The 72,089-nt window shown below is 36.2% G+C and overlaps 1 protein-coding gene across 4 annotated transcripts; it reads right to left on the minus strand.

Moving 5' to 3' along the window:
- Nucleotides 1–16,383: 16,383 nt before the first annotated feature.
- Nucleotides 16,384–46,848, minus strand: ikzf2 (IKAROS family zinc finger 2). Of its 4 annotated transcripts, none has more exons than XM_048194322.1 (8): nucleotides 46,627–46,848; nucleotides 41,851–41,899; nucleotides 35,814–35,918; nucleotides 31,143–31,346; nucleotides 28,222–28,389; nucleotides 23,453–23,590; nucleotides 21,167–21,292; nucleotides 16,384–20,066 (listed from the first exon to the last, which is right to left on the minus strand). In XM_048194322.1, the coding sequence occupies exons 2-8, from the start codon at nucleotides 41,882–41,884 to the stop codon at nucleotides 19,339–19,341; spliced, it is 1,503 nt and encodes a 500-aa protein (XP_048050279.1). In that variant the 5' UTR covers nucleotides 41,885–41,899; nucleotides 46,627–46,848; the 3' UTR covers nucleotides 16,384–19,338. The 4 variants fall into 4 exon arrangements, with proteins under 4 accessions (XP_048050279.1, XP_048050280.1, XP_048050278.1 ...); XM_048194323.1 differs by lacking the exon at nucleotides 46,627–46,848 and adding an exon at nucleotides 46,090–46,232; XM_048194321.1 differs by lacking the exon at nucleotides 46,627–46,848 and adding an exon at nucleotides 45,058–45,699.
- Nucleotides 46,849–72,089: the final 25,241 nt, after the last annotated feature.

Consider the following 72,089-nt stretch of genomic DNA (forward strand, 5'->3'; position numbering starts at 1 on the left):
TGACAACCTGAGATTTGAATCCGTGGCGGAAGGAAGTAGTGCTGCACAAAAGAGGGTTTTAAAGACACTCCGTTGTTGTTCTTATTTATTTACACACTCGTGCCGTCGAACTGCTGTATAAACGCAATATCACACTCGTAGCCGTGCGATATGGCTGTATATCAGCACGCTGTGATTATATATATATATATATATATATATATATGTGTGTGTGTGTGTGTGTGTGTATATACACATAAAGGTACATATTAATACTTTAAAATCCCTCTCTAGTCAATAATTTTATCCCTTAAAACTCATCTTTGATCACCAAAATGACATGCGTTTTTCCTGTAAAAAAATAAATAAATAAATAAAAATCTTCATGCCTTAAAATAGTTTGAATGTAACTCCCTTGCCTCATTTAATATATATGGATCTATGAATATGCTAATTAGCCTAATCCCCACCTCCACTCACTCACACAAGCTCACTTGGTCAACTTGCTGAGGTAAACGCTTACAAACGCTTTGAACAACTCAGAACGTCAGTGGAGAAATGCATAGTTCATCATAATATACATCATACACCCGCCATATTGCTAAATCTACACGATTTTTCATATCAACAGAAAAATATACCAGGATAACCTGCTCGCTTTTAGTGATATGCTAAAGCCCACCGACACGTTGACGTGATTGGTTACAAGGTAGTTTGTGACGTCAGAAACACCAGCGATTTCAAACCGTGGTTTTGAGACTGTATTTTTATCACTGCAGATTTAAGGACAAAATACTCAGAAATGGCGTTGATTTATGACTTTGCACATGGTTTGTCTTAAATCATATTAAAAACGCCACATAGACATATAAACAACATTAAAAACTTGATTTTCACCACAGGGGGAACTTTAAAAGTGCATATTAGTTAGCATATTATGCATTATTGAGCTGTTTTAACTGAAAACGACTTAAACTGACATATCTTGAAATATGTCAGTGCCATTGTTTTGTCTCAAGATGCACACCAGTAATGTTCTCTCTCTCTCTCTCTCTCTCTCTCTCTAGGCATGTTTATAAAAGCTATAATGTCCTAATTGAACTAAGGCCTAATCTGTGAAACCAGGCTTAGATTTAACTGTTTCTGTTTCTCACACAAAACTATTGTATAACTTCAGAAGACATACACCATTATATGTTTGCAGATAAAAGTGCAATCATATGGAAGAGTGCTGAGATTAAAAAAATATCTAATTTTATCTTTCATACAAAAAAAAAAAAAAAAAAAGTGCATATGAGGGTGAGTAAATAATGACAGAACTCACTTTTGGATGAACTATTTCTTCAAAACACAACGCACTTCTACCTATATTGTTTGTGAAATGATGACATCTGCTGGACAGTTGGGAAAAACACTACTTTCCTAGTTAGAGTGGAAAAAAACAGACTAAAATTTAACAGAAGAACAAAACAAAAAAAGCCTCTGCCACTTGGAGGCAGCATCAGTCTTGGGTAAACTGGGTGTTTTGGATATGACTTCAGCTGGTATGAAAACTGCATTTGTAGTCATGCCGTTCACCATTGTATTTTTAAATCGGACATAAAAATGGTACAATGAAAGACACAGAGACAGGTAAACACTGAAAGTTCAGTTCCAGCTTGTTACATAATTACACCAGTTATCTTTGTCGTTAAGGTAAAGCGGGCCACTGAGAGGCCATGCACATATCTTTTTCTCATAGATAAAAGGGCTGAGAAACCCGCTCTGAGTCTCTATAAAAAGACAAGAGTGCAGTACTGCGGTCTCGAGTGGTTCAGGGTGTATGGACACGATGGTTCACATTAACAGCTATCACTATTTCTGTACAGATAGAGAGGGGGTTAGTGTTAACACCAGCTCATCATGTGTGAATGCTCATATGCGCCTGTATATACAAACTGAATCAGCCTGATATGTACTGGTATGCGTTTGCAATCGTGCAATGCACGTGCACTTTAACGTGTGTGCATGAGTGTTTTTGTCCATGCACAAGTGTCAGTTTGTTTCTGTACACTAAGACTTTCCACTATCGCACACTTAAGTCACTCCCACCACTTAACCTCCAGCAGCATCCAGACTCTACACAATTTCCTAATTATTCAACCTACTTCTGTTGATGTGATGAAAGGCCCATAGCCACAGAGAGAAACATACTCACAAAGAAGAAACGGTATGAGTTAGGAACTAAACAGCACATAAAAACCACAGCCATCATACTGTATGTTCACCACAAATCAACGGTTTTCTTTCTTTTTATTATTATTATTGTCATTATTTATGAACTCGGGGCTGTTTCTATGATAGGCTGTTGACACAGAGTAAGGTTTTGTTTTTATTAGTTGGAGTCATAGTGGGAGAGAGAGAGGGTCAACTAAGTCTCTATAGAATGTAAACCGGAAAATCAATTTACAACATGCCAGAAACAGCCCCGTGTGAACTCAATGACATATTCAACAGCAGATACAGGAAATGACAGCAGATACATGAATGGGACGCCATTAGGTTCAACCGCCTGTAACTCAAGTGAATTGACCGTTCGCAAAGACCCGCCCCCTTTAGTTACTGTTGCTATGTCCGACAAGTCATGGTGATCTCACTCTACACATCAGGTTCTCAGCAAAGAGCAAAGAGGACACTGACAACACGTCAACAGACAAGACAGAGCAGGTTACTTTTGATATGAAACAAAGTGTCAAATTTCAAGTATTGTAATTATTAAAGAATTTTAAACAATAATAAATACCATTTTGTGTCTCTTTAAAGTGTTGTGACAGATTGCTGTAGTGCCTCAGTTCAAGCGGCTCATGAACAGGTCATCTCTTTATTATAGTTCATTTATAGCATCAAATAAACATGAATGAACATCAGAAGGAATGTGGTTTCAACTGCGGAAAGACGTGAGTAGCCCCGGCTGCCCTGCCAACAACGCTGTACTGTACATTCAAACCGCCGCCGGCGGGAGGGTCAAAGTAAATGACAAGTTGTAGCAACCAATTGGAATCCTCTCAGGTGAGGACCTTTACATTCCGATTGGTTGCTGCTGAACCGCATCTTAGATAATTACCATAAAGCTGACCTTACTTCAACTCTCCTCGATGCTCTCACTGTCCAAGACACGTCGAGCCGCTCTAGCCAGAGCTTGCAGCTGGCTCACATTGAAAATGAATGACTTCCGGTAGGTGTCCACTGGCGTGGAGCGGGCAGAGCAGAGTGAGCGTTTTCAAATCATTCCTATGGAAGTCGAGCTTCACGCTCGCGAGATGCATTGTGGGATTGTGAAGCTCAACTTCCATAGGAATGGAATGAAATCGCTCGCTCTGCTCCGCCCACTCCACACCAGTGGACACCTACCGTTCCTGTCACTTTGACGTTCTCGCCGGCAGCGGTGTGAACGCACGGTAACACAAGACGCGTCAATCTGAATAAGAGCCAGTCGCTGATTGGTAAAGTTATCGCGTCACTGCAGTGGCCATTAGAAGCTCCGGTTCCTATAGAAACAGTCAGACATGCACCTCGAAATGAGACACAAGAGACACACATTTAGGACTGCGCACGCGCATTAGCTTGATCCAGCCTGAAAAATACCAGTTTTTGTCATGATTCAAACGTTTAGAAACAAAATTTATGAGACAGTTGTTGTCAGATTTCATTGGTGATTTCAAATATGAAATTTAATTGAAAGCTTGGCAAACAGCTCTGGAAAATTTGATGTTTCCCCATTCAAAAGATCGGAGCTGTACTTGGATGCCCGAGAGGCGTTTCAAAGATGGCCGCCGAGTGAAATGACTTGTCTTAAAGGGACTTTGTTCAAGTCCACCGACGTTAATCTACTAACTCCCCTGAATGCTTCGGTCATAACAGCGGATTCGGCATTATGATTGGTTAGATCGCCTGTCAATCAAACTCCCGGTGAAGGGACAATTCTATTCGGTTACTATCTGCAATATGTGCAATAAGTCAACAAAAGGAGTTAAACGTCTGAAATTAATTCACCCAAACTGTTTAATTTACTTTTTTAGAAACCTTCAGTAAGATGTGCTTTGTTACGTTTTGTAATCACCATACTTCCCCGAAAAAATGAAAGATTACCATTTAAAAACTTCCGTTAAATTACTCAGACACTCCAAACTTGCCGACGCAGAGGACGTCATGTCATTGGAATATTTCCAAACTGAAATGTGATTGGTCTTCTTTCTAACACTATTTACATCCTGGACTGTGATTCGCTTGTCTTCCTTATATGTACTACTACGTTATTGTTGAGCACTGGTTCGTTTGGACGGTTTCTTTCAATGAATCTGGTAAAAAAGATTCACAGAGTCATCACACAAAAGACCTTTTATATACCTTTTATATAGCACACTGCATGTCTAATATAAATAGAGACGTTGTCAGACGTTTTTAGTAACGTTAATTATTAGGCTAATATTGTTCCCTCCTGATGAGTTTGCAATGCAAGGCCCCTAGTAGGTGGTGGTGGTGCGTTTGTGTAGGCCTTATGTGTGAGGTTTGGTTGCTCATTCCGTCTGCCAGTAGGCTACCAAGTCAGATCAAGTATCATTAGCACCATCTTTATTATTATGTCTGCAGAATCATAGTAAGTAAATATGGGATCTCCTTTAAACATGCATCCATCTTTTGCCAGACATTTGGGAATGTCAGATTTTTGAACCCACAATGCGCTGCTGACAGTATAGCTCTGGATCTGAGATCTGGATCCTCCTGTCAGGGCAGAAACAATAGCTTTTAAATAATGCTCCACCCAATCTGTGTGTGCTTGAGTGAGAAGTGTCTCACATCTGACCTGCCTTAACCTCTCGCTGATCGCGCCATTCACAGACAACCAATACCAGCCCACACAAACTACTTTATCCACAGACAGTTACTACCATAAGTCTTCCTACTCATTACAGTACAGTGGAGAAACAGTGGTCTCTGTGACATTTTGGAGAAGAAGGCACAATGCCAAATGAAAGAGGTGAAATTTGTCATACCATACGTTTATGTGGGCTAGACAGTACAAGTGATGTAATCAAAGAACTGCAGAACCAAAAGGTTGGAATTTGACTAAATGTATGTTTCTCGTGATCTAAAAAACGTTTGGTCTGAAGGCTTTTAAAGCTGAATGCTTGAATATAAATATGAATAGCCTAAATGCTTGAAAATAAAAGAAATTGTGCCTATGGGTTTTTTTGTTTGTTTTTTAAATAAATACATTTTTAAAAATGATATTGATGAAGATGAAAGAAAAGCAGTCAATACATGCTCACCATACAAAAGAACTACTTCAGTGCAGTTGAAAAGACATAACCCAGGATGGACCCATGCAGGGTTATTATAACTAAAACTAAAGTTAATTTTTGTTCCTTGAAATAAAATAAAATAAATTATTTTAGCCAAAGAAACATTTCTCATTTATCCTGATGAGTAAAACTATGATAAAAGATACTATTTACAAAAAAATAAAATAAAATAAAATACAAAAACAAAATGCCAAATATAATAATTAAAAAACGAATTCAAAACATTAAAAACTATAATAGAAATAATACCTCAATAATACTAAAATAACACTATGATTGTTTTATCTAGGCAAAGGGTGGCTATAAAAGCTAAAATACATGATATATATTTTTTTTTTTCTGGAAATGCATCTACACTGTTATTTAATTTTAAATATTAAATAAAAATACTATGTTGAAAATAAAATATGAATCTAAATAAATTAAATGTAACTTCATTTATGTTGACATGCTTCTGGAAATGCTTTTACACTGTACACTTTCATAAGTAATTTTGTAAATTTAATTACATTTTTTATTGAACAAATTTTAAAACACAATATAAAATAAAATAAAATATAAAAAATCTCAATTGAATTAAATTAAACTTTTCTTTTTTGTTATGTTGTCAAGAAAATGCTTCCACAGTGTCAGGGACATCTTTGCGATAAGAGTTTGCTGAGTAAGTGACACCATACTCCATACATAGATGTGAGACCAGTGTTAGGCCCTTGGTTGTCACAACCGGCTCCTTCAGCTCCTCTGTGGTTACGTTCCACTGACCTTTTCAGTCCGCAACGCTCAAACGCCTGCTCAGGATGTGAGAGTGTGAACAGAGCGAGCAAGTTGCTAACACTCAGATTCTGAGGCCTAATGTGTGCCTCATACCCGCGAGGAGGGCATGCCGTGATATCGCGCGCCGGGGGTCTGTGTGATCGGACGGAGGTCAAAACTTATGCTTTACGGCGACCGGCCAAGAATTCTCTCCCCTTCTTGCATCCTAAAATACCTTCTGAATGTCATCATGGGGTTGTCAGATGTGTTGGGAGATGTCATCTTCATTTGTTTCCTGTTTTCACTTCAGCTATTGACAGCTGTGCACCCATTTTTATCAAACCACTGTTTCACAGTTTTCCTCCAGTTATCTGCCTCTCTCTCCCCACACATACTCCCTCCAGCCTTCTCTCACTTTCCTCCACCTCTCCACAGATGTCTCTTTCCACACATCTCCTTTCACCCTGGCTCCACACAGGTGCAAACACACAACACTCAGTTTTCTGCCCATGTCGTTAAAGTTTGTTCCCTCCTCGAGCGAGTGCAAAGTTCTTTGCGAGCTTAAGGGTTCGGTAATCATATATTTTTGTGTGTTTTCGGGCTGTTTTGCCCTAAATGGGTCCCGCTTTGGGAGTTTCCCCCTTGGCAGTGGCTGTATGAATTTGGTGAGCGGTAGGAAGGAAAGTGGAAGCCCCCCTCCCGCTCCTCCTTCCTCCTCTCGCTTCAAATTGAACGTAGCTCTCCGACTGCATAACCACAAACCAATACCCAGAGGCCTTTGCAGCAGTCTCTTTCTCTCTCCCTCTTTCTCTGTTCTTTTTTCTTCTTCTTTTTCTTTCTTTCACGCTCAGCACAGGAAATAGCACTCCTCAGCCCCTTCAGACAAACCAAGATGGAGGTGTAGCATCCCTGTAACTAGGCAAAATTGTGATATTATAAGGTAGAGAGGGTCAGGCAATGACTATTTCGGAAAATTGTGAGAATTCAGCCCCAGACTCTCTGAAGTGCCCATGTAGGATCAAGTAAACTTTTGGACTGAACAATGAAAAGCATTTACTTACCCTTAATATGCTGCATGCAACACTGATGTGGAAACACAAAAGGAGATCTTAGGCAGAAGGTCTAAGCTCCTGTTTTCCATACAAAGAAAGTGAATGGTAATTTAAACTGCCAAGTTTCAAAACAGACAAATATCACCATAAAATCTCATGATTGTGGTCCATACGGAGACCCTAAAGGGGCACGATGATTGGGAATGAAATAAGGCAAAATTGTATTTCAATGCTTTTGCATTTTCCTGCAAAAGTGTCACACTTTAGATTAGGGTCCTCTCAATATCGTAATAAACTATTAATTATGACATTTGCCATTGTGTTCCCCAGAGAAACGCTCTCAAATCATTTGCATTCACTCACAAAAATATTGTGATCCCCCAAGAAACTTTGCATTCGCTCTCAAAACATTCTCTTGCAAAAATATTGCATTCCCCCTAGAAAATTTGCATTTGCTCTCAAAACTTTATCGTTCTCTCAAAAAAATTGCGCTCTGTCAAGAAACTTTACATCCATTCTCCAGTTTTTTGCGTTCTCTCACAAAAATATTGCATTCTCCCAAGAAACTTTGCATTCACTCTCAAAACTTTATCATTCTCTCACAAAAAATAGTGTTCCACCAAGAAACTTTGTATTCGCTCTCAAAACTTTTGTTTTCTCTAGCAAAAGTATTGCATTCCCCTGACAAACTTTGCTTTTACTCTTAAGTTTTGCATTCCCTCTCAAAAACATTGGATTTCCCCAAGAAACTTTGCATTCACTCTCAAAACTTTCTCTCCCATAAATAGAGCGTTCCCCCAAAAAACTTTGCCTTCTCTCTCAAAACTTTTGCGTTCTCTCACAAAAATATTGCGTTCCCCCAAGAATCTTTGCATTCACTCTCAAAACTTTTGTGTTCTCTCGCAAAAGTATTGCATTCCCGTCGTTCTCTCACAAAAATATAGCATTCCGCCAAGAAACTTTGTATTCGCTCTCAAAACTTTTGTTTTCTCTAGCAAAAGTTTTGCATTCCCCTGACAAACTTTGCTTTTACTTTTAAAAGTTTTGCATTCCCTCTCAAAAGCATTGCATTTCCCCAAGAAACATTGCATTCACTCTGAAAACTTTCTCTCCCAAAAATATAGCGTTCCACCAAGAAACTTTGTATTCGCTCTCAAAACTTTTGTTTTCTCAAGCAAAAGTATTGCATTCCCCTGACAAACTTTGCTTTTACTCTTAAGTTTTGCATTCCCTCTCAAAAACATTGGATTTCCCCAAGAAACTTTGCATTCACTCTCAAAACTTTCTCTCCCAAAAATAGAGCGTTCCCCCCAAAAACTTTGCCTTCTCTCTCAAAACTTTTGCGTTCTCTCACAAAAATATTGCGTTCCCCCAAGAAACGTTGCATTCACTCTCAAAACTTTTGCGTTCTCTCACATAAATATTGTGTTCCTCCAAGAATCTTTGCATTCACTCTCAAAACGTTTGTGTTCTCTCGCAAAAGTATTGCATTCCCGTCGTTCTCTCACAAAAATATAGCCTTCCGCCAAGAAACTTTCTGACAAACTTTTTGACAAACTTTCCTTTTACAAGATCATGCAAGCGGTTTGCGAGCAAGCACAAAGTTTCTTGAGGTAATGCAAAAGATTAGAAATTTTTTTCCATTCACCATTTCTCGTGCTCTGTAGGTCCATACCACTCCAAAACCAATACAGCAGCTTTGTGTGGGGAACAGAGCAAAGTTGTTTTCCTCTGATAATCTTTCCTTTTAGCTCTTGAAAATTTGATGTTTTTTTCAAACTTTTTTTTTTTTTTTGATTAGTTACATGACATGCAAGAACCAATGGCGTTTGTTGTTAACCATGTCAATGATTTATGGCCTGGGTCCATGCTCTATTTTCATTATATGGACTCCATTTCCAATAATTCCCCACTTAGGAACCAATCATGCACTCACACCTGTTTCCCATCAGTGACCCCTTATAAGCAGCACACACACACAAACATGGCGCTGAGTATTGATTTTGCCTTGTGTTCTATGTTGTCTCTGTGTTCCTTGTCCTTGCCTGTGTTTTGACTCTGGACCGTTTTCCTTGTTTGATGAACGTTTGCTGCCTGTGTTTGGATTACTCTTTTGCCTACCCTTCCTGTATCTGTTTGCTGGTGTTTGACCCTCTGCCTGTACGACTACGCTCATTCTGTTTATTAAAGCCTGCACGTGGATCTCCAATTCCGTTGTCCCGCTCCCATCCATTACACACACACACACAAATTGAATTCAGTCTTAGTGTATTATTTTTTTTTTTTTTTCATTTACACAATGAAATTCAACAGGGTCCAGTGTCTTCAAAACACATTTTTGTGTTTCACAGAGAAAAGTCATTCATATAAAATACCCAAGACAACCTAAATTATGACTGAACTTTATTTTTTATTTTTAGGTGAATCATCCCTTTAAAATAATCAACCGATAGACTGGCACTCTGGGAATTTACAGCTCAACAATGGTAACACGCATACACAACATGTGATATGACAGTGAAATGTAAACCTACAATAAGCTATGAATAATGCCCTAAAACCATTTCACACACTTCTGTTGTCTTGGCAAATAACTCTAATTTGTTCCCGGCCGCAAAGCGTGCTGGGTAACCAGCAGTGTCACAGTATAAATGACCAACAAATATTGGACATGAAAATAATGATAAAATGCTTACTTTCTTGGTGAATTATTTTTAATCAAAACTAAGCAGATCACACTCAAGCTTTTTTCTTTTTAAGTTCTCATGAAAGTGGCTTCAGGCACAATGTTGACAGCATATATTTTTCCTCTCTCACAGATATTCACCTCCCATGAGTCTGTGTAGGATTTCAACAGTAGCTTTAGGCACTTAAGATACTGGCCTTGCTTTCCTGAGGCTTTGTAAGAAAGGATACTGGCTGTTGGAACTCCATGACACTGGCAGCAAACCGCCCACACCAGTGGAGCTGGATTCTCCTGACACTCCCAGTGCTAAATACAGCATGACAATTGTTCTGTTTTTCCCACATCATTTTCATAACTCTCTTTCTAGCAAATAGACATCACAACAGTCATAGCACTTAAGATTTGAGCTCAGTACATTTTTCGGATGTTCTGTCATAGTACACGCTAAATCCACACATGGCCTCTGATGGTGGAGGTGTCTTATAAAGGCATGAATTTTTAATAGGGTGTGTTCTCCAGTGCAATGGATGGCACAAAGGCCAACTAAGACAACCCCCACACTACCAGGCTGGAAAAACTGGAATAGGAGTCACCTGTGATGATTGCACAACAATCCTGAAGATATTTCTGGGTCATGGTGATCAGTTCTTACCTACCAACACAACACTAATCGTCCAAAAATTAGCTTGCTTCACTGGAGCCCTCATAAATCTGACTCGTCTGATTGGTTCTGATCATTAGAGAGAAGAGGGAAGCATAAAAGGAGGTTGAATGTTCCAAAATATAAATCATGTTCCATTGAATTCCGCTGGAAGTTTCAAGTAACGAGTGACATCCATTTATAAACTGAAAAATGAGAGTTCATCTTTGACGAAAGACACTAAATGCAAAAGAAAGATCTTGTTGCTTGTTACTCTGATATATACACTACTATATACACTAAGGTATGGGGTTGTTTTTTGTTTGTTTTTGACAAATATGTTTTTGAAAGCAATCTCTTATGCTCAACAAAGCTTTTGGCTCCCCAAACTTTTGAACGGTGGTATATATTTTGAACAATTCATCCAGAAATCATTAAAACCCATCAAAATCGATGCATGACAAACTAATACTGCAACTTACAAGAAAGTTATACAGTTCTTTCCATTCTGATGCTCGAGATGTGTGAGAATATTGAAATAAGGAAGCTACAAAATGCCACAGAGTAAGTTCACACCTAGCTGAGGGCTCATTGTACATTTGCCGCAACATGAGGGTTAAAGGCCAAAAGCATTTTATGGCACAAGTCACACATCAGTTTTAGCTCTCCTTCACACTGTGGTGGATTCTGGTCTGCAGCTTCCCTAAGATTTTACACAGATAAAACGTGAGACATGAACATCCCCACTTGTTAATGTACTGACAGCCTTCATTACTAGCCAAAGTTAGTGCTGAAGCAATGCTACTAATTAATTCACTCATAAATGAATGTTCTGTCATCATTTATTTACTTTTACGTTGTCCCAAACCTGTGACTTTCTTTCATTTTTCTGTGGAATATAAAATAATATATTTTGAGTGCTTTTGTCCATACAATAAAACTCAGTCGTCAACAAACAACTTGGTTTCCAATATTCTTCAAAAAAATTTCTTTTCTGTTTCACAGATGAAATAATGTCATACAGGTTTGTTATATGAGGGTGAGTAGATATAAATGATGACAGAATTTTTATTTTCGGGTGAACTTTTACCTACATTTTCAATAGGCAGTAGCTCAAGCTATTTTAAAATCAGCATAGTTCCCTTTCAGTTAGTCACGTTCGACGTTAACGTCAGTGACTGACAAATTGGGATCTCATCTGAGAGCCCAATCACCTTTCCAGTGATAACAGAACAAGCCAATGCACATTGGCGAGTGAGATTCGCAACGCGAACCGCACCTCTGCTTCCAGGTATATCTGGCAGCGTGCAAATACTCGCATAAGCTTTTACTTCGGAGCCAAGCTGATGTTTGTTTCTCTGCTCTACAATCATCAATCCTGAGGTTCAGAACAAGAGGGTACCTCCCTACAAGCAGGATCTGGTCTCCGCAGCGTTCTTGTCCAGACCCTGTACTAGACTAGATGCCCATATGTTGTGGCTCCCCCCTCTGGATGACCCCATATGTGTATTCACGGTAAGGCTTCTCTGTTGGTGAGCCCGTGTCTTTCCCTCGGCAGAGTCTACTCTGCCATCTCTGTAACGGTATTGACTCCACCCCTGCATAGGGGGGATCTACCACAGAGATCTTCCATATGCAGCACTGCCCCTTGTCAGTCCATATGAGTATTTTCCACATGGTACCTCCCTACAGGCAGGATGTGGTCTCCGCAGCGTTCTTTTCCAGATTGTAATAGGGATCCATAGGGATGCTGTGGTTTTCCATAGGGATCCCAAATTCGTCAGTCAGTGATGTTAATTTGAGTTGCAAATCTCGCTTGCCAATGTGCATTGGCTTGTTCTGTTACTACTCGAAGGTGATTGGGCTCTCAGGCGTGATCCTGAGGGGTTACGATAGTAACCTAGACGTTTTCCACTAACAATCTACTCCTTCCAACCATTAGCATTTTCATGTGACAAAATACTACATTGCTATTTTAATGTCACATGTTTACTGTGTTTGCACTTGTAGTTTTATAGCACAGATAACGCTGTGGTCCCACTTTATATTAAGTGGCTTTAACTACTATGTACTTACATCAAAAAATAGGTACAATGTACTTATTGGGTTCATATTGAATTGCAAATCACTTTTGCTGCTATTGAGGTGAGATACGGGTAAGGTTAGGGAAAGCTTTGGTGGTATGGGTAGGATTAAGGGTAGGCGTAAGGTGTAAGGGTTGGGTCAACAGTGTAATTATAAATGTAATTACAGAAATTAATTACAGATGTAATTACATGCAAGTGTTTTTAAACTATAAATACAATGTAAAAACATGTATGTACACAATAAGTGCATTGTATCAAATGATTAATTAAAATGTAAGTACATAGTAGTTAAGGCCACTTAATATAAAGTGGGACCAACGCTGCTAAAACCAGCCTATATTGGTTGGCTTATCTTAGCTGGTTTAAACTGGGTGTAGCTGGTTTAGGTTGGTCAAGCTGACCAGCTAAAGAAGTAGTCAAAGCCCCTGACAAACCAGCTAAGACCAGCCAACCAGCTTAAGCTGGTTTTCGCTGTTTGTTTCAGCCGGTGGCTTTTTAAGAAGTCACAGAGCGGAGGTATCACGACACTGCGTCTTATATAAAGCTGTATTCTAGCTTTTTTTAGCTGCATTGAGTAAATGTATTTGTCCAATGCTGTTACCCTAATTGTTCTTTTTTTCCCCACAAATGTGACTCTGATTAAACTAAAAAATAATTTAATCTGATATTTATTCATTTAAAAATATATTGCCCCCATAAGTATCTTCAAAGTGGTTAGCTACTTCTTGTTTGTAGCTTTTAGCTAACAAGCTAAAAGATTAGCTTGTGAAGCAGGAGCTTCCCTAACACTGGCCCTAACAGTCCATGGAAGATAAGTTTGTCTTTTTCTAGTATATAAAAACATTATAAAACCACATTAATACTCTGATACCTTCCAGATTCATACACAGAGATCTCTCATGCTATGTCTTTCAAAGATTATTGGCCTGTATGAGCCGGTGCATTGGCAGCACTCCTAAAATCAAAGCTAAGCAAAAAGACAGTTGAAGAGATAAAGCTCACCTCCACCGTTAAGGATATGAGTCATGTTCAGACAAGATCAGGCCAACAACGTTTCACAAAGAGAGAGAGAGAGAGAGAAAGAGAGAGAGAGACAGTAGCAAACTGACAAAACCCCAAAACAATAGGAAGGGCTGAGTAGAGGTTTAGAGATATTCTGTTGCAATCATGTCTTAACCAACACAAGCCCCTTCAACGCAAACTTATCTCTGCCATCTCTCTGCAAATGCATGCATCTCAGAGGGGCTTTGACATTGTGGGCTCGTGAACAGGGCCAGGACTTTGATGCATGTGGACTTTGAGAGGTAGAGGGGATGCCAATGTTGCTGCATAGAAAGCCACAGACAAGGAGGTACCCACCGCCTCCTGGCATTTGGAGCATCACCTAAGAAACACACGAGCCAAAGCAAAGGTCACAGACTGTGACAAGACGTGTCTTTTTTTGCAATGCTGGTGGAGCCCTGGCGGGTTCAGTGCTGTTAGAGGTCCCTCGAGGGCTTCTCAGAACACATTCAGTGTAAAATAAACAGGATCGCATGTCTGTGTCCAGATAAAACATTTAAACGTCCTGCTCCAGCAGACGCTTGCAGGCAGATAATACCTGCCTTTACCTGTCAGTCAAACTTGTGTCAGTCAGAACGCTTTGAAAGACTAAAGTATTTAAAGGAGTAAAGAATAGCAATTAAAATTAAGCAATACGGTTCAAAAGAAGGTGTTCAATTAAGTTTAAAAGAACATGGTTAGACATTACAAACAGACTTGAGGGCCTTGCTTTTATAAAATATTATAAAATATAAAAATATTATAAATTATAAAAACGTCTTAATATAAAAAATATCAGGGACAAGTTTTCTGTAAAACTTTATTTTAAGTAAATTTGGCATCCTTCTACTATTGGGCATTTTAGCACAACTGAAGCATTCACCGATCAGCATGCAGGACCTGAAGTATCTGGTTAATAATAACTTTTAAATATTGATTTAAAAATTAATCAGTAAAAATGACAATACTAATTATCCGTACATAAAAGCACAATCTAAAACACCTTGCAAATTTCCGTACCTTTAATCAAATGAATTTCCAATAGATCTAGTATGATCACACTTATGATTGATCTGAGATAAAGATATCATTTTGAAATGTTGGCATCAGGAAGGCTAAGACTTTGGTTTTTGAGGTCAGCCTCGATCTGTTTTGCCCAGTTTTCTTCGGCACCATTAGTTGGAGTAGTTGAGTAGCTGGTAAGGTAGGCTGAACCACTGTAGCAAACGCCTTTGGATTACTTCTTCGACTTGTCGATTTTCGCACCTCAGTCTGATGGTGTCATTTTGAAGCTGGTTGCATAGAAAGGCGCCTAGTATTCACCGCAGGCACCGCATTTGAAAGGTTTTTATAGGTCTGCTTTTTGGGCCCGATGCTGGAAGAGGGTTGAAAGGAGGAGGGTTGGTCCCCTTCCGAGGGGCCGTAAAAACCTGGTGAGTATCCACTGTATCACAGACAAATTGTAAAAATAACTTACTGTACAGACTTCTATTAATTAAATTATTTAATATTATATGTTATTTAATTGAACATAAGTATTCAATAGAAATACAAACACACACATACACTACCATTCAAAAGTTTGGGGTTGCTTTCATATTTTAATGTTTTTGAAATAAGTCTCTTATGCTCACCAAGGCTGCATTTATTTGATCAAAAAACAGTAGAACATTGATACCATAAAGTATTATTACAATTTAATAATAATAATATATTTAATATATTTTAAAATGCAATTTATTCCTGTGGTGGCACAGCTGAATGCCACGAGTCTTCAGTGTCACATGATCCTTCACAAATCATTCTAATATGGTAATTAGCTGCTCAAACATTTTAATGTTGAAAACGGCAACAAAACTTTTTTTTTCAGGATTGTTTGATCAATAGAAAGTTCAAAATAACATTTGATCAGAAATAGAAATCTTTTGTAAGATACATTGTCACTGTCACTTTTGATCCATTTAATGCGTCCTTGCGAAAAAAATGCAAACATTTGAAAAAAAAAAAAAAAAAAAAAAAAAAAAACCTTTTGAATGGCGGTGTATATTACATGAAAATTATTCATGCAAAATAAAGTACTATGGATGCTTGGTTTTGCCATGGAATAAAAAAATAAAAAAAGGTAATTGCGACTTTTTTTCTTGCAATTCTCGCAATTTGTACTTGTTTCTCATAAAAAAACACTTTATAACTCTATATAAGACTATATAAGCAATTGCGAGTTTACGTCTCAATTATGAGAAAAGAAGGTATAAACTCGCAATTGTGAAAAAAGTCAGAATTGCAAGAAAAAAAGTCAAAATTGCAAGATATAAACTCGCAATTTTGAGAAAAGTCAGAATTGTGAGATAAAAAGGTGCAATTATTTTTTTTAAAGTTTTTTATTGCACGGCAGAAACAAACTTCCATAAATTACTACTGACACTGACAAAACTCGCATTAAAAAATAAATAAATAAAATAAAAAACCACTTGATTTTCTTATTTTTGTGCCCACTTCATCACCCAGTAATAGTAGTATCAGTGTCTGGCTTGTTGTTCCGGTAACACTGCATGTGTTTCTTGGTCTGACATATGCTCTCATTCTGCATATTTGCAAACTGGAGAAGGACAGCGGAAACAAACGAGATGGTCTTTGACTAAAACCACAAGTCCTTAAAAAAAGGGGGGGCCTCATTCTATATGAGACCACATATCTATTCTCAGTATACAAGATCGAAAGATTCACACAAGCAAGAATATAAACACCACACAACAGCTCTGTGTGAGAATGAGGAGGAAAGGAGGGGAACAGACAGCAACAGTTTCATATGATGACAGTATTTAATGCAGAAAAGCCCATGCTTTAAAAACCAACATAGAACGACACACTTTCCTTAAAGATGCCAAGGTTACAAAAGTCCACTTTATAACATCAGTAAACCTTGGTTTTACTTATTAGATTTCTTTCTTTAAAAATAAAAATATATATTTATATATTTATTTGGATATTTGACTTTGGATTTCAAGTCAAATAGTATTAAATTCAATATTAATTCAAATCTCTCCTACAGTTCCATACAAATGCATTTAAGAAGATTTTTGACAACACTGTACCTGAGAAAACCCCAAAAAGCGAACCGACACACAGCAAAAGATAACCCCTTTCAACATTTTTACCAAAATATACTGTATATAATTCATACATTTATTCACTTATAAAAATACACTGCAAACCCTTGTTTTACTGTTTGTAAGGTGGTCCACAGTGAATAAGAACAGTTAAAAAAACACCTTTCTCTCACAAAAAAATATATATTTACACAGATGAGAAAATAGCAGTCCCATACACTTTAAGGTAAAAAGTGAAACCTGACTCTAGAGTGCCTTTCTTGTAAGTTCAAGTACTCTCCACTCCCAAAAGTGTGGACTCGTCGTAAGAACACGTTTTGTTCATGTGCTCTTGTTCGTTCGGTTGTAAACATAGTCTTACATCAATGTTTCCTTCACCTTGTTCCTTTTTTGAAACTAAACAAATACATATACAATAAGCTTTGATAATCATTTTATAAAATGCCCTGGAATTGTGGAGCACATTCAATTTCATGCCTCAAAAAAAAAAAAAAAAAAAAACACATCTAAAATGCATAAAGATATTCATGCTTCACAAGAACAAATAAAATTCTTCAAAATGTTTCAGGATTTAAGAGGCGGTATGTGTGTGCGATGTGTCATTTTTGGAGGTGTAAAAAAAGGCAAAGCTATTTTTTTTTAAAGAACAATAAAATGACGTTCAAACAATATGAATGCATTTCTATCAGTGCTCTTGGTTGCCTTTTAAGTCTTTTTCCTCATACCGTTTAAAGGGCATATTCACAGTTTTTTGGAGTTTTCCTCAAAGCAGAGAAGACAAAAGCAAAGCTTTAAAACAATATGTACAACAAAGTCTGATAGTGATGTAAGGCTCTTTTAGCACTGACATAAAAGCCCAACAAATGTGCAAGGGAGGTTCTGAACGTTGCGAAGGCTGCAGTTGTACAAGTTGAGCCATATGCATTGATTGAAGCTGGATTTATGGTTGTGCTACAGAATGCTTCATGTAAATATTCAACAACATCGAACAGAAAAAAAAAAGAGTGTGAAAGAAAGAGAAAATAAAAAGGGAAGAGAAACAGGAAGGGAAAATAAACGACTGTGAACATTAAAAAAAATTGTCTAAATTTTTACGGCTGATTTTAATGCCCTGAAAATAATGAGAAAAGTTCTCAAGGGTTGGGGGGGCGGGGGGATAACATTGTCTGATTTATAAACCGCGTTTTATCTCGTAAAGCTCTCGTGCAGTCCGGGTTAGCGATGAAATCTCAACAGCAATCTTCTAGCATCTATAAAAGCTGTTGTTTGATTTTCAAAGATCTACAATTTTCCATTATCAGGCAGATTTGAACTGCGCATAGGTTGTTTATTTATCTCTCCATGTACAAAAATGGTAAAATGCATTAGCTAACTAGAGTCGAACGAAAAATGCATATGCAGCGCAAGTGCATATTTAAGCTCTTTAGGTCCATGCGTGGGCTAAAAAAGACAACATATGTGGATTGATAAGAAACAAATCGAAACACTTTACTGATCTAAAGAGTTTGTGCTGTAACACTGAAGACAGTCAGAGGAGTTTGATCTAATGAGGCATCAATAATGAGGCATTCGGTCTGAAAGGCTGAGTGAAATTCACAGATTTCAATCAAAAGTATGGCAACCCTGTTGTTAAAGACCTGTAGTTAATGTCTATACTTAACATAGGTGCAGACTTGTTCCCTGTTGAATCACAGATGACAAACTACTGCACTGGGACTAGCTAAACTACACAATGACCTTTGTTCCCTTTATCAATAGCATGGATATAGCATATTTTCACCCAAGGCCTCAAGCTAATAGTGCAAAAACAGGTTTATCAAGGCATGTCGCAGTGCTGTTTTCAGCGAAGTGCATAAGAAATCAAGAGATGATAGTAAGTGTGCAACAGCAGCAAAACACAGCACGGAAAACTCATCTGTCCTTAGCATGGCAAAAATATTTCGGTCTTCCGAGGGGATTGTCATCAACACTTCATTGTAATGTGTCCGAAAGACTTTGTGCCAACTACAGAACTGCGTTTGTGAAACTAGCATAGCACCGACACGAGGAACAGGAAATTAGCACGAGAACCGTAGCTTCGGTCCGCACGCCCCGGGAACTTCATCGAAATGGAGCAAGTGATGAGAAAAGACGCTAAAAAGATACAAAGCACTCCGTAAAAGGCAAAATTGTGCAGTTCAAAACATCAGCAAGGCACTAAGAAGCCACAGCAGCATGAAGCTATGAATTAAAGTCTTTTTTTTATACACAAAACTAAACGGTTTAGTTCTCCAGTGGTCCTCTGGTTGCTTGGTTCACCTGTAATATTGAGGTCCATGAAACAGGAATGACAGCATGCATCGAGGTAATAAAGATGACAAAAAAGAGAAAGAACTTCACAACTTTAGATTACACATAGCTGCTCTGCTGGAAGGTTCAGTACAAAACAAAAAAAAACAAAAAAAAAAAAAAAAAAATGAAAAGAAAACAAAACAAAACATTCACAACATAAACTTCTCATCCCCTCACCCAGAACAAAAAATCTTCAAACAGCGCCAAAATGAAAACATTTCTATTGGACTCAAACCTTCATATATCTGCCGATCGGTGCTCACGTAATGCTTCGGCAGTGAACTCGTGCCGTCTGCGGTAAACTGACCGCAAGAGTGCTAACGAAAGGTGTGTTCTCCGCGAACGATGTGTGAGGAGAACTCGTAGCGATCTTTGCTGCAGTGGCCGCAGATGTTGCACTCCAGCGGGTCCCTGTAACCATGGCAACCCATGTGGATGGTGTACATGACGTGGTCCAGGAACAGAACGCGGCAGTGCTCGCACTGGAACACCCTCAGCTCCTGGCCCTCGCGGCTGAAGACGCGGACGCCGTCCCTCGCGGCGATGCGGCTGGTGTCGATCGCCCTGCCTTCCTCTGCCCGGCCAAACCCCGGGCTGGATCTCGACCTAGGCCCGGCAGCGCTGAGCTTGTCCCGAGGGCTGCTCCGTGCCGAATCAGCCGAATCCTGTCCGCTGTTGCACGGCGACCCGTCTCGGGCCGACTGAGGATTCTTGGGCCTGACCAAAGAAAGCGCGCCATTGGTCGGGTGCGGGAACTCTGGGTTTGGGTGGGGCAGTGGAGGAGCCTCACGACTGCTGGGCCGGTCCATGCGCGGGCCAAGCGGGTACACCGGATGGAATAGCGGGTTCACCATAGGTACCACCTCGGCCATGGAGAGGGATGGGTGATGGACCACAGGCCTTAAGGAGTCAGAGCCCAGGTAGTTGATTGCATTGCTAATGGCATGGTCCATCATTTGGGCCTGCATCAACTCAGCTTCCTTTTCATACTTCAGGCCCATCTCATAGTTCAGCTCAGGGTACGAGTATCGAACCATTTTCTCACCTTAATAGACAATTCAATAAAAGATGCATTAAAAATAGCCTCAAAGTACTTTCCATTATAATAAAAACCTCACAATTTACTGTAAAAGGTGCATATAAAAATCTGCTACTATGTTTTCATTGCGTTAATGATGGAAAGCCCCGTTTGGAGACTGAAGTGAGAAAATTTAACCCCTGCATAATATGGATGCGGTAAACTGCACTGGCGTAGTCAGTAAAAGCAATGGCAAAGATACAGGTGTGCAAAAACCACAGAATGAAAAAAAAAAAAAAAAACAACTCCTACTCAAACCTTTTTTTTCTCTCTCTTTCACTTTAATACTTAGTTTGATTTCCGCAGATATTGTCAATAGACATGTAATGAGTTTCCTCTCAAATTTACTGTCTCTCTCTTCAAATAATATATATATTTTTTTTATCTTCCTTAAGAGATCTTCCATTACAACTTTATTGTATTTATGCCTTTACTTTTTTAATGTGAGTTCTGCTCTCTGTTCCTTCATGTGGAAACTCAAGTGTTCACTTAACAGTTGCATGTGGTATTTCAGCTCAAAAACCTGCGTATTACTCACTAACCACCCGCAATCCAGTTTAACCAGGCGCTAAATGCTCTGAAACAATGCAGTGCTGTATTTAAATAAGTAACTGTCTTTATTTGTAAGCACAAATACACCTCCTTAGACCTATTATAGCTTGTGCCTTATTCATCCAGCTCTCTTTGCCGTTGTTTCTACAGAAAGTAGGAGGTACTCTTTTTTTTTTTTTTTTTTTTTTTTATCATTAAAAAGAGATTTTTGTGTTCATTTGTAATGATTATGGTGGAAGTAATTAATATAATGTTGATTAAATGATGGAAAAGTTTTAATCAGGTACATATCTTGACCTGCGGTTTATATTTCTGTCCGCGTATGCACCGGTCCCTGATTTAAAACAAAGCAGACAGAATGTGCATTTTGCAACAGGGCAACTGTACGTGTGAGGTTGAAAATGTTTATTCCATCGTGTGACCTGTCTTACATTCATTAGCACCGCTAGAACTTTGAAGATCAGTTTGTTGCATACTGTAGATTCAACCACACTTACTGCTGAGGTGACACTTACCCACAAACTTCTGTGGCGTGGTGCTCTTCCGTTTACCCACATTCCCCAGTCTTTCAATTACAGGAGGCCGGTCGAAAGCCGCCATGCCAGCGGACTCCAGCGACCTCTGCTCCTTTGGAACCTCTCCTGGGAAAATGATAAAAACCATTCAGCATATCAACCAAGCCGGTCCATAATACATGAAGAAAACTATTCAATAGCATTTCCATTCATCTCAAAGTTTTGCAGCCAGGTTCCCTTACGAAAAAGATTCAAGTATGCTATTAGTATGCTTCTTTTAAACTTAAAATAAGAAAGTATACTTTTAGTCTACTTTTTATATACTTCTCAGAAGTATACTTAAAATTGCACTCATACTGTCAGAAAAGTCTAAGTATATTTGTTCTATACATGTACTTAATCTTTTGATCGAGATGTGCTTAAAAGTATAATTAAGTATTCTAAGTATACTTGGTTTGCTCTGACATTGTTTTGTCTCAAGATGCAAATCAGTAATGTTTTTTCTAAGGCACATTTATAAAAGTTACTTAAATGTCCTATATGAACTAAGGCCTAATCCTGGCCTAATCTAAGCCCTGTCTGTGAAACCCAGCCATTGATTTATAAAGAAAACAGACGTTCCTAATTCTGAGTATCTGAATTTTTGTGTAGGCTAGTCCACTGATAGTGTGCATAGGAATTTATTTCAAATCTACTTTACTCTTTCCCGCCATTGACTGAATTTTCTAGCTATCCATGTTTTCACTGTTATACGGTAGGGGATGCTATTAAGCATCTTCTGAAATCGGATCAAAACACAGGTGAAGAAGAAGCAGAAACAAGCGATAGAAGATTGCTTACGCAAATGTAATATAACACAATCATCAAACATTAAACAGCATATAAGTTGAAAACTGCCTAATGTTACCGAATAAAATGTCGACCCAGGAAGGGTTAACGACTGTGAAGTTTTGGGGGAGCTGATGGACTCGATCTACTCCATCTACGGTCATCGTTCTGAATCCCATCTGGACATAGTCTTTGACAAAAATGCGATTTTCTCAGCTTTTTGTTTTAAATGTTGTTTAATTTACTTTTTTTTTTTTTTTTCATGAAACTTACCCACATTCAAGTGTTGATAAAAAAGGATACATGAAGCTAGAATAAAATGTTTTTTTATTTTTTTTAAATGGAAAGAGTTAAAGTACAATTAAAGGTATATTTCAAATATAAAACATTAATACCTAAATAGGAACATAGAGGTATACTTAAAGTACAAAAAGTATAATTATGATGTTATGTTCACTTAAAGAAAACTTACAAGTATACTTGCAGTATAAAACTACTAAACTAGTAGTTTACTGAGAGTATACTTCAAAGTGTACTTTCATAAACTACAAATCTGCTACAAGTATTTGACTAGTAAACTATCAGTATACCCAAGTTCACTTGTGGTATAGTTGTAGTACAAACGAAAAACTTAGTTGTAAACTAGTTGTGTACTCAAACTTTCCTACTGTAACACTTAAAAGTATACATAAAAGTATGCATTTATACATTAAAGCAGGTCAGTTTAGTCCCAAGTAGTATTGAAACAGTAAGTATACTTCTAGTACATTGATACTACTTGCTACATAAAGTATACTTAAAAAATATACTTGAACTTTACTTAAGTATACTTAATAAAATTAAACTGAAGAATACTTATTTTTTGTAAGGGTTGTTTTGAGCCAATCACATGGGGCCTCATTTATAAAGACATGATCATAAATGTGAACGTACAGCAGTTGATTTATAAAACATCTTATGTTGATGCAACATAAATGCATCAACTTTTCCACCTTAGTTTCTGCCTTTACAAATCCTGATTTGTTCCTCACTTTCTATGGAGGATAAAATCCATGGTATTTAGGATCAAATCTAATCGTATGTGCATTTTATAAATGCCATGTAACTAATTTCTTTGGACAATAGTAAGAATAATGTCAAGTCAAGACTAATTTTAGCTAGAATGATAATGTGCCAATGGCTGTCAGATAATGTAGTCTGGACATCTACCTGCAGGGGTTAACCAGCAAAACCTTGTACCTTTGGTGTCACCAAAATGTACCCCACAAATGTTTAGTGTAGCATTGCAATTCTATATTAGTAATTCATATTGTTTTGTTTCCAAGAAACATACCAGCTCATGGAACACCGTTGTGTCATCCAACACCAAAACGATTTCACAATAAGTCATAATAACACTTGATCGATGATGTGGAAAACTGTCATCTTACAATCTCAATGAAGTCATCAGCCACTCACCTGGATAAGGGCCAGGATTGGAGGCGGAGTCCATTCCGACACTCTGCAAGTAATTATGACACCGTTCTTTGTGCTCCTCCAATGATGTGCGCTGCTTGTAGCTCCGCCCACAGTAGTTGCACTTGTGTGGTTTGCCCACTAAAAGATATGAAAGAGTAGTAAAATAAGTATTAAGATGTAAAATAACTCATTCAGACCGCTCACACAAATGAGTTTCAGTCTCCGACTGAGTAAGCGAGAAAGTGGGCAAAGTCAGATTTGGAGATGATGCAACCACTACAACGCAGTGAGGGGGTTTGCTCCAGAGGAGGATAGAATTACGTACTATAGTAGTTGTATTTGATGTCGTTTTATCGTCATCAATCTGTAATTGGCACCACGAGCGATGACTTGGAAAGTCTCTTTGAACAATAAACAGAAACCGAGTGAGTGTTTCTCCTCAGCCGGATAAGGTGTGAAGTGATTCACAGTCAGTTCCACTAAGATTAGGTCAGTGCAAGGGCGATAATGCGGGACAGAACCTCCCAAGAAAGATGCAATAGAAACAAGCATCTTGTCCTTCCATTGTAGGCAGAGAAGAGTAGGAGGAGGACGATGCTTAGCCTCCAGAAACAGATGTGAGTTTTCCAGTAGCTAATGGAACAATTCGTTCATTGATTCATTCATCAATTGGTTGAGTCATTCATTTATCTGTCATGATTTTCTCATTCACTCATCAATTCGGAACATAGCCCACCATTACGTCTGCGCTGTTCTGTTATGTCAGCTAAAAGTATAATTTAATTTGAGACAGGGGCTGTCAGCTCTGTGGTCAATCCTTGGTGTAAGGGACTTTCAGAATTATTCATAAAGAGTGCAGGAGTGAAACAAAACAGCCTAGCGAATTGAGTCATCCTGTATGAACTCAGTTAACCAGTCTCTTACTGCACGTGAGAAAATAATGATAATTCACACCTGTTACTAGCAAGCCTGTGGGATTACCTGTAAAGTGTGCCAATTGTAAAAATACCCCCTACACTTTTCGGTAACCCTCTTCAAAGCACCATAGTGCTTTTTCAGTCAGAAGCAAACAGTGAAAGTGAGACAACTACTGACTGAGACGCTGTGAAGTGACCTTTCACATGTAGAACGCGTGTCAAACAATGGAGGCCCTGTCACTTCTGTGGGAAAGGATGGATTACAGCAACAAAAACAACAAAAGAAAAAGTTTTAGTTTGCTTGGAATACAATGTCTCATAAAATAAATAAAACATTGAAGTTTCAATTTCTGTGTGTTTCAAGATCAGTGTAGCTAAGTTCCAATTTAAAAAGAAAACAATATTTTAATATTAGAATTTTAATATTTTAAAATATTTATTTAAAATATATAAATATTTTTATAATAAATATTTTAAAATATTATAATATTATAATAAAAATTATTTTAAAATAAAATATCTAATATAATATAAAATGAAGTAATAATAAAACATTTTATTCATAAAATAAACAAAATATATTTTATAATTATAACATTAAAAATGTATTTTAGTATCAAATGCAAATGCAAATAAAACAAACATTTTTATTATTTTTTTTTTAAACTTTATATTACAATAGTATATAATAAAATGTATTAAAAATCAATTTAAAAAGCATTCAAATAATATAAAAATAAAAATATATATGATTATATGGCATTCACGTGAACTGTCGCACCATGCCAACTGTGAAGATTGACTAAAGTTGTTTATTATTATTACATTTAAGTAGTCTTTCATGAACTTGGTCTTTATGTCATTCTGTAAAGGTCAGGTAATCAAGGGATCTAGGGCAGACTCTTACACGTCAATAGTTTTGGGGTCTTTATATGTCAGTTGGTGACTGTTTTGGAAACAGTTTCACCTAATGAGGGATCTCTTGAAAGTGACATTTGTTGTCACACTTTCAATATTTATAATAAATGGCAGGCTTTTCAAATTTAGGTGTGTGCATGACAGCACATCAGAAATGATTTGGTGCAGACATTTTACAGGATACAGTGCATCCACCCAGACAAATATAGACTATAAATGGAAAAACAGAACTGAACTATTTGGTTCAATGAACTGTCAAAACACCTGCAAACTGCAAAGTCTGGGACAGGCAATCATGCTAATATATGTGATGGAGACAAAGATGCGAACTGTTATGGGGCAAAAGAAATGCAATGGTTTAGTCGATTAATACCAACTGTTCAAAACCCTATGAGTTCCTGTAGCAGAGTTTGGATGTTTTAGAAAAAAAATCCCTTTCTAAGCACTTATTCAAATGCAAATTCATGCACATAGTGATGCATTAAAGCCCTCTAAACCGCATCCATTCGGGTTGAAAACAGGAAACAGTGAGATGAGGATGACATTTCATTTCAAGTAAATGCCTATCAATTGTAGAGCATCAGCAAAAGTGCTCGACTTACTCAACTGGTAGTTAAACATGCACCCGGCTTAAACCGTCCACTCCCTGAATCAAGCGTTAGCCACTCACCTCACATTTCTTATTTTACTAATCTGCCTAAAACAGCCAAAGCAACCCAAAGCAAAGTCACTGACATTATGAATCATGCCTAAAACTGTGGTGCAATATATGCTGTTTCAGTTTCATCGTTTGGAGCATGTCTGTGGTCTGCGTGCCGTGCATGCATATGGATTTCAGCGACGGCCATTTGTAAACGACTGGATGTGTTTGCATGTTTTTACTCCCTCTCAGCGTAACTTTCCTGGGCTGTTTGTCACCAATCCTCATGTTACCAAGGGCCGAGGGAGGATGAGTCCTTTCATGTGGCGCTTGTTGCACAAAAAGTCGTCGAACCTGCTGAGTTCCTTGCATTCCGCTCCAGCTGAAGTGGCTGCTGGGAAGGCGGACAGGTCACCAAGGAGTGGGGATGGACTTGTGGCAAAAAGGGCGAGACCGCCACAGGTGACATTGCTGCTTAAGTCCTTAAATTACTAATCAAAAGGACTCCAGCAACAACTACACGTCTCACACTGTGGTAGAACAAACCTTTCTTGTGGCAACTCCTTAACAATGCCTATAGAAATGGATATGCAAATCAGTTAATGACTCTCATCGGCCACAAACGTTTATATGCTGAGGTAGTTGGGTGCGTAGGCTTTAGTGGTAAAACTTCTCACACTGACATTTGATATCAATATGATAGACCACAACACACAGACACACACACCACAAATTTTGCATAGTTTGTTGATTAAATGATGGAGAATCAATACTAATCAGTATGGATACACCAACTCCTCCTGTCTCATTACTATTCATGACATTTTTGTAGTAATAGTAAAGTCGTCAAAACTATGAAATAAGACAAATGGAAGTACTAAGTGTATTCCATATATATATATATATATACATATATACATATATATATATATATATATATATATATATATACATATATATATATATATATATATATATATATATATATATATATATATATATATATATATATATATTAAAAAAAATAATTTGTCTAGATTACAGATCACAAAATTCCATCCATCTCTTTTTTCACTGAAATGTAAGTTTTAAAAGAAATTAATGTGTAGACAATTTACACTGGCGTTTAAAAGTTTGGGTCAGCAAGATTAAAAAAAAAAAATACTACATTTATTTAGCAAGGATGCATTAAAGCATGCATTAAATTGATCAATAATGATATTTATAATGTTAAAAAGATTTCTATTTCAGATAAATGCTGTTTTTTAATATGCTATTCATCAAACATTGCTGAAAATAATTACAAACAAAAATATTAAGCAGCACAAATGTTTTTTAACATTACTAATAATAAGAAATGTGTCTTGAGCAGCAAATCAGCATATTAGAAGGACCACGTGACACTGAAGACTGGAGTAATGATGCTGAAAATTCAGCTTTGCATCACAGAAATAAATAACATTTTAAAATATTTTCAAGTAGAAAACGGTTATTTTAAAATAAAGAAATATTTCACAATAGTTCAGTTTTTACTGTGTTTTTGATCTTATAAATGCATCCTTGGTGAGACCCCAAACTCTTAAATGGTAGCGTATTTAATATAAAATTATATTGTTTTGAAGACAAAAATAGCTTTCCCACTATGACCATCAGCGCATATGTGAAACCAAACCTTAGCTATGCCTTTAAGAATTATTTCATATATTCTGCCCACAAAAACAGGACACCACAGACATCAGCTGCCTGGCCTAAAAAACTGCACTATCCCTGCGCTGTGATTAGAGCTGCAAAACAGGAAATGACAAAAGTCGAAGACAGGCAGCAAAACACGATGAGAGTGATAGGCCGTTCCTGCTCTCCCTGTGCATTTCAACAAGACTGTCCCTGAGTGACAGCTTGTGAAGTCCCGAGCTGAGCACTGATGGTATCGTATGACCCGGATCTTCAACGATGAGGACTAGACAACTGATGGTGGGCTGATATGAAAGTGGGTTAGAGAGTGATGCTTCACCAAAGCGACACTTCCCTTTGGTTGACAGAGAGCATTTCCTTTGGTGGAGCGCACAACTTGCAGGCAACACAACAGCATGTCCTAGGTGGCCTAACCGCAGTGTTTGCTAGGCTGTCTGTACACGTCCCTCAGGACAGAACAGATCTGCTCGTTTTTTCCAGAACATGTCAGCTGTGGCCACAGAACACCAATCGTTTTGTAGGCTATGGCACACATTAATAGCACACTACTGCCCATACATGTGTCTTCTTATAGCAATTGCATAGAGACGTGGTGGCCTGACCTGAGTGTGTGCGCAGATGTCCGGTTAGGGCGTCACGACGGCGACAAGCGTAGCTGCAGAACGGGCATTTGAAGGGCTTCTCTCCCGTGTGGAGTTTGATGTGCCTCAGCAGGTTGCCCTTCTGAGTGAATGAAACCCCACACTGGTTACACTGGAACGGCCGGTCACCTGATGGACAGAGTCACGAACAAGAGAAGAGACACATACTGATCACCGGTTTAGCTGATGTTTATAAACCTAAATACTGCAGTGTTTTCAGTGCAGCAGGTTTTATACAGACCGTTCACCACACAGGGACTGCTTTTTCTACTCATGGTCGGCTGATATATTAAATGTAAAAATACAAAATGAAGCAACAAGACATTTTTAAAAGTGACTTTGATATAAACTTCAAAAGCAAAAAATGGTGTAAGATTGTGTAAAAAGTATTTGCCTGAATCAGTCTATGTAAAAGACTCATTCGTGCCATAATCGGAAATGTTTGTGGAAGTCACAGTGTGGCCTTTTCATATTCAAATGTATTCAACCATCGGCCCATTTTTCAAACCAAAATGTATACGTATCTTAGTTTGATTCATTTTCATGAATCTGTTCAATCTGTCTGTTTCAATGAATCGAATCAAAACTCTGATTCAATGATTCATTTGTCATCAACCAAAGCCTGAAGGCGTTTTTCACGTTTTATTTAAAATATGTTGGTACATATTGCTTTTTATATTAGTGCATATAAATGAAAATTATTTAAATTTGTTGAGACGCACTACCATTCAAAATTTTGGGATCAGTACGATTTTCTTTTAAAGAAATTAATACTTTTATTCGGCAAGGATGCATTAAATAAATAAAATTTTATAAAAGATTTCTATTTCAAGTAAATGCTGTTCTTTTGAAAAAATATTAAATGTTTCTTGAGCAACAAATCAGCATATTAGAATGATTTCTGAAGGATCATGTGACACTGAAGACTGGAGTAATGATGCTGAAAAGTCAGCTCAGCCATTACAGAAAAAAAAAAACTGTAAAATATATTAATATAGAAAACTGTTATTAGAATATAGTATAATCTCATTGGAAAGCTGAAAAATACAGTGATATATAATTTTTAGATGTAGCACCCAGCCAGTTCTGCCAAATCCATGGTTTTCCTGTGGAACTGGGCTCGATTAATACTGTTGCCTCAGGTTGTTTTTCATGTCCGCGGGTTGAAGCCACCCCAAATAAAATGATATTTAGGCCCTGGAATACGAATTTTATCAGGGAATCCCCCACCAAAAACACGGATTTTACCCCCGGAACACAATTTTTACCGGGGGACCCCCTTTGAAATGTGATTCAGTTATTTTTGGGCTAGTTTTGAGTAGCAGTTGGGTGGGTTTTGTTGTGAAAACCTGGCAAACCTGCACCCAGCCCTATTTACACGCATTCTACCTGTCGAAAGCGCTACCTGTAGAAAAACGCATTCTACCTGTCAGTTAAACATAAGGTGCATCCCAAATCACATATTTATGCACTATTCTATGGCATTTTGTAGTCTAAATAGTGAGAGTAATTTGAAAATTTCAAAAGGAAAAAGTGGGGGGGGGGGGGGGGGGTCATTCAGTCATTCATTCTCTGGTGCTGAATGACAAAACTTATAAAGTTCATACACTGCACAGTTTGTACACAGTGCATAAGAGTATAGTGTATTATTTGGGACACAACTATAGTATCACATACCATTTTAGCCATTTATAAGCACTACAATTATAATTGTTTTTCATGAGTCTTCATCTCAAAAAGTACCTTTTACAGCTATGATAAATATGCTGAGCCTCTTTGATACAATTTTTTGATTGGAATGTAATTATGTTTAATTAATTGGATTAGTCAGACCTGCTGCATGAGCACCTGCTCTAAAAATAGCATGTAACTCTAAAACACACGTTTAATGGACACAGAAATTGCAACCATCAGTTCTAGGTGAATGTTTTATTTTATGGGCAGAGATGAAACCATGGAAAAGTGAAATATGACCCTGTCCTGCTAGCGTGTTTGAATCAGCGTCAGCCTAGGGCTTGGGAACAGGTTGTGGAGGATTCCTAGGATGTTTTCCCTGAGAATAACTCCTAGTCTTAACTTTTGTCTTCTTATTGAACAGCCACATGCTCCACACCCTTTTAACACTGAAAAAAGGAAGAAAGCATGAGTGACAAGCCCTGGTCACGAAAGGGTTTTGCTATTTGAATGGGAAGTCAGTGAAATGTGCTCTGTCGAAACTTACTTGAGAAGTGTCACAATAAATTTAGGCAAATCATTTGCACTTTGAATTGCTGGATCATGGTGCCATGATGATATATGTAATTAAAATAAATATGTATATATAAATATATATATTTTTTTTTTTTTCCAAATAATATTATAAAATATACATAAATGTATCTTTTAAAAATATATCTTCTCTTTTAAGCTTCCATTTTATTTAGGGTTACCACACTTTATTAATTCTTTGACTTTTCCATAACCTTTTCTTGTCTTTTATGATTATGCTAATGTATGTATGCTGAATTGTGAGCAAGTTTTATTCTAGCTCAAGCTTATATGTATTTTTTCCATGACTTAATAACAGATATTATAAAAAATGTTAAAAGGAGATGCTCTACTAACAGAAGAAAAGTGTAACCAAAAAAATAAAAAATAAAAAATTAATGTAAATTGGAAAAAGGTGCAACACTCAGCCTTGAAGAAATCCAACTTTATTGATTAAAAAAATGTGTGACGATTAAAAAAACGTGTAACATTCATTTTGGACATTGTCAAGCTTGACAAAGGCCGAAACGTCAAACATTTTTTATCAATAAAGTTGGATTTCTTCAAGAGTGAGTGTTGCACCTTTTTCCATTTTACATGTTAATAACTGATATTAAAATAATCTTAATATTTACCATTATATTTACCATTTGGCAGTCTTATTCCTGTCTCGCTCTGCGCTTCTGTTCCTGGTCCACCATCTTGTAAGTTGTTTGGGCTGTCAATCATGGGCTCCTCCAATCCAGAGCCTTCCTCACCGCTGTGACCCGCCTCATCTGGACCATTGGGCCTTCTCTCCGTCTCCTCCTCAGTACCTTCCTCTTGTTTGATTGTGCGCGCTGCAAGAAAACATTCAAGCCTTAAACAAGTTTTTAAGCAGTACAAAACACAAAAGCCAAACTTCATCACCCACTGCACTACAATAGTTTCCACACACATGATCAAGCACTGTGTGACAAGACTCTATTGAAGTCACTGGTTACTATGACAGCACACTGACCAAGAAATCTGTTCTCCAACATGATAACAGCATTGGGATGACATCAAACAGGAAAAAAAAGGCCGACGCAGCTGTAGTCTCTAGGGTAGCGAGGCAAACAGTGGGCAGGTGGAGTTCTACATGACTGACAGTGGGAGACAGAGAAGAGGAGGTGGGCCAGTGCTCTGGACTGAGCGGGCCTCTCCATTTATCTCAGTGCACAGGCTGTCGAGCACCTCCAGGGAGGCCACCCCCACATGCAGAGACACACAGAGCGTGACAAAAATAGACATGCAAAGGGACGTATAAACACATAGCGACACGTAAACACGCGACAGCCCGGCCCGCAAGTTTTCCGTCTCAACCACGCACACTCTCCAGGTTTCACGACAGGTGGAAAAAGGGCAGGCAGCTCTCTATACCATCCAGACAAACCTGTTTGTAATTTTACCGTGGGTTTAATCTCTGGGCGAGAGCTTGAGACTAAGCTTTGAGTCACCTCCGTCTTTCCCGTCCATATGAGTATTGTCCCTTAGGCAAACCGCTCTGCAGCTTCGCTAGATTTGAGTCACAGTCTGAGTGAGAGTATGACTGAAATCTCTCTGATCCCCTTAAAAAGCTCAGTAGTTCCTTCTGCTTACGGACTTTCACATCAGAATGATATCACTCATAAACACTATTTGATGGGACTAGTTTTCCCTGAGGAGGTAAATGTGTGTTTCACAAACATACTTTGAGATTTTAATCTTGTTGAAATTGTATTTTCTCCTCACTCAATCTTCGTAGAACCTCTGAATCAAACTACACACCATTTTTTTTTTACTTTTCCTGGTTTATATTGACCTTTGAATACTGTAACCAAGGCAAAATTTGCGCTCCCTAACGGACATTTATTATTGATTTTGATCTTTTTGCCAACTTGTAGTTCTGGGTAAAACAGTTGATGGCTCAGGTACTCTTCTTATTGAACATAGAAATAACATTAAATCAAGGAAAGTCTGATCAGTCTGAGTGTGAGGTAAGCTTCATTAAACCATCCATTATTATATATACACACACACACATTTATATATATATAAATATATATATTGTATATATATATTTATATATATAGACCAATATATATTGGTCTAATACTAATATATATAAATATATATATTGTATATATATATTTATATATATAGACCAATATATATTGGTCTAATACTATATATATATATATATATATATATATATATATATATATATATATATATATATATATATATATATATATATATATATATATTAGTATTAGACCACCATAAAAAGAGAGAAAAAAAATATTTTAGGAATCTGTCAAAAACTTAACTAAAAAACTTAACATTTTACTGTCATTTATTAATATTTACACATAATAACAAAAAAAAAAAAAATAAAAAGATTTTATTATTATTTTGTATGGTCTCCATTGGCCTTGATAACATTGGCCTTGTTTTTATGTACTTTTCCACAGTCTCTGTTGTTATTGACGTCCAAATAGTTTCTAGTTGTTCCCAAAGACTCGCTTTTGATGAAACGTTTGTGTGATCTATCTTAGAATCCATTAAATCCCAACAATAATTATATTTTAGCATTAAAAACACTACTGTGACTAAGGAGCTTACACATACTGGAGTGGATTAACTCCAAAAATTACTTTGGTAATCACCAATATTTAGTTTAGGGCAGCTGTGTCACAAACCTTACATTGGGTGGTGGTCTAATACATTTGTTAAGAACTGTATATAATTTAGGTATAATTGATCATAATTGGCATATAAAAATTGTAAATAATAAAAAGGTACTTTTTTTTTTTTTTATGATGGTTATTTCAGTGGTTTTTGTGGTGTACATATCAGGAGCACATGACCTGTTGAAACACCCTCTTCCAATACACTCTCCCAGATTTGAGTCAACTAATAAGACTCCAATCCCATTCGAACCAGTATAGTTGTTTAGAAAATCCCATCTCAATAGCACTATACACACAAAACACTGATTAGCAAGTAAGTTACAGTAAAATTAAATTCAAACACCTCTTTAAAATCATCCCATTTCGATTAAGAGACTGTTTACACACAGTGACGTGCAGGTTCACAGAGCTTTTGAAAGATAAGTGCTGTATGGCAGTGCCACAAGATAACCCTCACTTCACTCACTGGCACTTCCAACGAAGTATTACAGGCGTAGTTGCTTAATATTGCACAAGACATCTTCACTTTCAAAGAAACACTTATAACTCGCATGAACAATTGCAAGCTTCGGCGCTCAAAATAAAAACTCTATACACACCACAGCAAATGCAGGGCAATCCTGTCAACACATCACAGTCGAACGGCATTACCTCAATGTGTCGAGACGTACGTTTCTTCCTATTTCTCTGTCCATTCTGTCAATCATGACATCAGAAAACAGCTGCCTGTGGTTTAACTATCTCTAGCGTACACGGTATGGAGTGTCTATGATGGCTGCAGCTGAGTGAACTTGAAATGGTTGCCGGGACAACATACAGAATCCTTTAGCATTCTCATCATCATATGATCAAAGGAATTGAATGAGAACAAAACACTCTCAATGCTGGGGATACATACACCTGAGTCAGCGACTAACAGGCTCTCATGACAGGCACAGTACAAAAGCAAAGTAAACCAACGTAGTCGGATGCATAAATGATGTGCAAATCAAACTCGAAGGTCTCCTTCTATTAAAATTTCACCTTTGCAGAATATTAAATTATCATCTGTGCATCCCTCCATCTCTGAGTGCAAGCATGGGGTTAACTAAACCGTGTATGTGTAGGTTAGACTTCTCTTTACCCAGTAACATGTTTCTCAACGTCCTGTGCAACATGACCAATAAATTATCTAGAAGAACAATCTCCATCTGGGATCATGGTCTGTGCCTCCATCCTTCAGCGGCAAGCGCTTCCCTTTTCTCAGTATGCACGCTCATGCTGACGAGCCCTCCATCTAACCAGCAGTTGATTTTGAGGAAGGGAGATGTCACAGACTGGGCCTATCCCGTCAGATCGGAGATAAAGCTGTAACTTCTTTTTTTTTTAACTAACTGAGAGATAAAGGTCCTTCCTCTGTCCCTTGCAAGCTGATGCTCACTCATTTCTCCTTTTTCATATCTTTTGCAATGGACAGTGAGATACTGTATTTCGTATTCTAATGTTAAAGGGATAGTTCACCCAAAAATAACAATTCTGTCATAATTTACTCACCTGTATATCAAGCTTTAAAACTCTTTCAAGCTTAGAAAAGGAAACAAAAGCACAGTAAAATACTATAAAATATTGTAAGATTAGTCATATTTTAAATATGATGCATAATGTTCTGAAGCCACATGAAAGCTTTGTGTGAAAAATTCAATTCATTATTAACTAATAATCTTCCTCTCCAGTAAGCTGTTAACATGACAACTGCTGCTGCTGCAAAGGAATCATTCAGTCAGTGAGTTGATTCAACTGAACAAATCATTTAAAACAAGTTTTATGAACCAAATCAGTGATTCATTTAAAAATCTGACTCAAAGAATGATTCACTTGCAAAACAAAGCTCTCGTAGCGCATTTGTGAGAGATGTTTTCATTGAATAATGGCTGAAATTTTGTTCTTTCATCATACAGAGATATTACATGATTTTTTGGATAAATTTAGATACATCTCAATTAGACGTAGTGTGCGCACATCCAAAATTGGGCAGGTGCTCGGTCAAAAAAAAGGTCAAAAATGACACACTGCACATCTGCTCCCATGAAACTAATAAATCAACAAATTACAATGTTTTGACTCAACAAGGTCTTTGTCAGGCCTTAAGACTTCAGATACAGTCACATGGACTAAATTTATGACTTTTTTTTTTATTATTTTGCATCCTTTTTGAAGCTTGAAAGCTCCAGTTATGAAAAAGAGTGACCAGCACATTATTACTTGCAAAGTTTCTTATAGTCAGTGGAATGTCTGTTGGAGGACCATCAAAATAAAGTGTAAGCATATTTTAAGCAGACAGTCTACTAATACTCTAATGACTGGAAGTTGACATGTAGTTGCAAAGTTACTTATAGCCTGTAGAATATCTAAAGTGGGCTATCAAAATAAAGTGTTACCAATTGTCTCTTTTTCCATTCCAAGAAAGAAAGATAGTCATACAGGTTTGGAACAATATGAGGGTGTGATGATAGAAATTTCATTGTTGGGTGAACTATCCCTTTAAGCTAATCTAATCAACGCACCACATCTAAGAAAGTCAAATGAGAACAAGCATTGAGGGGAGTGGACTTATTAGAAGACAAGCCTACTTACCAGCAGGGGAATCAGGACTTTGGGAACGCTGGCCATTGGGTGTGCTGGTCGACAGGTCCACCAGCATTCTCGAGTTCTCCTTCCTGGGAGAGCAGTCGCCGTTACCTAGGAGACAGACAGAAACAAGTGCACTGAGGACATTGCCTTGCTCCAGGCAGCACAGCTATTGTGGCTAAATGCAGCTCTGAACTCAGATCTATACAAGCAGACAGTTCAAGGAACAACTCTCTTATAAAAGCCACACTTTTTGATTATCAGTCAAAGATAAAACAGAATAAAGGATAACTGCAACAAAAACTCTTCTAGGTTCATTTCTTACTGTCATTTACTACTCAAATTTACTTTCAACCATACTCTATAGTTTAATGCTTCATACTGAATACTGTTCAATATACTTTTTACTGCAATTTACTGTTTAAAACTATGCTACAGTTTGGGTCTGAGATGCTGACTGGCTAATACAGTTCTAGCCATGATAAACACAATATAGTAACAGATATGAAGTAAAATGCACGTTCACTTTGTTATATATACTGTATATGGCTCATAAATAATGTTATTTCTTACACAACAGGGACTAAATTCTAGAGCAAAGATGAACTTTGCTTAATAAAATCATGTAGCCTTCTGTTTAAATCACAAATCTACTTCCTACTGTTGAGTACTTCTTAATACTTTTTATTTCCTATACTCAAACATACAGTTTAAAACTCAGATATGCTCCCAACAATGTAAAAATGTTTTGTCAGGGAACCAAAAATGTATATATATATATATATATATATATATATATATATATATATATATATATATGTGTGTGTGTGTAATATATATATAGTGCTTAACAAATGTATTAGACCACCACACAATGTAAGGTTTGTGCCAGTGTAAGATCTTTAGTCATAGTAATGTTTCTAAAGCTAAAATATAATTATTGTTGGGATTTAATGGACGCACAAAAGTTTAATCAAAAGCAAGTCTTTGAGAACAACTAGAAACTATTTGAAAGTAAATAACAACAGAGACTGTGGGACATAACACAATGTCAGCAGGAATGCAAGCTGTTATCAAGGCCAAAGGAGGCCATACAAAATAAAAATAAAATATATAATTTTTTTGGTTGTTATGTGTGAATAAAGACTGTTAAGTTGTTTCAGTTTGTTATTTGCCTGATAAATGACAATAAAAAGTTTAGCTTTAAACAAGTTTTTGAATATTCCTAAAAATGTGTTTTCTCTTTATTAGTCAGGTAGTCTAATAAATTTGTTAAGCACTGTATATATATATATATATATATATATATATATATATATATATATATATATATATATACACACACACACACACACACATATATACACATTTAAAATAATATTTTAAATATATATATATATATATATATATATATATATATATATATATATATAAATATTATTTTAAATGTATATATATATATATATATATATATATTTATATATATATTTTTTTAACATTTAAAAATAGTATTAGTAAATAGTATATAATATAATATGATTACGGAATTAATCTGACTGATTAGTTTTCACAACTGCTTATATTCACTTTGCACAGTACTGAACTCTACTGTTTAATACTCTAACAGATGTCCATCTAAAATGTCCAACGATCCTCTATAATACTCGCTGATACCTTGATAAAGGAGAGCAACATATCCCATGGTTTTCAGGTACTGTACACACTAACTGCTTTTAATAGCACCCGTCTCTGTTACCAGAGCTGAAATTTCTCTAGGGTCAATGACCAGCTCAACACTTCAGTTTACAGAGATGGTGAGCCATCAACTCATTTGTGGAGAGGTTGTTAAGCTTTCAGCCACATCCTTAAGATTCAGATTGGATTTCCTCATCTCTCCGCACTCGCCGCGCACCGGCTTTGGGAAATAATACGGCTTCAGAGCATCCACTCAGGGGGAGCGATTCCTGCTCCCTGATCCCGTTACCCACTGACCCCTTCAGAGCCAAACACTCAATACAACGGCAACGGCATTAGACAGCTCTTAATGCTTGCATTATGCATACACACAACCACCAAGGGCGGTATTACAGCTCAGATCATTCCTTGAACTCCACATTTATGACTGGAAAGTACCTTGGATGTCACAGTTAAGCTGGCTGTTATAACTCTAACCAATGCACTAAATCTAGTCAGTCCCTCCTTCAAACAGGTTTGTTAGGTAGCAGAGTGAGTCTGCCAAAGGGCTCTAAAACAGTATTCCTGGCATTTTTTATGATTAATTGGTCTGTATTCTTCTTGTGAATCAGCAGGTCCTTATTCAATCCTTAACCTACTAAACAACAATAAACACCACCCTTCATGAACTATAAAGGTTTTAAAAAGATTCAAAACATTACATTTGTGATTAAAGTAAATGAATCTGTAAATGAGGGCCTTTGAGGTACATCAGGCGACGGATATCTGTGCTGTCAAGCTGGCAGACAGACACTGTCATTCTGACAGGGAGAGCAACTCGGGGAGACGCAGCCAATGACACAATCCCAAAGCCTGTCTCCGGTTACGGTGCCGGGGTTGAGGGAAATCTCAGGTAACCGGCAGTCCCTTGGCAACGGGAAACAAGCAGCCACTTCGATTTGAGTGACGGCCGAGGGGAGGATTTTCCATAACAGAGCGCTGTGTCTGATGGCCTCCCGGCATGATAGAGGTTCTCAGGAAAAAAGATCTGTGAGAGTAAACTAAACTCTTGTACAGTAGCGGCTGAAAGAGCTCTCTTATCCCACATCTAAACAGAACCGTGATAAATATCATTTCTAATGCCAAGCGCATACAAGACTGAAGCTTATCACCCTGTGCACATTTAGACTCACAGTTTGACTTAAAAGTCAATTAGATATTTTTCTTTCCTATCTATACACCCACCCACCCACACACGCACAAGCACAAGCACACACACACACACATACACACACACACACAAACTGTTCAAAAGTTTGGGGTAAGATGTTTTAACGTTTAATGCTGCATTTGCTTGATCAAATATACAGTAAAAAAAAACAGTAATATTATAAAATATTATTACAGTTTAAAATACCTGTTTTTAATTTATTCCTGTGATGGCAAAGCTGAATTTTCAGCAGCAATTACTACAGTCTTCAGTGTCACGTGATTTTTCAAAAATCATTTAAATACGCTGATTTGGTGCTCAAGAAACATTTATTATTATCTGCAGTGTTGAAAACGATTGTGCTGCTTAATATTTTTGTGGAAACCATGATACATTTATTTCCGGATTCTAGAAATTTCAAAAGAACAGGATTTAAATAGAAATGCATATAGTATTTATAAATATATTATAAATATATTATTAGATATATACTTTTTTACTGTCACTTTTGATCAATTTAGCGTATCCTTTCTGAATAAAATTATTATTTTATTAAAAAACAAAATAAATAAATAAATAAATAAATAAATACAAAATATCTTGCTGACCCTAAACTTTTGAATGGTGGTGTATTATAAATTATGCTAAAATTCTTTGCTGTTCGTTTCCTTTATGGGTCTTGCTTCCCAACTATGCAGTCTTGCAGTGTGCACTTGGCTTTGTTATCAATTGAACAATCTCTGACGCACTTTAATATGTGGTTTTCTCAGTTTTAGAATGATTCCACTTTGTTTAATTTGTTCTGTAAATCACATTGACATTCCTACACATATGATTGTTGATGGCCCTAGAGCTCTATTGTAATGACGGCCTACAGTATACGGTTTATATTAATAAGGCTACCATCTGCCCCCATGCAGTGATGCATGCTGAAAATCCGTAGGCCCTTTGGAGACTACTGGAGTGACTACAGGTCTGGCCTGTGACAGTGCTGAGTCAGAATCAGATCCCGATTCACTCATTCGCTGAGACTGTGTGTACAAATCAAACAGCAACCTACAGAATGGACTGTTCCATGCACTTTTTTAGTGGATCGATGAGGAAAATAACTGGGGGTGTTTTTAATAGTGGCCCACGGGTTAAAGTCAACGTGAAACGCAACACGTATGACTTCTGTAATATATATTTTTAGAGCAAAATGGGATATTCAATGAGAAAGAAAAAGATTTTTATTCATGAGGTATTGACTGAATCATAAAAAGTGGGTGTTAAATACTGGAAAAAGTTATACAATTTTAATTTAATATATATATATATATATATTTTTATATATATGCTATATATATTTTTTTTTTTTTTTTTTTATTGAAATAACATGCACCCATGAATCATTTGATAAGTGATACATTTAAATGGTCAAACTGGATTTCATGTTGACTTCACCAGAAACTCTTTGAAATCACTCTGGTTACAAAAATGATTTATAGAGCATTGAAGTGATTTGTGCATCATGGTAGCCACTGGCTGTATTGCATTAGTGGGGGTGGAGCCTGGAGGCAGGTTCTGTGCCAGAGTGGCGATACTAAACAAAAAAAAAGAGGAGTTTTTAACAGGATCGTTTCTCCTAGGAAAGCCAGTGATTGGTTGTGGCATGTCATAGACGCTAAAGTTCGAGCATGGATCAGGTTTATCCTGTCCGTCCACACACCTCCAAACCATCCTTCCACATCAAACACAAAACACATTCCCACTCACGCTCCTTGCCACCTGCCACTGCTGAACTGCTCTTCTTTAAAAGGACACACCGAAGGGGACGAGGTCTTATTAGCATATCAATAGCAGTTTACTGCACAAAAGGTTGAAGTATTAGCCGGTGATCTGAGATGGACAAACTTAAGACTGTCTTTTTAGGAAACAGAAACCAAGCTGTTGATTCCTAGTTTGAGGGAAACTATTAGCATGTGGTTTTAAACCATAAAAGAAAAAACTTGAAGAAAAAAAGACGTGTAAATGATGTGAAAATACGCAAAATATTGCTGTGAACACACACTGACACATCTGAGCACAGTTTCAAGTCCTTTACAACTTCATAATCTTGAACACTAAAGAGTTGTGTTTTCTGAAATGTGATAATGCTATTCAAAAACAAGGTGTGGATTGGCATTCATTCATGTTTTTAAAATATAACGAGCCCTTTAAGAAAGGAAAAATGCCTTTAAGAGTCTATGGAACCAAGTTAAACTGTAAACTTTTCATTTTCCAAGACACCTGCAAGAATTTTTAGATGAGGGACGTTTTATCAGCACGTTCCATCTGAGGGAATCTGCCGGGGGAGTTAACGGGCTTGAAGGTACCACTGTGCACCTGGTACTGAAGCCCCGTCCAGATAACAAATCTCAAGGGGAGCCAAGAGTCGATGCTTTTCAACTGGATCTTGGGGGCAGCTAGTGTGCTTGACTACTGCACATATTCATAAAGCAGAACTGGCTTTACAGCTGCAGACAAACTCCCACAGTGCTGTTGGAATTAGATAGCATATCTAAAATAAATCAACGCATTTTAAAAAACAAGCAACAAAATATGTCTACAATGCAAAAGAGTTATTAATAGGTAAGCTTTTACTTGACCAGGTTATCCGATTTGATTTACGGAGAGCATTCCTCGATAAACCTTGGTCCAAATATGCGTTACTCATTTTAAGAAGTCAGATAAAAGACAATTATCAATAGTCTAAACCCAATGAAGTAAGTGTCACACTCAGCATGAGAGAAACAGAGAAGCAGGTGACATGATAAAAATGACGGAACTGCTTGACTATGTTTGGTCTGCATCTGTTCTGATTGATTACAGTAGAACTATTACTGTACTATTATTTTCCTGTTTATCTTTCATTGTCTTCAATTAGCCTTCTTCTAGAATAACAGAATTATATGATTGGGAACATAGAGTAAATTTAAATGCATTCATTAATTCATACAAAACACTCCCCATCTTCACTATAAAGGTTAAAGAAACGTTTTTGAATGAACTTGACAGACTTGAAACCCCTAACAAAAAAAGGCCATTTAACAAGCTTGTATATGCTAAATAAAGGATGCTTATATTTTTTTATTTTATTTTGAAAGTGGTCATTGAGATGTTCGAAAATACTTTACTTACTCGCAATATAGCCATTCGACGCCTCCATGTCCATATTCAGGGGGCAGAGCTGTGAAATGAAGATGAGTTATAAATTAGATGTGGGATTTTGTATTATTCTGTATTTAGCAAACATTACTGGCACAGGTTTCTTTAAATATTTGCAGTAAAAATTTAAATATCTTGTGAAAGTGAATATAGGAAAATAAATAGTCTTTAAAAAAAAAAAAATTAAGCAAGAAATTACATAATAATGTTATGTTTTTCCTCAAATTATGCAAGACCAAGTACAAACACTCGACGTTTAATGTCAACAGTTCATTTGTAATAAATTTTTCAATTCAAAATCAGTACACCAGTGTCTCTGGCACATAACGCTGCTGTGAAAAAACACACGAATGTACGATTCCTCAATGTTTAACTTTTCTGTTACAGTTTTTAGCTCTTCTCAGCTGAATGCAACTGTCTATATCACTGCCGTGTATACTCTTAAAAATAAAACCGGTTTTATATAAAATATCTAAATTGTCTTGTGAAGTATTAGGGAAGTAACATATAAAGTGACAACTTCCTGGTTAGGCAAAAAAAGATACATGCAAAGTGTGAAAATTGCCATGTTTTCACTGAGTTTCAGGTCCTTATATTGAAAAATAAGTCTAAAATTAAATGCTTGGATGGAGTAAGTGAGCTGTAAAAATCAGCAGTGCTTGTTCTGATGTACAGCATATCGTCCATCAGATCATATCAAGCTGGCCTCATTGCTGGATAGAAACACGTTTAGCCACGATATAACTAATTCTATAAACTATACAGGTTTAATTAACGTAAACTAAAACAACAAATCTAAGGCTTATATTAGAGCACAATCAGATGAAATCATTACAAAATGTTACAAAGAAAAATGAGCACAGCATTAATATGCTTTTCATAGTTTATTATTATAGAACGGACTTGGAGGAATGTCATTCTCACTTGTGATGACAGATAAAATTAGCAATTCCGTGACGTTTGTGAAGTTCCACAAATAAGAGCTACTGTATGCTGTTTATGTTTTGCTGGATGGAAAGTGCAAAAATGGCTCAATGCACGTGTAAAAATACATTCTCTTGGCCTGGACCCAAATTATGCTTAAAGTACCTCAATTATGACAGATATTAGGGCATCTACATGCCAGGTTTGGAAAGAGAAATGTGATATATTTTTATTTTAACTTTTACTAGTCAATTACTAGTTGTGATTTAGTTCATAAAGCACTGATATTAATATTTGTACTAACAAATTCTGTTAAAACAGTATTTCTAAACCTAATATACCTAAGTAAATATCACGTAAACCAATTAAGCAGCTTATTAAGTAAACATTCACTGTTGTGCTTTATTAAATCACAGATGCTAAATGCACAAGAAAGTAAATAACAGTTTGATTAATAGAATAATAAAGTCATTTTGATCTCTCTACGCTCCCATAATGATATGTGGCAATGCACGGTCCTTAAAGCATTAGTAACAGTACATTAGCACACATACAGTACATTAAACGCAGATAAATCAGTAAACTATAAAGTTAACTATTTGGTACCTAATCAGCCCTCATCAAGTCAGGAACTACACAATATCATGAACCAGCTTTCCTGAAATCCCATAAATTACGAGGAATAATCTGACATTACACAAGAGTGCACCTGGATGCTCTGACCCTGATCAAAGTTTCTGAAATAAAAAAGCTCCTTGATATGGAAATACTACCAAATTAGTACAAGAAATGATTGCTTAAATTAAAAGCACTAAACAATAATAGAGTCATGTCATGCAAATCATTAGGAGTGAAGTTGGTCTTATGTATGGCGTTGCGGTTCTCCAGGGGCCCCAGCATACACACCGATCACGACATGAGTGTACACAGCCTTCACTATCCAGGACTACAGCATAACACTACCCTCCCCGATCAATTCCTGAATATCAGTAGACTAACTTTCCTCAACTAATTAAACCCCTTTGAGATTAAATGGATGTTACATGCAATATACCAGCCAATGACGAATAAGGATGTCCGAAAAAAAGAGAACCGTTAAAAATAGAATGCAAAACACATGAACCATGTTCTTAGAAATGTAATCTTTGGGTTCATGATAATATGATGGGTGGGGAGAGGGTGTCATTTAAACCATTTTCTACAAAAACAGAAATGTTGTCAGGTGGCGTAACCCTCAAGTAAAAGGACCAAGGACCTACACCATATCATCATTATCACCATATCATTGTTTTACACATTTTTAAGTTAAAAAAAAAAATATATATATATATATATTTTTGAGGCACGAATATCAAGACGTTCTCTTAGAATTACTCTATTTGACCAGAACAAAAATATTGTAATGAACCCCCCACCCAAAAAAACAACAACAAAACAACATGAAAAACATGACACACGGTCATGAGGGTCTACAGGGGTCTCTATTTTATGGTTGTCACATTCAAAAACAAAATGGCTTCCTGCACGCCAGTTATGCCACCCTGACTTAATTGTTTTTAAAATATTAATAATATTACAAATTTTATTAATAATTTTTAAGAATTTCTTTACTGTTTTTATAGATACTATAGATTGTATTTTCAAACATTTTCAAGAACGTTAACCTTTTAATGACACTTCCGATACATATCACAATTTACAGTTACAATATTTTTTTACTTTAAGCCCCACTATATATATATATATATATATATATATATATATATGTGTGTGTGTGTGTGTGTGTGTGTGTTTGTGTGTGTGTATATATATATATATATATATATATATATATATATATATATATATATATATATATATATATATATATATATATATATATATATATACATATACACAAACACACACATATATATATATATATATATATATATATATATATATATATATATATATATATATACTTTAACATGTATATCAGTGAGGATATGCACTCAATAAAATTTTAAATAAGTTATTAGATAGGGACAAAAATTAGCGTCACATCACTGATCCATAAACGATGTTAATAAAGATATTAATACAGTATCTAGGCTATAAGTGTCACTTGAGGTATGTAGCAGAATTAATACATAATGGCAAAATAAGTATATAAATATCAGCATTATAATACAGAAAAAGTCTTTCCTTACTTTAACTGAACTACAAGACTCTACGAAATGTTAACCATAAAAGATGACTGCATGAAACTTTTACCTTTTTGTTTGTTCTCCCCCCTGTGAAAACGCAAGTAAGTGTCCAAAGAAATCCTTGCGTAAAAAAAAAAGAAACGCGAGAAATTATTTCCAATGACAGAGGCTTTTCAGAGTCTACAGTGATGATGAAGTCCTCTGATGACTGTCATGTTCAACTGGAGTTCATATTGGTCACAAACAGGGGACGATCTTGCACCAAAACGAAAAAAAAAGAAGAAAAAAAAACTTAGGAAGCAAGCTGCTTCTTGAGTTTCTATCGTTTGGTGACTTCCTTTGCGCCGAACAAGCCCGTCAGCTTTTCCATTTCACACGCGTCTAAGCGCTTTCCCCCTGACTATTAGATTTCTTCCTCTGATCTGAAACTGCTTTGACATAGTGAAGTGAAACCTGTGCCTGTTCAACACCTGGGTCAATCGATGTCAGGCTGGGGCGAATACTCAACTGGATCCACCGGTTCCAAGGGAATTAAGCCATAAATAAGGAAATGATGGGAACTGCCTACAGCAGGCATAGAGCCCAATATTTCCACCTGTCTGATACAAAGGTTGTGGGATGACTGTGTGCAGGTTATCTGTATGCTTCATGTGCAGCTCGGTATTCATGTGACACATACGTCCATTACAGGATCTTGGCAGAAGCGTCGTTAACTTCTCATGATGCGCAATAAACACGAGTCATAAATATTGATAAGAGTGCGAATTATGGGCGGGGTGGGGGAGGGGAGGGGGGTTGCATTATTACTGTTTTTATAAAACATTTTTTTTAAAGCAAACGTTTTATTAACTACAAAGTTTGATTTCAAGTTAAATAACACTTTTGCTTAGGAGACGACCATAGCAACAGCTGCTATCGCTACAAAACATTAGTAGCCTAATTTATCACATTAATACAATTTTAACCGTCACAAATATATCATAAATACATTTAGTGATGTTTAAAACGTCTTTTAAAAATAATTATTAGGATTAACGTTAGCTATACGCGCGCGCTAGGGGCGCCAAAACACTAACGTTAGGTTACCTCAAATACATACCTTACCGAAATTATTTTGAAGAAACTTTATTCCTCTAAAAAAATTTTACCAATTCGCTCACTGTTGGAGAATTTAACAATCGCAACAAGTGATCCAGGCCATTGTAGGAATTATTCAAGTGATAAATAATGCTAGTTATGTTCATGCGGGACAAACGTTGAGCAGGCAGACACCTGTTGCTATGGTTACGTTACATCAATTAGAGGCACGGTAAATTTGTTCGCGAGCGATACATTTAGCGCACTCTTACTAACTTGAAATATAACTTTATTAGTTACTGAAACGTTGTTTGTAAACGCTGGTGAAACGCAAGTATACTTACATATAACATCAATAAACACTTTTAAGACCCACACCTTTTCCTTTGACCTGTTTTGAGGGGTACACCCCTTAATTAGGTGGGGTCAAACTCCCCCATAATTCCTACCCTGATCCAAACGCGTCCTGGACCTGTCAAAGCACAGCATATACAGACACATCAACCCTTTAAACAAAGAAAGGGAACCCTTAGCATTCGCAACGGACATTTTAGCTTACCTTTAGCAATGCACGGGGTGACACACTTCCATCTCATCTGATATGGAGTTACAGACAGCGTATCCACTGCAGTGCGATAGACGCGCAGAAATAGTGATTCCCTTCGCCTGCTTCCTCCATCTTCAGAACGGACAGCAGCGACCGTCTGACTCAGAGAAACGGATCTATCAGTGCTACTCGGTAATCGATTAGACTCCTTATCACTGCATTTAAAATGCGTTTGACGTGATCTCCACTATTTAGGTATCTATCAGAACACAATGAAGAGACACTGGAATTAAAGCTGCAACCCGGTGGCATGTTATAATACATTCACATCCTATATTTATATTTATTATTATATTCACATCCTATATTAATATAATTATTAATATTATAAGCCTTTATTACGACTATCTATTCATTATAATTCCAGTAATGACCACTGATGGACTGCGGTCCTTACACATCCTCAACCTCTTTAATGGTCTCATTTAGCCACCGTTTTCGTTTTAAATATGTATATATATATTTCAATTACATTTATAATGGGGAGGAAGAAAGGGAGAAATGAATCAGTTATTACAGGTAAAATGATTTTTATGTATATATATATAAAAAAAGATTTGATTTAGGGTGGGCATCATTTTAAATGGCAGTAATATTTCTCTTGCGCCCCCTCTACTGGTCGAGGAGAGAAATACATCACTGACCTAGTTGGAATCCTGTCAGAACTGCGGAGAACGGTGATGTCAGTGAAACAATTCTTTTTTGCAACTTATTAAATGTCATATTATTACAATACATATCAGATACAATTACGAGACCGATCTTCATATTAAAAAGAAAGAAAAAAAAGAAAAAGAAAAGAAAGAAACAAACATTGTAACTATATTCAGAGAAACCAGCCACTAATGATCTTGTCATTTCTATATCATCCCTGGAGAGTGAATCAGAGCTATCATTAGGTTCTGAATGAGAATAAGTGTTATTGAGATGTTTCACTTAGATGAATGGCTGAGGAACTGAAGCAGGTCATATTAGTCATGAAAGGTTGTGCATTTCCATTTTTTTCATTGTTTCTTTTACAGTAAATTGAACATGTGGATATTAAAATTTCTTACTGTAAGTGAGGTGCTTTAAGAGGGTTACATAAAAAATAAAAAAAAACAGGAAAATAGCTTTTCAGTTTCGCTAAGCACTCTTTCCTTGACTATTTGATTGATGATGTGAACTGAAATGTGCCCATTCAGCACCTTGATCAATCTAAAAAAAAAAAAAAAAAAAAAAAATATATATATATATATATATATATATATATATACACACACACGTTTGTTTTTTGTGAATTGTGGGGACATTCCATAGGCATAATGGTTTTTATACTGTACAAATTGTATTTTCTATCCCCCTACACTACCCCTACTCCTAAACCTACCCATCACAGGAAACTGTGCACATTTTTACTTTCTCAAAAAATGTCATTCTGTATGATTTATAAGTCTTTTGGAAAAATGGGGACATGGGCTAATGTCCTCATAAGTCACCTTCTCCTTGTAATACCTATGTCGTAGCCATGTCATTATACAAATTTGTGTCAGATATGTCACAAAAACGCACACACACACACACACACACACACACACACACACACACACACACACACACACACACACACTGATTACATCTAATCTGGATTATGTAATCAGATTCCAAAAATTAAGTACTTAGTTTATTTTATGTTTTAAAACATGATTACATGTTATTCACACAATGGCAGTATCATTTATAATTTATTGATTTTCCTTTCTAAAAAAGAATATTGTTTATACACTCAAAAACCCAATATAGTTCCTTCACAAACCCACTTTGGGAAACCCTGACATAATATAATGCACTTTATGTTTAATGCACTTCATGTTGATGATGAAGAATACAATATATTTTCTTTCTCTTTGTATTTTTATATAAATACTGTACAATTCAAGGTGATAAATGAGTTAGGTCAACAGTAATCAAAAGTAGTCAGATTATATTACCTAAAATATGTAAAAAAGAAAGAAAGAAAGAAAGAAAGAAAGAAAGAAAGAAAGAAAGAAAGAAAGAAAGAAAGAAAGAACACAAAAGCAATTATAAAAATAGGCAAAGATCATTTCTCACCCACAAATATTTATAAAAATGATCTGGTGGAAAATGAACAAAAGTTGATTTTCTTTGAACATTTTAATAAGGTCACCATTTGCATGTGTTCAACTGTGTTCTTTGAGGCCACATTGTTTGTTTACTCCACCATCAACTCTCTGATTTGTAGAAGTATCCTCAGATAACAATCAGTTGCTTTTGTTCAGAGGCTGCTGGTTAACTTTCCATGGTTTAAAGAGCACTGTTTGAAGTAGAGGGGAAACCGTTAGACGCCCCCTCCTCTGCCACCCTCTCCCCTACCTTTCTTTTATGTCTTTATTTATTTTTTTTTTTTACATTAAAGTCTACTTTCCTCCCCTTTTTAAGGTTTCAGCCATCCATGAATTACCTCATTCATTCTGTAATGGTTTCCACAGTCCTTACATGATCATAATACATTTAGTGCCAGTAAATGGACAATCTCCCAGATGTAGATTTAAGCCCAGTCCTTAACAAGGATTCTCAGGTGAGTGTCAGCATAATTTCATTTTAGTAAGGCTATGACCAACCTGGTCTCATGGGAGAGACGTACCCGTGGGCACGTTTTCGCGAGACACAAAATTACGTACCGGCGTGTATGTCTGGCTGCAGTTTCCGACAGAAACGAACGCTAGAGGCCGGTAAAACGTCAATGAACGCTTTGGCTTGTTTTCACACACGGTTTCGACGACGGCCGGTGTCGGATTATGGATTCGTAAAGACTCGTTTTGACGTCTCCTTGCGCAATATCATGTCACGACTTCAAAACGCTTCTTACCGGAGTGCCCGATTTGTAAACGAACGTACTTTTGACTTTCCGGCTCTACGCGTTTCGCTTTTTTTTTTTGCCGCAACCAAGCTTGCTCGGTGGCTCAGCCGATATGAAGTTGGACTTACGACGAGGAGGCGATTCCTTCACCCCCCCCTGCCTGGGTACCAATCCCGTGAAAGGCGACTGACTGGGGCAAAAAAAAAAAAAAAGAGATCTAAATGAGCTGAAAAATATGGAAGGCCAAAAGGGCCAAATACACGTGAATTTTAACACGTCAACAACACGTTAAATACGAGTATTTGACGTGTACTTCACGCGTAAAATACACGTTAAATAAGTGTGAAATACACGTTAAAAATCAGTTTGAATGGGTCAGTGTCATTGGCTGCTGAGAACTTGGGTCAAACCATTTCTGTGAGCTTAAGGGGGTGTACCACTCATTTACTAGGATGCCACCATTTAACATTGTTTAACGTGTTGTTGACGTGTTAAAATTCATGTGTATTTGGCCCTCTCGGCTTTCCATAGAAAAAATGGTACACGATCGCGGACGCTTCTTACGTCACGTTTGCTTTTGTTAACACCATTGGGTAGGTTTAGGCATAGCATCGGTGGGACGTTATTTTAAAACGAAACGGAGCGCAAATATCAAATCAAGAACCGCGGCAATTCGTCTAAAAAGCAACGTCATAAAAGCGTACCGCATTCACCCTATTATCTGCTCCGAAAAAAAAAAAAGGAACACGCTTTTGGCGCCGCTTAGTGGACATTTCGCATCGAAACTGCGGCGATATGTACTCACTGGTACGTATTTCGCGACTCGCGAAAACGTGACCACGGGTCAGAAGATGACTAAAATTATATTCAACGGATTTGATTTATAGGCTCACCACAAGTTATTTAGTTGCACATCTTAAAAAAAAAAAAAAAAAAGAATTAGAAGAATTTAAAAAAAATCTAACTAAATTGTTGGCAGAAACAAGTTAACTTAAACTTGTAAAGTTAAACAATGGACACTGAAGCCAGAAAACAAATCAGTCACCCAATAAAACATAAAAAGAATCCATGTAAAATGGATAAATGAATTCGGTTAAGTTTACAGTATGAAAACGAGATTCAAACAGATGATATGAAATAAACTCTGTCAGCAGCAAGGGTACATACAGTATTGACAATAGAAAAGCAAATTTGCCAACTGAAGCATGAAGTTCATTGTACATCCTGTGCTGGTTTAATCATGGGTAACAATGTTCATCAAATGCATGTACAGTGTTGTAATGTTCTGCAGAACCTCAAACAATATAACGTCTTATAATTACATGGGCTGAATTTCCACCTTTTCATTCTTAGCTGTATTCGTGAGAGGTTAAGAAACATTGCATGTTTTCGCTTAGTGTGTAATGGGGCTAAAGGGCCTCCTTAAAGAAAATGTGCTTGTTTTTTTGGTTCCAAAGTGTATTAATATCTACATTAAGTATGATTTGTCTGAAAAGAAATTATGAAATAAGTTTGTTATGAATAAACATACATTTTTAGGGTAGGCTTCAATTCAACAGTTACTGAAAAAATTTAGATTTTTTCACCTTAAAACTGAAAATCATAAACTGCAGTCTGAAAATATATGTGATAATCTCAGGGATTGTAATTAGCCACATAAATGTAGATCAAATAATCACAAAATGTATCTTTTGTTCTTTCACTCCAATGGATTCATGCATGGAAACTTTGCAAATAGCAACACACACACACACACACACACACACACACACACACACACACACACACACACACACACACACACAAAACCTCATTCTGTATGATTTCGATCCCCAGGGTGACAAGTCCTCACGAGTCTGTGTGCATTCTTGAAGTCCCCACCGGGATAGAAAAACATGTACACACAAACACACACACACACACACACACACACACACACACTGGTCTGGTTCACTATCCTTATAGGGACTCTCCATAGACGTAATGTTTTTTATACTGTACAAACTGTATATTCTATCCCCTAAACCTAACCCTACCCCTAGACCTACCCATCACAGAAAACTTTTGGCATTTTTACATTTTCAAAAAAAAAAAAAAAAAAAACATAATTTAGTATGTTTTTAAAGTTATTTTAAATACGACTCATGCAATGTCCTCATAAAACATGTTTACGTCGTAATACCAGTGTAATACCCATGTCATTATACAAATTTGTGTCCTCATAAATCATGAAAACAAGCACACACACGCACATGCACACAGCTCTATAATAAGCTTTCAATACTGTTACTCTTGGGTACCCTTTATTTTACTCAACTAACACAATCATAACTTGTTATAAATAAAAGAAGATTTTACTGTCTCTATCAATCAGGGTAAGAAGACAGGATAAGGATTTTACAAAAAAAAAAAAAAAATAGGGCTGGTTCAGGATGAACGATTTCTCCAGAACAACCATCTCCTATTAATTCAATATGATTCAGAATAATCTCACAGATATATGGTTCCTCTGTTCACATGCTCTATAGCAGAATTATGGTGGGCGATTTCCATATGAATGTCGTCTTTCGTTTTTATAATCAGAATGATTTTGTGGAATGACTCCTTATGATTCTAAAATCATTTAATTATTCTCCATTTGAAGAAAAAAAAGAGGAGGATACAAGTCTGGAAATAAGAAATACCTGAGAAAATCTGACAAAGTGTGGATGATTGAGTTTGACAATCATGGTTGCAAAAACTTGTCTTGGTTTCAGTCGAGAAGAGAAGCTAGTCTCTAAACCGAAACGAAGGAATTTGTTTCATCTTCATCTGGCATATATCTTGCGTATAGAAATTTAAATGTGTCACAAAACCACTGATTAGAAAAACAGCCTAAACCACAGGCCTCGTTTTCCTCATATTCTAATTGAGAATGTTTAACTTCTCTCTCTCTCTCTCTCTCTCTCTCTTTTTTTTTTTTTTTTGCATTAACCTCCCCCAGTTCCACCCCTTTGTACCCCAAAGCGCAAACACACATGCAAAAAACATACTGGTATGCACAAACACATATGTACAACAGCAGTCAGTGCACTCGCTCTAATGTTTTGCACTTTATTTCTGATCTTTATATTTGATGTAGCGACTCTTTTGCCCTAGTATCTTGTTTTATTTAAATTGAATTGAAAAGGTCTAAAGTGAGGTTTGTGACAAATGTAGTATGCGCACACACACACACACACACACACACACACACACACATACTCAACATGTACTAATTCACCACAGATACTTCACCAGACTTATGCTCTCTATACACACACAGAAAGAGAACCAAAGCAACCTCAGATAGGCTTGAGTTTCAAACACCCACACTGAGATCACATGTAGTGAGGTTGGATATCTGCACTGCACTGAGGATGGATGGCCAGAAATGTGAAAATGTTTTAGAGCATGTGAGAGCGTGCAGGGTGCACATTGGCTTCTCTTACTGCCACTGACGCACTTTAAAACAGGAAACATCTTCATACCCATCACTGGAAACAACCCAAGGTCTTTCACAGGAGAAAGCCATTTCCTGCTTTTGACTAAATGAGGCACCGCGAGTATATTAATGTTGAACATAGGAAGCATTTCACTGCCTAGGGACAGCATGTAAACAAAATGCCTACTCTGTTTCTTATGTTGTAGTAAAACAATTTCTCTATTACATAGAGTAATAAGTATATATATATATATACTTACTTATAGTTTTAAAGAGTTAAAGTTTGGGGTCAGTAAGATTTTAAGATTAGGATATGCTCACCAAGACTGTATTTATTTAATAAGAAAGACAGTAAAATGGTAATATTGCAAAATATTATTACAATTTTAAATGTTTCTTTAAATGCAGTTTATTCCTGTGATGGCAAAACTAAATTTTCAGCATCATTACTCTTCAGTCTTCAGTGTCACATGATCCTTCAGAAATCATTCTAATATGCTGATGTGCTCAAAAACATTTCTTATTATCAATGTTGAAATCAGTGGTGCTGCTTAATATTTTTTTTGTGGAAACCGTGACACTTTTTTTTAAGGTTCTTTGATGAATAGAAAGTTGATTTGAAAGTCTAAATCTTTCTGTAACATTATATATGTCTTTACTGTCACATTTGATCAAATGAATGTGCTTTTGTTGAATAAAAGTAATAATTTAAAAATATATATAATAAAAAATATATAATATATATAATATATATAATAATTTGGTTTCAAGTGTTTGACGACAACAAAAACAAAACGCATTTTCCCGCGCAGCACTTTCGTGATTATTGTGGTGATCATTATTCTAGGAGTGTTTCTCTTCAGAAAGGCCTGGAAAACTCATAAAGATGGAAGAAAGAATGAATGAGAGCACAGAAAAATCCTGAAAGACAACTGAAATCCTGCTGAAATCCACAAATCACTGGGATTTAGAGGATGAGTCATCATCCAATGGGACAATGACCTGTAATAAATGTCTGTCCTGGAGTGGCCCAGTCAAAGCCCAGATCTCAATCCAATTTAGCATCTGTGGAATGACTTTAGTCAGGAACTGCCATTAATGCTTCTCATTCAAGCAGGTTGAAGGTTGTTAGAGGTTAAAAAATCCAGACATTCTTCTAGATTTTAAATTAAATATCTTGAGCCAAATACATCCACAAACCCTCTCAAAGTACCTCTGGCAAATTTTATCACTTTGGGTCCCTATTGCTGTGTTTCCTAAACTACATCAATTTCAAAAGAATCCATTTCCAAACATTTTTTTTATTATTATTTTTACCACAGATGTTAAGTTGAATTGTGCACAAGGCTTTTGACTGAACCACTGCAGAACATGAAGCTTTTCTGTTTTTGAGTCACTCCAGTGTGGTTCTGTTGCCATTGATGACTCACGCGAGTCACCCGCTGGTGCATGCGCAAATAACACCCGTCTACAATCTCCTCAGATGCAGATTGAATCACTGCTACTAGCTAACGATGCTTCCCACAGGGAAAATGCTTTCAATTCATGGAAATTTCGCTGCTATTTTGTTTTCAAAGAAGAAAATGCAAATAACATGCTTACACAGTACAAAACACTTTCTTTATCAAAGGACTAAAAAAAATAATCTGTAATACCACACTGTAGCCACTAGATGTCATATAGCCCTTTACATATACAGGTGCTGGTCATATAATTAGAATATCGTGAAAAAGTTCATTTTTTTTATTGTAAATTATTTTTAAAAATGAAACTTTCATATATTCTAGATTCCCTACATGTAAAGTAAAACATTTAAAAAAAATATATTTTTTTTTAATTTTGATGATTAGAGCGTACAGCTCATGAAAGTCCAAAATCCAGTATCTCAAAATATTAGAATATTTCCTAAGATCAATCAAAAAATGGATTTTCAAAACAGAAAAAGTTCTTTAAAGTATGTTCATTTGTACACTCAATACTTGGTCGGCAGCACATATTACAGCAAATGACTTGCTCCTAGCACAAATTACAGCATCAGTGAAGTGTGGCATGGAAGTGATCAGCCTGTGGCACTGCTGAGGCACTATTGAGCCTTCAGATCATCTGTATATTGTTGGATCGACTGTTTCTCATCTTTATCTTGAAAATATCAAATAGATTCAGGGGTCAGGCATGTTGGCTGGCCAATAAAGCACAGTAACATCATGGTCAGCAAACCACTTGGAAGTGGTTTTTGCACTGTGGGCAGGTGCTAAAGTCCTGCTGGAAAAGGAAATCAGCATCTCCATAAAGCTTGTCAGCAGATGGAAGCATAAAGTGCTCCAAAATCTCCTGGAAGATGGCTGCATTGACTTTGCACTTGATAAAACACAATGGACCAACACCAGCAGACGTCACGTCCCCCCAAATCATTCCTGACTTCAGAAACTTCACACTAGACTTCAAGCAGCTTGGATTTTGTGCCTCTCCAGTTTTCCTTCAGACTCTTTCGACCACTGTTCACTGTCCAGTTCTTTTTCTCCTTAGCCCAGGTAAGATGCTTCTGACGTTGTTTCTGTTTCAGAAGTGGCTTGGTAGTCCTTTTCCTGAAGATGTCTGAGTGTGGTGACTCTTGATGCGCTGACTCTGGCTTCATTTGACTCATTGTGAAGCTCTCCCAAGTGTTTGAATCAGCTTTACTTGACAGTATTCTCAAGCTTGTGGTCATCCCTGTTGCTTGTGCACCTTTGCCTACCCAATTTCTTCCTTCTAGTCAACTTTGCATTTAATATGCTTTGATACATCACTCTGTAAACAGCCACCACATTCAGTAATGACCATCTGTGACTTACTCTCTTTGTGGAGGGTGTCAATGATTGTCTCCTGGACCATTGCCATGTCAGCAGTCTTCCCCATTAGTGTGGTTTCAAAGAACAAGAGATACCCAGAATTTATACTGTAGGGATGGTCATTTAATGAAACTCAAATGTAGATATTCTAATATTTTGAGATACTGGATTTTGGACTTTCATTAGCTGTACGCTCTAATCAACAAATTAAAAAAAAAAAAAAAAAAACTTTTGAAATGTTTTACTTTACATGTAGGGAATCTAGTATAAACGAAAGTTTAATTTTTTAAAATAATTTACAATAAAAAAAATTTACTTTTTCACGATATTCTAATTATATGACCAGCACCTGTATATTCAAGGCTGTGTATTCCCAAGCTGTGGAAATGAGACATGATTGCTTAGTTTTAATAGGTTTTAAAAGTAACCAAAAAGCTAAAAAATTAAAATTAAAGCAGAACAAACATTAACAGAAATGTCTGATCCGATCTTGTTCAGGTTGGTTAAGATCTGATGTCACTTTTATATTTTTAAGCTCTAAACAACAACGATAATAATATTGCAATAGATAATTTATCAGATTTTTAAAATATTTTCATTGTTGAGACCCATTCAAAAGTATGAAACGTGTAACATTTAAAGACTTTCAGAAATTGAGAAGAAATAATTTAAATATAATTTTTAAAATGCAATCTATTTACAGTAAAGTTGATCTTTTATATATGTGACCTTGAAGTAATCCAAAAGTAATCAGATTACATTACTTTCATATTCTGGTACTTGGATTACGTTACTGAATACATTTTTTATGAAGTAATTTGTAACTGTAACTGAATACATTTTTAAAGTAACTCTCCCAAGCCTGAGTGTGGGTTTTGCTGTATGTTTAAGGTCATTGCCCTGTTGAAACATAAATCATCCTCAAAGAGTCATAGTGTTCTTGTGGATCGAAACATTCTTTCCTCCAGGTTATTTCTGCGCTTGAGTTCTCTAGTTCACAAACCGATCTTTTGAACTGGTTCTTTTTCGTGAACTGAACCAGTTCACCAAATCGGACTGAACCATCTGAAACAGTTTGTGGCTCGAGTCAGCACAGATCTACAAGTTACTCAATCTAAACTCGCTTTCGGAAATGCTGAGTTCAATTGTCTCGAAATGAGCCAATATCCCGGAGTATATGATCATATATAATGCCGGTTTTTGCCAACTCGTTCAGCATTACAACAGTACACTGAACTGAGAACAGTCTTACAGATATATACAACATGTGAAATGTCTTCTGATGGTTTTATAAATGGGTGGTGAAATGTGTGTTTCTGATGTCTTTTGCTGAAAAGTATAACAAATAAAACGTACTGGAAATATAACAATGATCCGATGGCAGTAGTTCTCAACTCAATAGCAGTATATTGATAGCTTCTCTCTCAAGAGTCTGTGTGGTTACAGTTCTTGATTCACACACTGAACTGAGGAAATAGTTTGGACTCTGCAAAGAACCAATGAGATGCTGTTATGGGCATGTGTAAATGAACAGTCGACTTGAAAGAGAGGGGGCGAAATGAAAGGCTTTTTTTATGGTTTCTCATGGTTTATGTAAAAAGGTGAGCTGATTAAGATTACTTTATTCACTCTATATGCTTTAGACATGCAAAAGATACATGTTTTACATCATTATTTGGTGCTTTAACAACAGAATTGTCCAAACAGTCCAAAAACAACAATTTGTGTAAAAGAATCAGACTTCCCATCAGCAGCTAATCACTCTATAGGCTTTACACATTTAAAACATTGATGTTTCACATCATCATTAGGTGCTTTAACAAAAGAATTTTGTGAACTGTCCAAAAACAACCGTTCATGGAAAAGAATCCCATCACTAACTTGCTCCATCTATGCTCCCCTCAGTTTGGGTTGTACAGCTCCTGACACAGGTTTCAAAAATGTGATGTAAAGAATATGTAGGGTTAATGTACTTGTAGAACTTCTTTTTGATGCCTAGGTCCTCCAAATATGATGTACCTCGTGCAAGTGACATCCTTTGAAATATAAAGGCAGCTACATTTTAATAAAATATCTAAAATTCACACATTAACATCACAAACAAAAGAAAGAAAATACTTCTTTTTTTTTTTTTTCTCACACACACACACACACACACCCTTGAGATCTCCTTTGAAAACCTCTGAAGTAGAGAATATTCCTTCAAAATGTCTTCATGTCGTAAAATCATTTTGAAAGTGAGTGGAGGCTTCATATACATTGGATATAAAAAGTTTTTGTGATAAATCATATCACAACATGTGCATTTTGATGTAAAAATTACAACATATGCAATGCCACTGAAATCAAAGCGACACATTTCAGAGAAAAAAAGAAAAACCTAAAATAACCTAACAGTTTGTTTTAACAGGGGTGTGTAGACTATTTATATTCACTGTACTTTCCATTAGGATAAGGATATATATATCTTTTGTTAGCTACTAGATGGCACTATTGGTCTTCCAGATTTTCCAGCTGAACAAAATTCAATATTCACACAGCATGTTATGTAACAAGCCTGTTTTTCTAACTCAATCTCATCACATCTTACAGATTTCATCAGATAAATTACTTAATTAATTGACCCTCTTTCTCCTCTTAAAACATGACTGAACCATAGATATGATGAAAAAAAAACATTAACATTAATATTAAACTCATGCTTGCACTCTCAGATTTTAAAATATAACATAAACCTTGCTCAATCTTACGTTAATGTTTCCTGTCATTTTGCCCAAGGCAAAGAAATATAGATCCAACACATGCTGATGAAATAAACACTTTTTTTCCCCTCATAATTTCACAGATTCAAAGCAGAAACCAGGTATCAAAGCACAAAATAATATAACTTTTTATTTAATTTAGGGAGCAATAGGGATTGCACTGTAATTCACAGTTATATTTGTTCATGACTGTCATGTGTCCTGACTTCTCAAAGCTGCCTTATTGATCTAGACGTATTTCCCAGAAGCCTCCTCCATCCCAGGTTTCCTAATGTCAGTGAGTGGAGGGGGCTGAATATGTCTGTTTGAAAATCATATAATAAAACAAGACACCAGAAAAAAGTGCCTACAATAAGATGCTCCTTAGAACCTTGTTACAGCAAGGAACAATGATGTATAGAATTGTGAATTGCACGCTACAACCTGTGCCACAGCAGCATGCACCCAGGGCTGTCACTGGCGGGGCGGTGACGATAGTGGCCCCTGCGATTTCAAACCAGATTTCAACCCCACAACACCCCCTCCCCCCGTGCACCCTTCATATATCTGCCCTACTTAAGTGTGGGAAGAAGAAGAAATAGTTGGTTAAGAAAACCCAAATCATACATTGCATCGTGGCTGGCATTACGCCCGAAGGCATGTAAGAGACTGAACAATCTGGATGGATTCTACAGTCAACAACTTGCAGACACAGATAACAAGATGAACATAATGTATGCAAAAGGAAGGGAAAGCGTATTTACAGCCAGGATGTTACAAAATATCAAATATATGCAGCTGCCAATATTTTTGGCTCTTACGTTATGCAAATGTAACTTCATTGATCATATTGGTCAGGAGGACCAGGGTCATGACAGAGTTATTGATGTGCTCAGGTCAAGTGGCAGAGGAAACCTTTTTTTTTTGGCAGTGCTCTGTGCAAGCAATTACAAATGAGCAGTGTTGAGAAGAAGTATATGAGTTTGGGATCAGAGCAATTTGTATTTTTTAAAGAAATTAATATCTGAATAAAAATTCAGCAAAGATGCTCTAAATTGATCAAAAGTGACAGTAAATAAATGCATATTTTTAAAAAAGATTTTTCTGTTCTTTTAAATGTTCTTTTCAACAAAGAATCCCAAAAAATGTATCAGTTTTTAGAAACAAAGCTGCACAGTATTCAACATTTAAAATGTATCTGCTAGGCTAGCATAACAAAATGGAAAATGCTATGCAAGGTCCATTTACATGAATTGGTCAAACAAATTCTGCAATCCAACACTGTGTACAAGCGAGAAAGGACAGTTTAAGAGAGTCTGTTTGCTTATTAAATCAGTTCGCTCTTCTGTAAAGACAAGCATGAAACACAATGCGACCAAAAACAATGATGTTGCAGCGTTTTGCAACGCTACGCCAGTACTCATTGGATAAAGCAGCTTGTTAAGAGAAAAGTTATACTATTTTGAAAACAGCTGTAATGCTATTGATAATTTGCATTCGTAGCATGGCTACTTTTACAGTAGTTAACTTCTTCCCACTGTTGCAAATGAGCTCCAAATAGTGTGAGCGGTTTTGAGCGTGGGTCTATTGTTACAATAGAGTTCACTGTATAAAAGGAGTAAAAATTATAAACCATTCTTTTCAGTATGCTATTGATACAATTAAGTCAAGCATTTGTCACAGCATGAGCCTGAAGTGGGTTACCTTCACTTCTATTAGATCATACGTAGGAGTCATGAGTTGACCCACAGGCACTGCACTGAGTCATTGGGACCACAAAAAATATGATTACCATCGCCTGCTGACTTTATCACCACCACATTTAGAGCAACTGCCCCTGAGACCTACACCAAGATCATTTTCAGCTCGCTACACAACACCAGGATGGAGCGCATGAAATTAGACCACTCATTTTATGGCGATAAACGATCGACAGATAAAAATAAATACTAAGATTGCACATGATAGGTTTGCATATGGCGTGACTAGTTGTTTCCAAATTGTAAAGATATTTTGAAGGAATAGTTCACACAAAAACAAAAATTCTGTCATTATTTACTATTATGTCGTTTAAAACCCATATGACTTTCTTTATGAAATACAAAAATTTGATTCTGAAGCATCCAATTACGATGAATGAGGACTGAAACATGTGAAACCATATGATAGATTTGTGTATAAGTAAGTATTGGAACCGTAAATATTGGAACAGTAAAGACAAAATTGCTCTGTTAGCTGTGATGTCAAGACATCTATAAATGATTAAAAGATTAATATGAGGAAGAAGTACAGAATGTCACATTTTATTAGTGACTGTTTCAACACGAAATGTTTTACCAACTAAGAAGTACAGCACTTTTAGAATTTCATCCTAATGTGAGCATAAGTATTGGAACGGTTTAACTTAAAGCAAATTTAAGTGAATATTTAATTGTAAATCCCTTGCAAGCAATCACAGGAGTGAGTCTGTGACCCATAGACATTCCCAGACTCTTGGTTTCACACTTTGAAATGCTTTTCCAGGCCTTTAAAGGTGCCATCGAATTGAAAATTGAATTTACCTCGACATAGTTGAATAACAAGAGTTCAGTACATGGAAATGACATACAGTGAGTCTCAAACTCCATTGTTTCCTCCTTCTTATATACAGTACAGTCCAAAAGTTTGGAACCACTAAGATTTTTAATGTTTTTAAAAGAAGTTTCGTCTGCTCACCAAGGCTACATTTATTTAATTAAAAATACAGTAAAAAACAGTAATATTGTGAAATATTATTACAATTTAAAATAACTGTGTACTATTTAAATATATTTGACAAAGTAATTTATTCCTGTGATGCAAAGCTGAATTTTCAGCATCGTTACTCCAGTCTTCAGTGTCACGTGATCCTTCAGAAATCATTCTAATATGCTGATTTGCTGCTCAATAAACATTTATGATTATTTTCAATGTTGAAAACAGTTGTGTATTTTTTTTTTCAGGATTCCTTGATGAATAGAAAGTTCAAAAGAACAGCATTTATCTGAAATACAAAGCTTCTGTAGCATTATACACTACCGTTCAAAAGTTTGGGGTCAGTAAGAATTTTTATTTTTATGAAAAGAAATTAAAGAAATGAATACTTTTATTCAGCAAGGATGCATTAAATCAATCAAAAGTGGCAGTAAAGACATTTATAATGTTACAAAAGATTAGATTTCAGATAAACACTGTTCTTTTGAACTTTCTATTCATCAAATAATCCTGAAAAAAAATATTGTACACAAATATTTTGTACAATTGTACACATTAAATGTTTCTTGAGCAGCAGATCAGCATATTAGAATGATTTCTGTAGGATCATGTGACACTGAAGACTGGAGTAATGATGCTGAAAATTCAGCTTTGCCATCACAGGAATAAATTACTTTGTGAAATATATTCAAATAGAAAACAGTTATTTTAAATTGTAATAATATTTCACAATATTACTGCTTTTTACTGTATTTTTAATTAAATAAATGTAGCCTTGGTGAGCAGACGAAACTTCTTTTAAAAACATTAAAAATCTTAGTGGTTCCAAACTTTTGGACTGTACTGTAAATCTCATTTGTTTAAAAGACCTCCGGAAAACAGGCGAATCTCAACATAACACCGACTGTTACGTAACAGTTGGGATCATTAATATGTACGCGCCCAATATTTGGATATGCCAGCTCATGATCGAGGCATTAAACAAGGGCAGCCAGTATTAACGTCTGGATCTGTGCACAGCTGAATCAACAGACTAGGTAAGCAAGCAAGGACAACAGCGAAAAATGGCAGATGGAGCAATAATAAATGACATGATCCATGATAACATGATATTTTTAGTGATATTTGTAAATTGTCTTTCTAAATGTTTCGTTAGCATGTTGCTAATGTAGCTACTGTTAAATGTGGTTAAAGTTACCATCGTTTCTTACTGTATTCACGGAGACAAGACTGTCATTATTTTCATTATTAAACACTTGCAGTCTGTATAATGCATAAACAACTTCATTCTTTATAAATCTCCCCAACAGTGTAGCATTAGCTGTTAGCCACGGAGCACTATCAAACTCATTCAGAATCAAATATAAACATCCAAATAAATACCATACTTACGCGATTAGACATGCTGCATGACGAACACTTTGTAAAGATCCATTTTGAGGGTTATATTAGCTGTGTGAACTTTGCTTATGCAATGATATGATGATAGACTCAAAATAGGCAGTTAAAAAAATTAATTTAAAAAAATCTATGGGGTATTTTGAGCTGCAACTTCACAGACACATTCAGGGGACACCTTAGACTTATATTACATCTTGTGAAAAAATGCTCGATGGCACCTTTAATGCAGCAGTACTAGTGTTTTGGGTCATTGTCCTGTTGCCATATGAAGCACTTCCCAGTGAGTCTGATGGCATTTTCTTGAACACTGGTAGGCAAGATTCTTTTGTACACTTCTGAATTCATTCTTCTGCTGCCATCATTTAATAAGTCATCAATAAAGATGAGTGAGCCTGTTTCAGAGGCAGAAATGCACATGCATGACATGACACTACCTCCACCTACTTTCCAGATGAGGTTGTACAGTACGCCTCGTCTCATTTGCAGTAGGGCTGCACAATTAATCAAATTTCTTATTACAATTACAGATGCCACGATTTCGTAATCGTGCAAAGGCGCGATTACATAAAAAAAAAAAAAAAAAATCCACTTACATCATTCTGCGTGTGTAAGAGGTGTGTTTAAAGCATGTTACGTTGTGAGAGGCGAATCACGACTACTTCACAGTGGAAAAGGTCTAACCCAGCACAAAAGGAACTTTGACAGTGATGCAAGTGTACACTGATTGGTCGAACGAACGAGAAACACGCAGCACCCGCTATTTTTAAAAAGCCGTGCACAAAGCCTATATTTATATGTAATATAATTATTCCACGAACTAACTCTACAAACATGCAAAACAGTGATAGATGGACCTTTCAATCTTACACTCAGGAGAAAATCCAGCACGACTTTGAGCAGACCAAGCGAAACATGATTATGTATTTCTGCTCAACTTGCCACAATGGGCATCAACCACACGGCAAAATCTGATAACTTAACTTACTGTCTACTTTCTTTGTATAACAGTTCTATCTAATGACGCATTAGACAGGACTGTTAAACAGATCGTAAACTAATGAAGACGGAGAATGTGAGCACTCTGTGCTCTGGCTGAGCTGTTCTCAGTGCCGTCAAAATAAAAGTCACAACAACAAGCGCAGTTTAAAGCTCCTACTGAGGGTGAAAATGGCCATAGTGGAACATTAGTACTCGGGTAATCACCCTGATGGCTATTATTTCCTATAACTAAGTTCCTAAAACAACATGGTGCTTAATGCTATAGAAGAGCAATAAAAAATTCAGGAAGAGCGTTTTCAGCTTGTTTTTTTATTTTTACATAAATATATGGCATGCAGTTGCTTCAAACAACGATATAAAGCTATTCAAAACATCATTCAATGTAATTGTTATAATCATAATTAATAACACAATTACAATTTCAAGAAAATAATCGACAATTATGATTTTTGTCATAATCGTGCAGCCCTAATTTGCAGTTTCTTTTTTTCTCCACACTTTTGCTTTCCCACTTTGATAAAGGTTGATCTTTTTGGTACTGATCAGATGTTTGATCTTGCTGTGTATCCTCTGATTCTGTTGGTGAAGTCTCCTGAGAACAGCAGATTGTGAGACCATCACCCCAGCTTTCTGGAGGTTGCTGGTGATTTTACTGACAGTTATTTTAGAGTTTTTTTCATAGCCCTTGTCATTTGTCTATCATCAACTGCTGTTGATTTTCTCAGCTGACGTGGCTGTTGTTGGTTGCTGAAGCTTGCCAGTGGTAACTATCTTTTTCAGGACAATCCAAACCGGACATTCCAAGTCATTCTCCAGATTTAAATACTATTGAACAAGCATTTCACCAGCTGAAGAGGAGACTAAAGGCAGAAACTCCCCAAAACAAGCAACCGTTGAATATGGCTGCATTAAGAGTCTGGGAATGTCTATGGGTCACAGACTCGCTCCTGCACTGTAAAAAATGACCGTGATTTTAACAGTAAAAGACTGTAAAAATGCTGCGGTGAAAAACTGTCAATTGGTTTACAGAAAGTTTCCGTACTATATACGGTGAATAACTGTAATAGATCTAACGGTACATTTAATGTAATTTTACGGTAAAATACCGTTAAATTCACAGTTTTTGGAAGTGAAAAATAACAATTCATTGTAAAATTTACAGTGAAAAACCGTAAATTGACATTCCCACAATTCCCTGCGTGACACTTCACATTTGATATATTTTCGTTGAAATAACTGTTTCTTCTTAGTTTTTCTCATTTTTTTCTAATCATTTATGTACATTAGGGTTTTATGTTACATCTAATGTTGTTAAATTAATGTTTATTGCATTTTTTAAATTTCATGCATGTTACCATGATGGTGTTTAGTGTGTGTGTGAATGACACTGTGTGCACCTTCTATATGTTAGTGTTGTCCTTCTCAGCTTGTGGAAAAGCTGCATGAACTTTGATTCATCATGTGACTCTTATCACCACTGTGTTTGGTGACTGTCAGTGTATTATAAAGGTACAAAACAGATATTAGTACTTCATTAGGTTGGTAAATTAACATTATATCAGTTAATGAAATACGTTATTTTACCGTAAATTTAACAGATTTTTTTTTTACGTTGCTACTGTATTTTTTACGGTAAAGTTCTGGCAACCACAGCTGCCGGTTTTTTACCGTAAATTTTACTGGGATTTTTTTTTTACAGTGTGTGATTGCTTGCAAGGGATTTACATTTAAATATTAGTATCCCAATACTTATGCTCACATTAGGCAGAGGGATGAAATTCTAAAAGTTCTGAACTTCTTAGTTGGTAAAACAGTCACTAATAAAATGTGACATTCTGTACTTCTTCCTCATATTAATCTTTTAATCATTTATAGATGTCTTGACATCACAGCTAACAGAGCAATTTTGTCTTTACTGTCCCAATACTTACGGAGGGCACTGTATATATATATATATATATATATATATATATATATATATATATATATATATATATATATATATATATATATATATATATATATACACACACACACACACACACACATACACATTAAAATATAAATACAATACAATAAATACAAACATTTTATAAAAATAACTGTAAATACAGCTAAATCTTTAAATGCACAAAAATTTTAAAAGTTGGTCCATCTATAAAATAATTCCTTTAAAATGTAATAGTTTTGTATGAGAAACTGACTGCAAACAGTCAGCAATGTCCCGATTCGTGTTCACTAAACAGATCTGGTTCTCTGAGTAAGTTCAAAAAGTTTTGAAGCTGATAGAATGTATGATCTCTTATTTATTATTTTTGATTATTTTTATTATTGTCTATTTTTATTTTTATTTATTCTTGCTTGCTCTGTAAAGCACTTTGGGTCAACTTCTGTTGTTTTTATATGTGCTATAAAAATAAAGGTTGACTTCACTTGACAACTCACTGACTCATTGACTCAGTCGCAGTGGTTAACAGCTCACTGGAGGGACTAGTTATGACTATAAGTGAATAATTACTTAACTTTCAGTCTAGCTACCATATGGCTTCAGAAGTCTTGGAATTCAGCACACAAGTCATACGTACCACTTTTATTTACTAGCTGAACTATTTCTTTAAATGTGTGGTAATGATTAGAACATTACAAGCATCAAAAAGTGATTGAAATCATGACTTCTCCCTTCAGGGTAATTGGGAAATACATGTGCTCAGTAAGTAGCAAACTGACACAGTCTTTAAAACAAAGGCAGCTTTTCTCAAGGTCAACACTCTTCATTTTTGTATACTGGCAATGGCAAAAGAAGGAATTACTCCCAGGTGAGTGCTCCCTTTCTCTGTAAAATCTCCTAAAGTGAGTTCAAGAGAGCATGTTAACTAACTTAAATGTGCTGTACAGCTATGGTGGTGAAGAGGCTATGATATTTTAATCCTACTAACAGCATTATAAGCTTTCTGCAACATGTCAGTACATTTATTGAGGCTGAAGGTCTCACACCCCAAAGGAAAGACTTGACACTCATATTTTTTGTGATATTACAGTCTGTAATGAAATGCAGGTCCAGCTGTGACACGTGAAATTCAGGAAACTGTTGTTGATGAGATAAAAATGCTTTTTTTCAGTCTAGTCTTTGCCACCTGCCACCCTTATTTATTGATTGAATGGCAAATCACAATTTTGTATTGAAGTTAAATTGAATGAAAACCTGGTATGTGTGTGTTTTTTTTTCTTTCTCATTTATATGTGAATCTTTGTCTCTCAGGGGCTAAGGAAAAGGGTAAAGGACTGAAATTGCACATATTACAGCTAGTTTCAGTAAAGTGAAACATTATGAATCATAGTGGTCACAGTCTATATTTCTGCGAATTGACTCCATCATACTTTTAGACTTCAAACACATCATTTTTTTCACTGTCTTAGTCGTGGAAAAACACACACACACACACACACACACATACACACACACACTTACATATTACACTACAGATGGACTTTCCAACATTAAATGTGGCCACTAATGAGGTTTACAGGAATCCCTGAAAGCTCGGTGCATTCATTGTAAGACTATTCACAGAAATCCTATTGTTTTCATAGAGGTGGGTTTCTTTGTGTTAAAGGCAATCGGCCTCGATGCACTGAACGGTTTGGCTCATTGCTTGGTTTGGACTGCTAGTTTAGTACTGAGTCACGATCCTCCTCCAGTTAGCCACAGATCAAGATGCTGTTCAATCCATTCATGGTAGAGAGGATAAAGGTTACACTATCAAGCGAGAAACGAAATGCTTCTTTGGTTTTTAACTGTAAATTGACATACATGTTTCACGTATTGAAATTCTCAGAAGTTCTTATCTCTGTTGCTTATCTGCAAATATACAAAATTTGGAAAGTTAGAAAAAAAATGTAAAAAAAGCTACATTTTGGTATGCACATCCAAATTACTGTGATGAGCATTTACGAAGTGGAAATACCTTCAGTGTTGAAAATGGATCATTAAATCAATGACAAATGTTTTAAAATCTAACAGAAACGTTTTAAAATTGGCAAGATTTTAATATGAACTCAATCATTTCGCATTACTGGGATTCAAATGACTGCATGTGATGAAAATTTTTTTGAAAATGGATCATTAAATCAATGATAAGATATAGCAAAAGTTTTAAAACCTGACAGAAAAAATGATCTCTTAATAAAATATCTCAACTGTTTCTTGTAGATGGCAATGAAATGAAATGATAATCTCAGCAGTTTCAAAAAAAAAAGATCTCGATAACGTTTCATGCTGTGCTCAGATTTACCAAAAACCAAAAAACCAAAGTCTGCAAGATTTCAATATGAACGCAATCGTTTCTCATTCCAAATCAAGACAAAATCATCTTAGCTCTGCTACCAACGTTCATTTCATATTACATACTTTATCGTATGTCAAAAATGTCTTGAATTCTACGAGAAACATCAAGTTGGCACTTGGATGAAACATAACTGAGTGCCCTGAGCTACCAAAGAGCAACCTCTGAGCAAAAAAGCATTCCCCTAGGTTATGCTAGCATCATTATTGCTAATGATCACTGTTATGAACCCTAAAATGTGTTACTTTCAATTTTCAGCGAAACTACTGTGAGACTTACATTAACAACTCATCCAAAGTGTTGACATCTGTAAGCACAACAACACCGCGTGAGTAAGTGCTGCATGCGGTACCTCTGTTAACCCTGCAGAGCTATGCTGGCTTTGAAGAGCATTTCGTATACTTGATGAAAGTTCGTTTGAGGTCAAAACAACAGAGCAGGCAGGCATTGTCATATCAATATCAGTTCTTGAGATAAAATTAGGAGACTTTAGCACTGCTAAAGCCAAATCTTTCAAGATCTATGACAAATTCACATTCTTGAAAGTGACGCTGTGCTCCTTGTCTCTGTATGTGTTCTCACCTTGAACACACCAGACCACAATGTTCTTTCTCAGCCCCCATGGCAGATCTATCATCTCACCCCCTGCCATTCGAGAACATGTGTTAAGCCCATACATGGGAATGTAAGGTGGGCTGTGGAGAAACTCTCCTGGGGTTTGTAGTGTGATAGCACCTGTAAACTTCCAGTACTGTGTGGGTGTCATCGCCATCAGGCAGGTGAGATATGACTATCAAATACTCACTTATCTTAACAAACCACTTCCACTCATAAATAGACTCTTGACTCATCCTTGGAAAAAAAAGGCAATTAGGCAAATTACTCAAGTCATTACAAAACTACAGTAACTGGCCTTTGAAAACAAAAATAACTATTACTGGCATGTGTACATCTCTAAAATCACTGCTGCATCAGTACTGTATGCACAAAGAAAATTAGATTAATAAAAGGACCAACTGTTCTTTAAATTAAATGAAACATGTAACTTAAATAGTAAATGACACAACTCTAACAGTCTGTTATGGTTTTAAGTTATGTGTGTGTGTATGTAAATAATGTAAACACACACACACACACACACACACACACACACACACACAAACTTAAAACCATAACAGACTGTTATAATTGTGTAATTTACTATATATATATATATATATATATATATATATATATATATATATATATATATATATATATATATATAAACAAAACAAAACACACACACACAAACTTGCAAGAATTAGTCTGTCAGTCTGTCATCACATCAAAAGTGGGATGTAAAAATACTAATAAATTGTGAAATTAATTTGAACTAATTTTTCATGTATTGTATATCTGAAAATATGGCAAAAAGAAAGAATTGCTATTAGTGGCATAACACTTTTAACCCCAAGTAAGAATAATTTCAAGTATAAATATTATATTTATAAAAAAAAAAAAAAAAACATATTTACATTGTCATAACTGAAGGTAAATAAAATTCCTTCAAATTGAAACAACCTTGCTTTCCACTCTAACACAATATTTCAATTTTGCGCATTCAATTGTTATATTTCACGATGATTTACAAGTAGCTGAAAAACAGTTCTGCCAGCACTGCTTTAAAGTCACCATGAAATAAAAAATGTACAGTTCATCACAATAGGAAAGAAAAGACTATTACAACTTCTGTTTCATGCCGACTTTAGGCATGTGATGGTATCAAATTTTCAAATAAATAAATAGCCTATTAAGTATTTGGTGTTGTGATGAACAACAGTGCGAATACAAAAAAACTGAATGGCCGTTTGAAGCATTTTAAATACTGTTCAGCTGTTCAGTAGCAGCTGCTTTTTTTTACGGCGTTTCCGGGGTAACCAGTGCATTTCTGCTGTTCTATCAGCGCCCTCTGCTGTCAGAGAGTGAACGTGCACTTTCATTAAGTGCGGCACCATGTGCTTCTCACGCATGTTGGGCTTGTCTACATCATGTCCATTTGATGCAGAATACAGCGTTGTTGTACATTTTACAGGGTTGATGGGGAAAGTATTCTTAAAATGTATTATAAAAAATTTGAATAATTCGTAATAAATATTCACGGTATTTTGAAGTGCCCATGATAACAACATCGTGTATTCATTATCGTGATATCGTATTACCGAATATCGGCACGTCTAGTCGTCTAGTCTCAGTGTGTGTGGTGAGTGTGATTTCACCAAGTACAACATGTTTCTGGATCAACATCTTTGTTGATCCTAGAACAACATTCCAAACAACAATCAGATTTGAGGAACAAATTTACAGTTAATGTCAAGTTTAGGCTTACAACCAGGGTTAGGTGCTTCTATATCAGTGTTATTCACCTATCATTTCTCTTTTTTAGGGAAACGTTATGGGTAGGGTAGGTTTAGGGGTAGGGAATAGTTAGGGCTTAATTTTCAGGAATTTTGTTCCAGCATCAACAAAATATGCTGATACAGGAACATGTCTTACTTGGCAAAATGACGGTGACCGTGTGGATACAGTGTTTGGCTTTGTTCTTTGGTTAGCAGCATTAATGTGCTGTACAGGGTTGCAGCACTTGAACGCTTATTAGGATGCACAAAGTCTCTGTGTGCATATTGCTTTGACCTTTTACTCCTGCACATCTTAGTTGCTGCAACAACACAAGCGCCGTTAACCTCTAACCTTTCTTGTCAGTTTTAGATCGTTTGCTATGTTTTTCTTTCACACACTGTCTGTGTCTGGCATTTAAAGAGATAAAGAGATAAAAAAAAAGTTACAAGTTATTAAAAATGTGGAACATACTTAAGCCTGAACTAATAGTTCAACCCCATTTTTTAGACAATTTATTCACCCTCATGTCAGTTTTTCTTCAGTGTAACAAAAGCAGCTGCTCTTCTACATACAATGGTGATTATGGCTGTCAAGCAAGATTTTCAGAAAACACCGAATTAAATGCACAAAAGGCATCATATGGAATCAGGGGACTTAGGACATTGTGCATAAGTTGTATAGATTATTTTTATGAAACATTTATGCTGCTTTTGTGTCCCTTTGGAGCTTGACAGCAGTGGTCTCCATTCACTTTCTTTGTATGGAAAGAGCAGCTCAGACATTCTGCCAAACTTGCACTCTGCTAAGTTGTTGTTCCACGAAAGTAATAAAATCATACAGGTTTAGAAGGACATGAAGATGAGTAAATGATGACAGAATTTTCATTTTTGGCTTAAAATCCTTTTAAGGTGTGCAAATTTGATATTAAATTATGAAATATTTAATCATGAATAACACAAGAACTACTCCGAGATAACTGTCAAACACCGCTACCAATAAAACTTGTTTCGTTTCAGACCTTTTGAAAGTTTCAAAGACAAGAATGCGTTCCCATTCACTTTCAGCTTGCTCAAACAAATCCTTTTAAATGTCAAAACCATTTAGCAAAAGCTAAACAGAACCTTCTTCAGTTTAGATCCCAATCCTTACACTTTACTACCAAAAGATTAATCTAACTGGATGGTCAGATGTTTAAAACACTGTCCTTCACACATCATAGCTAAAATTCTGTCATCTTTTCAAGTTGCTTTTGCTTGAGGTTGATGGAAATGGCAGTAATGGCAAATAACCACAACTTGTAGAAATGTCATGTAAAAAGGAACTTAAGAGTGTTCAGTGGTTATAGAGTGGGGTCTTCCTTTAATTTAAACTGCCAGACAAAGACTGTTCAAAACAAAAATAGATTTAACGGGTGCTTCTTTAACTACAGGTCCAGTGAACATTCAGAAAATAATGTTAAACAAAATAGTTTAAAAAATAATATTAATAAATAAATAAGGTATGGAAGACAGTTTAAACAGTGGAAAGACCATTTAAATGTTACCCTAATATAAAAAAAAATCAAAGCTGTTAGTTTTAATAAATATCAACCAAAGTGCCTGTAGGTGAAAAATCACTCATAAATATTTAAAACACAAAGCTTTTCACTCACAGAATCACTCAAGACTT

This window comes from Megalobrama amblycephala, linkage group LG6 (genome assembly GCF_018812025.1).
Source record: "Megalobrama amblycephala isolate DHTTF-2021 linkage group LG6, ASM1881202v1, whole genome shotgun sequence".
Lineage (NCBI taxonomy): Eukaryota > Metazoa > Chordata > Actinopteri > Cypriniformes > Xenocyprididae > Megalobrama > Megalobrama amblycephala.

Excerpts from the sequence above, each read along its gene's own strand:
- ikzf2 (XM_048194322.1), bottom strand. The coding sequence starts at position 41,884 with ATGGACATGGAGGCGTCGAATGGCTATATTGCGA. Across the intron at positions 28,390-31,142 it reads GCCAAATGGTAAATATAATG|GTGACCGGCCGTTCCAGTGT; the intron begins GTAAATATTAAG and ends TCTGTCCATCAG. Across the intron at positions 20,067-21,166 it reads CACGCCACAGAAGTTTGTGG|GTGAGAAAATGGTTCGATAC; the intron begins GTAAGTGTCACC and ends TTGTCTATTAAG.